Source organism: Lolium perenne, chromosome 4 (genome assembly GCF_019359855.2).
Source record: "Lolium perenne isolate Kyuss_39 chromosome 4, Kyuss_2.0, whole genome shotgun sequence".
NCBI lineage: Eukaryota > Viridiplantae > Streptophyta > Magnoliopsida > Poales > Poaceae > Lolium > Lolium perenne.
Genome location: NC_067247.2, coordinates 313,720,260 through 313,784,051, shown reverse-complemented (window position 1 = coordinate 313,784,051; position 63,792 = coordinate 313,720,260). Strand labels below are relative to the sequence as shown.

Here is a 63,792-nt window from a genome sequence, read left to right as displayed (position 1 = left end):
AACCAGAAATTCAAACATGTTTTGAAAAACAAACTTAATTAAACTCAGTAACCAACTTAGGCATATTAATGGTACGACTTACGTAACACAATGCAGCCAACTTGTACATTGTATATGGAAAAACAGAATTTAAGCATTTTTTTCAGAACCAAACTTGGGCATATAGACAGTACAAGTTAATTAACCCCCGGGAGCCAACCTGTGCATGTTTGATCAGAAAAAAAATAGGAAAAGGAAACCAACTAGACTTTAAACCAGAACTTCAAACATATTTTAAAAAACCAAACTTAATTAATCACATTAACCAACTTAGGCATATTAACAATACGACTTACGTAACGCAATGCAGCTGTAACACCCCAAATTTCAAAACAAAGAGAAAATAAATTTCCTTTTTCCAAAAATGAGAACCAACAAAAACTTTTCTTATATAGGGTACTATGCTTAGTGCTCCTACCTAATACTTGTGTTTTTGCCATGATGAGTGTTATTATGCTTAGGTGATAAACCCTAAAACCCTAAAGTGATCAAGTGAAGATCACAAACCAAATGAAATTTAAAGAGAAAGAAATCAAATAAGAAAAATCCTAAACCCTAACCTTCTCAAAGATCATTTGGATCTATTTTGAGAAACCTAAAATAAAGGAAAAGCCATATGTGGGCCTATAGCCTTAATATGTAAATCTTGAACCCTACCTTTTCTTATTTTGCTAAATGGTGGTAAACCATTTGTTATCACCAGAATTTGACCAAGTCAGAGGTGGGCCACGATCAAGATGGGCTTGAAGATTATATACGGAGGAAATATATGGATCGGCCTTTATATGCAAAATATGGGCTAGTTAGCCCGTGTATCTGTAACATAGTAGATTACGTGTCGTTTTAGTTAGAGTTGGCTTCGTGCACGGTTGGGATTATTCCCACGTTAGAAAGTCCCCTGGACTATAAATATGTATCTAGGGTTTATGAAATAAACAACAACCAACGTTCAACCAACCAAATCAATCTCGGCGCATCGCCAACTCCTTCGTCTCGAGAGTTTCTACCGGTAAGCAACATGCTGCCTAGATCGCATCTTGCGATCTAGGCAGCACAAGCTCCACGTTGTTCATGCGTTGCTCGTACTGAAGCCTTTTTGATGGCGAGCAACGTAGTTATCATAGATGTGTTAGGGTTAGCATAGTTCTTCGCGTAACATGCTATCGTAGTGCAACCCTTGCATGTCTAGCCGCCCTCACACCTATCTTAGGTGTGGTGGCGGCACCCCGCTTGATCATTATTTAGTAGATCTGATCCGTTACGGTTGCTCCTTGTTCATCAAGGATTAGTTTAATATCTGCAATAGTTAGGCCTTACAAGGGGCTGGAGGATCCAGCGGCACGTAGGGTGTCGTTCGCTAGTCCTAGACAGGATGTTCCGGGGATCAACCTCGTGTTGGTTTTTAGGCCTTGTCTAGGATCGGCTTATGATCACCGTGCGTGGCCGCGAGGCCCAATCCTGAGTAGGATGATCCGATTATGCGGTGAAAACCCTAAATCGTCGTAGATCTCATTAGCTTTATCTTGATCAAGCAGGACCACCATATATTCGTGCACCCCGTACGAATCATGGGTGGATCGGCTCCTTGAGCAGATTCACAGGATAACCTGAGAGCCGATCGAGGCTCGTATTTAATGTTTACGTGTATGCCATGCAGGAAACTAAGCGAGGCATCTCCATCACCTTCCTGACCAGGTATAGGTCAGGTGGCACGCCCTTGCAATCAGCATCGGACGTGTGACCAGAAGGCTTTGCGGGCCGTCGCTCGGAGGGACCTCGGCCAGCCGCAGCCCTAGGTTGTTCCCGGCTCTACGGTGTTGCCCGTCGCTGCCCGCCGGTGGGTTTCGGACGTCAACACATTCTGGCACGCCCGGTGGGACACGCTTCTACATCAACCACATCGCCATCTACATCTGAGATGGCGGACGGCACGCCAGTCACATACGAGCATCGACCGCAAAAGGGGGGTATGACGCCCCAAACAAAGGAAGGCCGGTGATTAGACATCGGCCGGCACGGCGAGGTGTGAACCTTTTTTGAGCAGTGCAGTTGAAATAGAGGCCAATTCAGCAGCCGCCCCGTATTATCCGTGCCATACGTTTTCGCCGGCATTCAGCATCAATCTAGCGGGTGACGGAAGACTGGAGTATGGGTTTACATCGGTTTGCGAGGGCAGGGAAATCGGCATTGGTCCATGACTGCAGAGCCGATGTTCAGGCATGATCCTACCAACAACCGCAGAGCCGATATCCGCAGTGACCTGACAGATTCGGCTCGGGGGGGGCACATGAGCAGGCAGACAGACACATAGGGGCAATGAAATATTAGGAGCCGGTGGAAAATCGGCCAGTAAAAAAAATGTAGCAAGTACAGTCGAAGCAGATTCACTCGAGTTCAGCGAAACAGGCCCCTACTGGAGGAATGCGTCAAGGGCACGAAGGGCGTCGACACGGATGCGATCTACCTCAGCGATCTCAGCTTCGTCGTCCTCGTCTCTACCCGTCACTAGCTGGCCGCTCAGGGTACGAATTTCAGCCAGATCGGTCTTCAGATCGGCTGTGAGGCCTTTTGCTTCGTCTTCAGAACGGGCAATAAGGGCTTCCTTGTCTTGGATGAGCTGCTTGGTCATCCTTACCCTCTCTTCGAGGCTCTCCAGCTCCTTGCGCAGGGTCTCGAGTTCGGCGCGATTGGCAGAAGTATCCGTCTTGGCGTCCAGGGCAGCCTTCTTCTCGTTGAGCCGCCGACACTTGTCGGCGATATCGGCTCTCAGTGGAAGCTGGGTGTGGCGAAGAGTGATCCTTTGTCGAGCCGATTGCACCCTTGACTTAAAAACTGACAGGGTAACAGCGGGCCAGAGCTTCACTTGCAGTGTCATAGGGAGATGGGGCTGGATATCCTCGAGGATGCCTTTAACTTCCTCGGAATTTTCAATCAGGGTCTCAGTTGAGGAAGAAAGCAAGTCTTTGAGACGCTGGAGTGGACCATGGACCGTACTAGGATTCGGCTCTCCACTTGCCTTGGAAGAAGTTGGTTCGATGGATTCTGGATCGAACGTCAGCAAGCTCGAGAGATCACAACCCTGATAGGGTAAACAAAGTGAGTTTAGCATGCAATGAAGAAATTGATGAAGCCAAGGAGGAGGGGCATACCTCTCCCAGGGTAGGAGGAACAGCCGATGTGGTTACGATCGGCTTTCCTGTGGATTTGGATGGGTCAGCCACTTGGGCAGCCGCGATCGTCGAGGTGGCTAGGTCCAGGGTGGCGGACGGCATCGGTACCTCCTCAACATCTCCGCTAGAAGTTTCTTCGGTCTGCAGGAGGAAGTGATTAGCCGATCCAAATGACAACGGGTTAGCATGAAGTATGATCAGGGAGATAATTACATTTGAGACCTCCTGGCTTGACGAAGAGGCTCGTGGGTTCTTACGAGCCCTTTTGACGCAGCGGCGCTTCGTGCGTGACCCCGATCTGGTCGGGGCTTGGGGAGCAGGAGGTTTAGAGATCGACCTTTTCTTAGAAGCCGGCGCTGGTGAAGCCGTCTGGCTTTGGGTGGTAGACCTCTCGGAATTGCCCGAGCTCGAGTCCCCCTGACTGGATTCTTCGGCCCCGCTGGAGGTTTCTTCAATGGAAGGCTGTAGGAAAGAATACGAGCGTATTGTAAAGGATTTGGAAAGTGGATAAAACGTGGACAGGGCCTGAACCAACTTACACGCAAGCTTTCTTGTGCAGGAGCTTTACGCTTCAGGGTTTTCCTGGCAGCCACCTTCCTCACTGCCGTCCTCGCCTGAGTCGAGGCTCGGGGGGCAACTGGCCCCGGAGATGCTTTATATTTGGGAGCCGATTTCGGTGAAATCGGCTGACTCTGCATTATGACTTTCTTCAGGGGTGGTGAGCTCTGGCAGAAGAGAACCACTGGTGCCGGAGGAAGGAATTCGAAAGGGGAACCGTCGGCTTGTGTGGGAGCCGGACCATCTTGTTGCTGACAGGAGATGGAGTCAGGTCACAAACAATCACCAAAATGCTGTTACAAGAAATGTTTAAGTGATGGTACCTGGTCCGCAGGGATGTCATATTCGGCATCAAGTTCTCTCAGCAACGGTCCTAGAGCCCTCCTGAAAACGTGGGTCTTCCACATGGACCACCAAGTTTCGAAACCGTCGGTAGTGAAGGAGAAATGGAGGTCGCGGGGAATTGGAATGGCCAAAGCGTCAAAGAAGGTATAACACCTTTGAGCAGTAAGGATGTCAGGCAGTTCAGCTCTACTTGCTGTCAGGTGATGCAAGAAGAAGTGTGGAGGCACCTGTCCGAGACCAAGCTGTCGGGCTGCTACTACCGGTTGATAACATTCATAACCGGGCTTGATGATCCGGTTCGAGGTACTGCCAACAGGGAGGAAGCAAGGACGAATCATGAGGGAGTACAAATGCTGGGTGCTGGCGTCATCGGCAAAGTCATCCAATCGGAAAGAGACTGGGTTTTCAAAATTTGCCGATTCAGTATAAGGGTGGAACAGGGGATTGTCCAAACCTTGGAAGAAAATCTTAAACCACCCTGCTGCTTCCTTGGGGATCAGCCTGCTGCCTGGGAGACCATACAGGGCTTGGCCATAGCTGGTGCATCGAATTTCCTTTCCATTTACATCCGGAAAGGTGCAGGTGGTCAGCGGTGGGAAGTCTGGGATTTGGTTTTGGAAGTATAGTTGGGCCCACAACTGAATAAACCACCAGGGGCCGCCAGTTTTGACTGTCTTTTGAGAAAACAGTTTGACAGACATCAGTTGAAGGGATCGATAGACCTCTCCAAGAAACAGTTTGCCTAGGCCGAGTTGGGTGCCTTTAGCAAGTTCATAGGCCAGGGAGAGGTAATTCTTGGTAGGAGCAAGTGATGGGCCACAGAATATGAAGTGCTCCAGCCAAAAGTTCAGGAAGGCTGTGTGTTCCCTCTCTGTCACGGGGCCTTTGTTTTTCATATAACGATTGAGATAGGCGCCCCAGCTGGTACACTCTTTTTTAGAGGAAAGAGTGAAAGGGACTTTTGGCAGTTTGAATGCAGAAGGGCTGGGGGATGCAATGTCTAGGCCTGTGATCATGGCCACATCCAGCAGAGTCGGGGTCATAGGGCCATGGCCAAACATGAAGCAGTTCAGTGCATCAGACCAAAAGTAGCCGATGGTTTTCAGGATGTTCTCATTCTTCTCAAGAGGAGATAATGATAATGACAAGGCATCGGCTATCCCTATGGTTTCCCAAGTGGCATAATGGGTTTTTGATACTCTATTGTACCATGCCACCCAACCCTCGGGAGGATTAGGCCAGGCTCGCAAGCAGCCGGCCCAGGAAGTCAGATCTAGGTTCTGACTCACGAAGGGGATTCTGTTAGCTTCGCACGAAATTAACAGGGCGGGACTCTCGGAAGAACGAGGGCCGAGGCACATCGAATTTGCGAGAGAAGGATGTGGCAGAAGAATGTCTGAAACCTAAATTAATAGCGGAGCGAAACATTAATCCAGGTGTTTGCCATTAATCCCATGTCAAGTCGAACGGCGAGAGGAGGTTGAGGATTACCTTCAGACCAGAAGCCGTGGTGTCGGTGTTGGATGATTCCGCCATGGGATGCGTTGAAGGAATTGGGGGCGGCGCGGTCGAGATCTGTGTAGGTGGTTTTGAGTTGGAACTGCTCAGGCGGCGATTTGGGGATCTGAGTTTGCCTTTTCAGAATGAGGTCGTAGGTTACCATTTGGAAGGGCGGCTAGGTCGACTTTACTCGTGTTTTTATGATAGGGGCCGGTGCGATGCCATCGGCTCTTTTTGGAGATTTGGTGACTTTGACTATCGGCAAAATAGTTGACTGAAAATACTTCTTCATTAACAAAGGAGGGTTTTTTACAATGAAGAGCCGATTGCTCAAAGAAAGATGAACAAAAGAAGAACAGATTGCTCGCGTACTACTAGTCCTATGTCACTGATCCTCGCTGCCCTCATCGTCGGCGTCGTAGCTGTCACCGGCGCTACTTCCGGAGAACTCCTCGTCACTGCTGCCCCAGCCTTCGACCGGAGCTTCTTCCTCTTCGTCATCATCGTCATCTTCACTATCTACCCAAGCGCGGAGGCGCTTCGCCGGCGGGTACCCAGCGGAGGAGGAGGAATCATCTTCCTCCTCTTCTTCCTCCACATCCTCGTCTTCCTCTTCCTTATCAGAGGAAGTGGGGTTCCTCCATGAGGGGAGGTCATTCTCGTTTTCGCTCTCCAGTTCCCCTTCAACGAGGAGGTGGAGGTCGCCTTCCTCATCGGTCAGGGGCATGTCGCCATCTGATATGAGATCGAAGTCCCACTCAGGCTCCGACATTGGCTCGCTTGGGGAAGAAGATTGGAAAGAGAGGCCGGAGGAGACGGAGGAAGAAGAAGACATTGCTACAGGGAAAGAAGGTTTTTTGGTACCGATAGCTAAAACAGAGGAAGGGGATGAAGGAGGCTAGTCAATCGGCACAGTTTAATAAGGAGGAGCCTAATGGGGATTTAAAGCCATTGCAGTTTCCAAGGAAGTGGTGCTAAAGTTATCAAATTTTGCAAGAAGTCAAGGAGGCAAGGCATCAGGATGGAGGATACTGCAACGATTCTGCCACGACATGACCTGACGAATAAAAAAAAAGAGTGATTTTGGAATTACCGATTCCAAAACCAGGGGGGCATGTGTTATCACCAGAATTTGACCAAGTCAGAGGTGGGCCACGATCAAGATGGGCTTGAAGATTATATACGGAGGAAATATATGGATCGGCCTTTATATGCAAAATATGGGCTAGTTAGCCCGTAACATAGTAGATTACGTGTCGTTTTAGTTAGAGTTGGCTTCGTGCACGGTTGGGATTATTCCCACGTTAGAAAGTCCCCTGGACTATAAATATGTATCTAGGGTTTATGAAATAAACAACAACCAACGTTCAACCAACCAAATCAATCTCGGCGCATCGCCAACTCCTTCGTCTCGAGGGTTTCTACCGGTAAGCAACATGCTGCCTAGATCGCATCTTGCGATCTAGGCAGCACAAGCTCCACGTTGTTCATGCGTTGCTCGTACTGAAGCCTTTTTGATGGCGAGCAACGTAGTTATCATAGATGTGTTAGGGTTAGCATAGTTCTTCGCGTAACATGCTATCGTAGTGCAACCCTTGCATGTCTAGCCGCCCTCACACCTATCTTAGGTGTGGGGGCAGCACCCCGCTTGATCATTATTTAGTAGATCTGATCCGTTACGGTTGCTCCTTGTTCATCAAGGATTAGTTTAATATCTGCAATAGTTAGGCCTTACAAGGGGCTGGAGGATCCAGCGGCACGTAGGGTGTCGTTCGCTAGTCCTAGACAGGATGTTCCGGGGATCAACCTCGTGTTGGTTTTTAGGCCTTGTCTAGGATCGGCTTATGATCACCGTGCGTGGCCGCGAGGCCCAATCCTGAGTAGGATGATCCGATTATGCGGTGAAAACCCTAAATCGTCGTAGATCTCATTAGCTTTATCTTGATCAAGCAGGACCACCATATATTCGTGCACCCCGTACGAATCATGGGTGGATCGGCTCCTTGAGCCGATTCACAGGATAACCTGAGAGCCGATCGAGGCTCGTATTTAATGTTTACGTGTATGCCATGCAGGAAACTAAGCGAGGCATCTCCATCACCTTCCTGACCAGGTATAGGTCAGGTGGCACGCCCTTGCAATCAGCATCGGACGTGTGACCAGAAGGCTTTGCGGGCCGTCGCTCAGAGGGACCTCGGCCAGCCGCAGCCCTAGGTTGTTCCCGGCTCTACGGTGTTGCCCGTCGCTGCCCGCCGGTGGGTTTCGGACGTCAACACCATTGCAAAACTTATTAAACCCTAAACCACATCCCTCTTGTCATCAATCTTTGAGAAATAAAATAAAAAGGAAAGATCTTATTTAAGAAAAAGGCATATGCAAGCCTATGGATACTTGTGGAAAATGAGGAGCTTTGCCTTATCTACCTTGAGTAGATGAATTGAAATACCTCAACACACTCAACAAAGCACTGACCAACCAATTCAAGTGTGAAACAAAATAAAATCAAACTTATGCATAGAGGCATATGTGCCTATGGCTATTTTTGTAAAACTTTAACCTAGGCCTTTCTACTTTATTTACAGGATTGGAAAACCTTCTTAAACCTTATCTAGTACTTCTCCAACCCAATCCAAAATGAAACAAAATATTTTTAAAAAGAAAGTAATAATGCCATAGAGGCATATGAGAGCAAAATATCAAATTTGTGAAATTGAGGATCTTGACCCTAAGACTTCTAGTGAATGGTTGGATCACTCCTATATACCATTTCACCACTCAACAACATCAATTGGGTCAAGCCTAGTCAAATTAAAAATCAAATGCCACATATGCATAGAAGCATATGTGACACATAGCCATTTCCACCAATTCTTGACCTATGCACTTCTACCTTGACCAAATGGTGTGAAACCATCTCTAAACCTAATCTAACCCTAAATTGACCCTCAACCTTGCTCAAGAAAAGCAAGGGGAGCACCTTACAAGAATAAGAAAAATTGACACATCACCTCTCTTGTATTTTGGCCAATTTTACAAATCTTTGAGCTAGACCTTTTGGAATGGTTTCAATGGTTGGGAAATGTTTCTAAACTAATAAGAATCACATTAGAGTCAAGGAAAGTCAAACCAAATGGAGAGAAATCCAATAGTGAGATAATTCCATTTTTCACTCACATACACATTTAGCCAAATTATCAAATCTTGACCTAGCCACCTCCATTGCCTCAAAATGGTTGGAACCTTTTATCCAACTCAATCTAACGCCAAATAAACCTCACTCTTGTCAAATTGAAGCAAAGAAAAATAAAAGAATAAAAGCTAGAAAATCCCAAAACCCTTACATATGGTGTATGCCATTTTTATAAATCTTGACCCTAGACCATTTTGGCTTTCACCAATAGTTGTAATATGATACTAAACACTTATTACCACTATTGGAATCAAAGAAACCCAATTCAAATCAATTTCAAACTCAATTGGGGATCACATGTGATATTGGTCAAAACTGCCATTTATATTCTGGTCACTACTTTGAGCCTCTCTATTTCAAGTTTTTCAAACTAAACTTTCCCAACTCTTTGCATGCCATCCAAGAGCACATCAAGGTGAACAACTTTGGTGAAGAGCACCATGCCAAAATCATCTTTGACCAATAACTATGCTCATGCAAAGTTGAGACTTTTTATTATGATCAACAATCTCACTTTGTCACCTTTTGCAATTCTTTGAATTTCTAAATTCCACCACCACCAATGTGTGATGTGGATCATCTGAAGCAAGTCCAATCCACCCCTCTCACCATTTTCAAATTTTGATGCACCTTTCAAATTGGACAAAAACTAGAAATCCAAATATACCTCAAATCCCAAAATCACTATTTCTAATAGTGTTAGCCAACCATACTCAAACCCTTGACTCCTACATGTCCCCTTGTCCCCCTCTCACCTAAACCCTGCATAGCAACCCTAGGGGAGGGCCAAACCTGGCCATGTCAAGCTATGCCGACCATGGAGCATCTAGCCCTTGCCAACCCTAGTTCTCTCACCCCTAGCCCTAGCCATCGTGTCTCTCTGACCCTCCTTGATCCCCTGAACACGCCGGTGCCCTCCATTTGTTGAAAGGTGGACCACAACGCCCAGGCCAGCACACGCCCGCGACGTCCTGGCGCGACAGGAACGGCATGGACGCGCCGAAGCGTGTCTGCCGGCGCGCGCCACGGCCACCCGTCGCCCCGACGTTCTGCGCCACCCCTGGCCCCCCTCTCTGCACCCTGAGCATCGCCGCCGCGACCAGAGCCCGCCAGACACGCGCCATTACTCGCGCGAGGACCACCGCCGCCGACATCGTCGCCCCTCCTCCGCACCTGTGCCGCCAGACCTCGCCGTCGCGCGCACACACCAGACCGTCCCCCACCTCGCCGTCTAGCCTCCTAGCACCGCCTCGACCTCACCTACCTAGCGCCGCCCTCGCCTACCCCCATTACTCGCCGGAAACGTCACGACCCTGCCGACTTCACCGCAGACCTCTGGCCACCTCGCGTCGCTATAAAAGGAGGACACCCGCGGCCAATTCATTCACACCAGTCGCCTTCCCTCCTCATCCTTGATCTCCTCGACCACCTCCCCCTTCCCAATTCCGCCGGAGTAGCTCCAATTTCACCGGGGACCGCCGCCGCAGTAGCTCGACGGAGGAGAAGCTCCAGGCCACCTCAGCCGCTCCCTCGACCCTCCATCGACTCGCCGTCGTCTCCAACGTCGATCGCCTGCATCGCCAACCCTCGCCGGGCCTCCGACCAGCCGCCGTCGACCCCCTCTGCCGCGCCAGGGTTTGCTCACCATCGCGGAAGGTGACGATCGTGCACCGTCCGATTCTCTTTTAATCCAACGCTTCGCACGCCTGCGTACCGGTTCGGGTTTTAAAACCCACTGACGGGTGGGTCCCCCTGTCAGCTGGCCCGCTGCGCTGGACGCACTGCTGGGCCGGCCCAACTCCTCTGTGCCGCGTTTCAAACCTTTCAGCCCACCTAGTTTCCCGCCGGCCCTCTTAATTCAAATCGAGTTTAATTAATTCCAAATGAATTTCAATACAGCACAAACTTTGAAATTCAATAGTTTCAAATCTACTGAACCAAAATTTATGAATTTTATACCGTTGGAAAACTAGTGAAATTATCTATCAAATGCCACTGGTCCCATCTCAAAATTATTTGTAGAATTAATCTGACAAAAAGAACAAGTCAGGGACTTTTGCACATTCAAATAATTCTTAAAAATCAACCAAGATAGATATTGAGTTGATTCCAACTCCAATAGCTCACCTTTGACTTACACTAATTGTTTATGCAAGAAAATGGTGTGGTCACTTTGCATGATCATGCCCTAGTTTAAGTAGTGGATAATATGGCTAGTTTAACGAGTGGATATTGTCCAAAACTATTAAGTAATTCTTATGAAGTCCTATACTTCATCTAAACTTTGTCTCAAATGAATTCATGTGAAGTTTGGACCCCTGGCCAAACTCATTTATATGAATTACTTAGAGATTTAAATCATATGTAGTGTTATTAAATGGTATGAGGTACTCTACCTCATTTAAACCAATTTCTCAAATGATGATGATGAATGGTTGACTTGGGTCAACATGATTCATGTATGATTGTTTGAGAAATTAAATCTTAAGAAGATTTCAATGAGAGAAAAGTATTTCTCAAGAACCATATGGAAATTATCATTTACATATGTAAGGAGAGGAAATTATTTTCCTCAAGCAACACAACCAATGCACCCCAATTGTAGTAATTGTGTGAATAGAATAGTTGGTGTAAATACAAGTAAGGTTAGAATAGCCAATGAATTGTTGATGATGTTAAATCACCTCAATGGTAGTTGTTAACCTAGTTCCAACTATGTGTTAAATCATATGAGAGGTTTCCCTCTCATTTAAATCTTGGTCTCAAGTAATTCAACATGAGGTAGTGACCATGGTCTATATAATCTCATATTGAGTATTTGGTGACATTAAATCACTACCATGTTAGTATTAAATTGCATGAGGTATGGAACCTCATTTAAATCATTTTCTTAAAGGATGAGTATGAAGAGGTTGACTTTGGTCAACCTAGGTCATATATTGTCATGAGAGAAATTAAATCTTAATAAGATAATGAGAGGAAATTATTTCTCTAAATAATTAAAAGTAACACCTAAGTTAGTATGAGAGGAAATTATTTTTCTTGAATAAGAAAAACACATTCACCAACTTAATAGTAAGGTGTGATGCTAGTTTAAGTTGTGTACCTCATGTGTGTGCTTAGTTTAGTATGTAAGTTTGGTATGATGATTGTGTACCCCGCATTCGTATTTTAGACGCTAGTACCGGAGACTACCAGGAGGAGGAGGACTTCTACAAAAAGGAAGGAGAAGAGAACTTGGACCCCCACTTCAACCAAGGCAAGCTAATATTCTTGCAAGCTATTACCAATGCAAGCTAGGCTTTTGCAAGCTATAATGTTGCAAGTTAACCCCAATGCAAGATAATACTCTTGCAAAGTGCAAAGCTCACTAGGAGCAAGGCATTATCCTATTTACTTTATGCTTATGATCCTATTTCCCCGTTTTACTTTACAAGCTTTATTTACTTTGGTTTTATCAAAGTATTTTTTTTGATTCATGATTCACTTGGTTAGTATTGGATTAGTACAAGAGTATCAAGGTTAGCCTAGAAGCAAAGCAAAGTACTTAGCACCCCTCATGCTTAGATGCTAGTGCTAAATTAAAGGTGAATACCTTAGTTGGGAACTTGTGAAACGAAATGACTTTGAAAACCTTGGAATGATGAGTCATTCTATTGAAAGATTTTGAAGGTGAATATGATCTGTGAATGACTTGGTGAACTTTACAAAATCTGATGGTTGGGTTCAGATGCGATACCATTCCAATTTTACAAGTACCCCCACAATACCTGAATCTGGGTAGGGCTTAACCGGAAGTTTGTGTGTCTTAGTATGGGTTCCCTCTAAACAAGCGTCATCGGGGTTATGCCGAAAGCTGCCTCTACAACAAAAGAAATGAGATGATATGACGCGAAATGAGGTGAATGTCCGGCCCAAGCCCTGTGCAGTTCCCAGGCTGACAGTTTGTCTTCACTGGGAGGCCAAGCTCATGGGGAGAGGTGCCTATACTAGGGTATGTTAATGAAAGGTTATGATTGGTAGTTCGCGTACTGCGTACGATAAATCAGGGCCAGTTACCCCTGACGAGCTATTGCAATTGTTGTGGCACAAGTGTACAACCTCTGCAGAGTTAAACCTATTCGAATAGCCGCGTCCTCGGTTATGGACAGTTGGAAAGGCCATACTGTTCCGTCATCAGAACTTTTCGAAAACTAGGAATGGTGAAGGGAGACTGGTGAATTTGAACTTGAAAGGTGACTTTGGCTCCGAATCACAACAGAGTTGTGGGAATGACACTAATGTTCCCACTTGAGTTAGTTAGCACCTGAAGAGTTGTTTACAAAAATGTTTGTGAACTAAAATTGGCTTTATGCAAAATAAACTAGAGCTTAGCACCCCTTACTAGAATTGTTAGCACTTACATTAGTATTAGTTTGCGAGTACTTCAAAGTACTCACGGCTGTGTCCCTGGCTATTCAAATGGCCAGACTATGAAGGGGAGCAGAACTATCAAGATGACGACCACCAGGATGTCCACGACAACTAGGGAATCTTCTGACGTCAGACGTTGGCCTGTGGACTCAAGAGTCCCTTCTACTTACGCTTCCGCTATGAAACTATGAACTTTGTGTATGTTGATCCCTAGATCAACTATTTGTGTAATATGGATCATGTGATCTCTATTTGTAAGACGACTACGGTATGTAATGAATGATGACTTATGATATTCAACTGTTATGTCTCGCAACAACAATATTCCTGGGATTGCGATGTATGGCATAACAGGCATCTGGACTTAAAAATCCGGGTGTTGATAAGTTGGTATCAGAGCCATTGTTTGACCTTAGGAGACCCTAGTTAGAATGGACGTCTGAAAAACTTAGTTTCAAAACAAATGAAGTGAATATTTATGAAAAACTTATTCTCACCCTTATCCTTGAGATCTTTTCAAAATCAACATTCATACTCTACTTTCTTTGCAAGCCTGCATAAAATTTTGCACACTTGACTACTTCTCTAACTCATCCTCTTTGCTCGCAGATGGAGTACCAATGGGAGTTCTATCAGCTTGGTCACGAAGGCGACCTAAAGTTCGAAAAGGAGTTGAAGCAACTAGTGGAATATCTAGGACACCCGTATCCCGAGTTCTTCGGAATACCCCTCAAAACTCAGTTAGGAGAACCACCTCGGTGGGACGTTTCTACTGATCTACGAAGGAAGCATGATGCCCCGGTATGGGAAACCATATGGTTTTCTGTAACAGGAAGCACTTGGAGGGAAGGACTAGTCAAAGCTATGCAAGAAGCTATTTCCCGTCTATGTGGACAAAATGAGGACAAGATCAAGAACACTCGTTTCATCTACTACCCAAGACATGACTCCATGGGAAGACCGATGACCATGCCCCCAACCCCGGAGATGACCCCCTATGTAGCACATCAGGACTTCAGGCAGTACAAAACCCGCAGGGATTTGGACAACGCCCTCGCCTCTCGCCAAGCACATCACCCGTGAAGATGAAGAATCCACCCGGAAGAGTAGTATCACCCCAGCACTTAAGTAGGTGTGAGTTGTATCAGGATCCCCTTGTATCGTAGAGCGAATGAATGGTTCTTCAAACCAATGGTGTGTTAGATTTGTAATGTGTGATGTTTGGTATGAATGAAAAAGTGTTGCTGGTTTTTACCCCCTCAACACTACTCAAGTTTTCAAGTTTTGAACTTTTGAACTTTAACTCAAACAAACCATCGAAATTTCCCTCTTATCTCATCGTCTACCTCAATCTTCAGATGGCCCCTCCTACCCGCAACCACTCCCGTGCCCAGGCCAACCAGATGCACATTGAGCACGCTAAGATGACTGACGCCATCAAAATCCTTGCCATGGAGCGCAAGGCACTTCGCCATCAGCACGCCAAGAAGGACTACCTCATCGCTCGCCTCCGCGTGAGGATAGCATCACTGGAGCAGCTCATCCCAATACCCAACCATGCCCCCAGAGACAAGTCCACGGTGACTTGCTATGCATGTGGTGTTACTGGTCATTACTCTAATAAGTGCCCGATAAAAGCCGCCAACAATGCCCCAAGGACTGGAAGCAATGCTGTACCCATTGCCCAAAAAGACAAGTCAACGGTAACCTGCTATGAATGTCGAACTGTGGGTCATTACTCCAATGAATGCCCCAAGAAGCTTGCCAAGACTGCCCCCAATACCACTACACCTGCCCAGCAGCAGCACCGTATCGCAACTAGAAGAAAGTTTGCTCCAAACTACCCGAACAACCGCAACGGTCGCTACTACAACATGACGGCCACCGAAGCGCAAGAAGCACCTCAGAATATGCCAAGTATGTTCCCTGCTAAATCATATCACCCAATCTCTCATAGGAACCTAACTTTTCTTAAAATCTCGGGACGAGATTTGTTTAAGGGGGAAGGGTTTGTAACACCCCAAATTTCAAAACAAAGAGAAAATAAATTTCCTTTTTCCAAAAATGAGAACCAACAAAAACTTTTCTTATATAGGGTACTATGCTTAGTGCTCCTACCTAATACTTGTGTTTTTGCCATGATGAGTGTTATTATGCTTAGGTGATAAACCCTAAAACCCTAAAGTGATCAAGTGAAGATCACAAACCAAATGAAATTTAAAGAGAAAGAAATCAAATAAGAAAAATCCTAAACCCTAACCTTCTCAAAGATCATTTGGATCTATTTTGAGAAACCTAAAATAAAGGAAAAGCCATATGTGGGCCTATAGCCTTAATATGTAAATCTTGAACCCTACCTTTTCTTATTTTGCTAAATGGTGGTGAACCATTGCAAAACTTATTAAACCCTAAACCACATCCCTCTTGTCATCAATCTTTGAGAAATAAAATAAAAAGGAAAGATCTTATTTAAGAAAAAGGCATATGCAAGCCTATGGATACTTGTGGAAAATGAGGAGCTTTGCCTTATCTACCTTGAGTAGATGAATTGAAATACCTCAACACATTCAACAAAGCACTGACCAACCAATTCAAGTGTGAAACAAAATAAAATCAAACTTATGCATAGAGGCATATGTGCCTATGGCTATTTTTTGTAAAACTTTAACCTAGGCCTTTCTACTTTATTTACAGGATTGGAAAACCTTCTTAAACCTTATCTAGTACTTCTCCAACCCAATCCAAAATGAAACAAAAGATTTTAAAAAGAAAGTAATAATGCCATAGAGGCATATGAGAGCAAAATATCAAATTTGTGAAATTGAGGATCTTGACCCTAAGACTTCTAGTGAATGGTTGGATCACTCCTATATACCATTTCACCACTCAACAACATCAATTGGGTCAAGCCTAGTCAAATTAAAAATCAAATGCCACATATGCATAGAAGCATATGTGACACATAGCCATTTCCACCAATTCTTGACCTATGCACTTCTACCTTGACCAAATGGTGTGAAACCATCTCTAAACCTAATCTAACCCTAAATTGACCCTCAACCTTGCTCAAGAAAAGCAAGGGGAGCACCTTACAAGAATAAGAAAAATTGACACATCACCTCTCTTGTATTTTGGCCAATTTTACAAATCTTTGAGCTAGACCTTTTGGAATGGTTTCAATGGTTGGGAAATGTTTCTAAACTAATAAGAATCACATTAGAGTCAAGGAAAGTCAAACCAAATGGAGAGAAATCCAATAGTGAGATAATTCCATTTTTCACTCACATACACATTTAGCCAAATTATCAAATCTTGACCTAGCCACCTCCATTGCCTCAAAATGGTTGGAACCTTTTATCCAACTCAATCTAACGCCAAATAAACCTCACTCTTGTCAAATTAAAGCAAAGAAAAATAAAAGAATAAAAGCTAGAAAATCCCAAAACCCTTACATATGGTGTATGCCATTTTTATAAATCTTGACCCTAGACCATTTTGGCTTTCACCAATAGTTGTAATATGATACTAAACACTTATTACCACTATTGGAATCAAAGAAACCCAATTCAAATCAATTTCAAACTTAATTGGGGATCACATGTGATATTGGTCAAAACTGCCATTTATATTCTGGTCACTACTTTGAGCCTCTCTATTTCAAGTTTTTCAAACTAAACTTTCCCAACTCTTTGCATGCCATCCAAGAGCACATCAAGGTGAACAACTTTGGTGAAGAGCACCATGCCAAAATCATCTTTGACCAATAACTATGCTCATGCAAAGTTGAGACTTTTTATTATGATCAACAATCTCACTTTGTCACCTTTTGCAATTCTTTGAATTTCTAAATTCCACCACCACCAATGTGTGATGTGGATCATCTGAAGCAAGTCCAATCCACCCCTCTCACCATTTTCAAATTTTGATGCACCTTTCAAATTGGACAAAAACTAGAAATCCAAATATACCTCAAATCCCAAAATCACTATTTCTAATAGTGTTAGCCAACCCTACTCAAACCCTTGACTCCTACATGTCCCCTTGTCCCCCTCTCACCTAAACCCTGCATAGCAACCCTAGGGGAGGGCCAAACCTGGCCATGTCAAGCTATGCCGACCATGGAGCATCTACCCCTTGCCAACCCTAGTTCTCTCACCCCTAGCCCTAGCCATCGTGTCTCTCTGACCCTCCTTGATCCCCTGAACACGCCGGTGCCCTCCATTTGTTGAAAGGTGGACCACAACGCCCAGGCCAGCACACGCCCGCGACGTCCTGGCGCGACAGGAATGGCATGGACGCGCCGAAGCGTGTCTGCCGGCGCGCGCCACGGCCACCCGTCGCCCCGACGTTCTGCGCCACCCCTGCCCTCCCTCTCTGCACCCTGAGCATCGCCGCCGCGACCAGAGCCCGCCAGACACGCGCCATTACTTGCGCGAGGACCACCGCCGCCGACATCGTCGCCCCTCCTCCGCACCTGTGCCGCCAGACCTCGCCGTCGCGCGCACACACCAGACCGTCCCCCACCTCGCCGTCTAGCCTCCTAGCACCGCCTCGACCTCACCTACCTAGCGCCGCCCTCGCCTACCCCCATTACTCGCCGAAAACGCCGCGACCCTGCCGACTTCGCCGCAGACCTCTGGCCACCTCGCGTCGCTATAAAAGGAGGACACCCGCGGCCAATTCATTCACACCAGTCGCCTTCCCTCCTCATCCTTGATCTCCTCGACCACCTCCCCCTTCCCAATTCCGCCGGAGTAGCTCCAATTTCACCGGGGACCGCCGCCGTAGTAGCTCGACGGAGGAGAAGCTCCAGGCCACCTCAGCCGCTCCCTCGACCCTCCATCGACTCGCCGTCGTCTCCAACGTCGATCGCCCGCATCGCCAACCCTCGCCGGGCCTCCGACCAGCCGCCGTCGACCCCCTCTGCCGCGCCAGGGTTTGCTCACCATCGCGGAAGGTGACGATCGTGCACCGTCCGATTCTCTTTTAATCCAACGCTGCGCACGCCTGCGTACCGGTTCGGGTTTTAAAACCCACTGACGGGTGGGTCCCCCTGTCAGCTGGCCCACTGCGCTGGATGCACTGCTGGGCCGGCCCAACTCCTCTGTGCCGCGTTTCAAACCTTTCAGCCCACCTAGTTTCCCGCCGGCCCTCTTAATTCAAATCGAGTTTAATTAATTCCAAATGAATTTCAATACAGCACAAACTTTGAAATTCAATAGTTTCAAATCTACTGAACCAAAATTTATGAATTTTATACCGTTGGAAAACTAGTGAAATTATCTATCAAATGCCACTGGTCCCATCTCAAAATTATTTGTAGAATTAATCTGACAAAAAGAACAAGTCAGGGACTTTTGCACATTCAAATAATTCTTAAAAATCAACCAAGATAGATATTGAGTTGATTCCAACTCCAATAGCTCACCTTTGACTTACACTAATTGTTTATGCAAGAAAATGGTGTGGTCACTTTGCATGATCATGCCCTAGTTTAAGTAGTGGATAATATGGCTAGTTTAACGAGTGGATATTGTCCAAAACTATTAAGTAATTCTTATGAAGTCCTATACTTCATCTAAACTTTGTCTCAAATGAATTCATGTGAAGTTTGGACCCCTGGCCAAACTCATTTATATGAATTACTTAGAGATTTAAATCATATGTAGTGTTATTAAATGGTATGAGGTACTCTACCTCATTTAAACCAATTTCTCAAATGATGATGATGAATGGTTGACTTGGGTCAACATGATTCATGTATGATTGTTTGAGAAATTAAATCTTAAGAAGATTTCAATGAGAGAAAAGTATTTCTCAAGAACCATATGGAAATTATCATTTACATATGTAAGGAGAGGAAATTATTTTCCTCAAGCAACACAACCAATGCACCCCAATTGTAGTAATTGTGTGAATAGAATAGTTGGTGTAAATACAAGTAAGGTTAGAATAGCCAATGAATTGTTGATGATGTTAAATCACCTCAATGGTAGTTGTTAACCTAGTTCCAACTATGTGTTAAATCATATGAGAGGTTTCCCTCTCATTTAAATCTTGGTCTCAAGTAATTCAACATGAGGTAGTGACCATGGTCTATATAATCTCATATTGAGTATTTGGTGACATTAAATCACTACCATGTTAGTATTAAATTGCATGAGGTATGGAACCTCATTTAAATCATTTTCTTAAAGGATGAGTATGAAGAGGTTGACTTTGGTCAACCTAGGTCATATATTGTCATGAGAGAAATTAAATCTTAATAAGATAATGAGAGGAAATTATTTCTCTAAATAATTAAAAGTAACACCTAAGTTAGTATGAGAGGAAATTATTTTTCTTGAATAAGAAAAACACATTCACCAACTTAATAGTAAGGTGTGATGCTAGTTTAAGTTGTGTACCTCATGTGTGTGCTTAGTTTAGTATGTAAGTTTGGTATGATGATTGTGTACCCCGCATTCGTATTTTAGACGCTAGTACCGGAGACTACCAGGAGGAGGACTTCTACAAAAAGGAAGGAGAAGAGAACTTGGACCCCCACTTCAACCAAGGCAAGCTAATATTCTTGCAAGCTATTACCAATGCAAGCTAGGCTTTTGCAAGCTATAATGTTGCAAGTTAACCCCAATGCAAGATAATACTCTTGCAAAGTGCAAAGCTCACTAGGAGCAAGGCATTATCCTATTTACTTTATGCTTATGATCCTATTTCCCCGTTTTACTTTACAAGCTTTATTTACTTTGGTTTTATCAAAGTATTTTTTTTGATTCATGATTCACTTGGTTAGTATTGGATTAGTACAAGAGTATCAAGGTTAGCCTAGAAGCAAAGCAAAGTACTTAGCACCCCTCATGCTTAGATGCTAGTGCTAAATTAAAGGTGAATACCTTAGTTGGGAACTTGTGAAACGAAATGACTTTGAAAACCTTGGAATGATGAGTCATTCTATTGAAAGATTTTGAAGGTGAATATGATCTGTGAATGACTTGGTGAACTTTACAAAATCTGATGGTTGGGTTCGGATGCGATACCATTCCAATTTTACAAGTACCCCCACAATACCTGAATCTGGGTAGGGCTTAACCGGAAGTTTGTGTGTCTTAGTATGGGTTCCCTCTAAACAAGCGTCATCGGGGTTATGCCGAAAGCTGCCTCTACAACAAAAGAAATGAGATGATATGACGCGAAATGAGGTGAATGTCCGGCCCAAGCCCTGTGCAGTTCCCAGGCTGACAGTTTGTCTTCACTGGGAGGCCAAGCTCATGGGGAGAGGTGCCTATACTAGGGTATGTTAATGAAAGGTTATGATTGGTAGTTCGCGTACTGCGTACGATAAATCAGGGCCAGTTACCCCTGACGAGCTATTGCAATTGTTGTGGCACAAGTGTACAACCTCTGCAGAGTTAAACCTATTCGAATAGCCGCGTCCTCGGTTATGGACAGTTGGAAAGGCCATACTGTTCCGTCATCAGAACTTTTTGAAAACTAGGAATGGTGAAGGGAGACTGGTGAATTTGAACTTGAAAGGTGACTTTGGCTCCGAATCACAACAGAGTTGTGGGAATGACACTAATGTTCCCACTTGAGTTAGTTAGCACCTGAAGAGTTGTTTACAAAAATGTTTGTGAACTAAAATTGGCTTTATGCAAAATAAACTAGAGCTTAGCACCCCTTACTAGAATTGTTAGCACTTACATTAGTATTAGTTTGCGAGTACTTCAAAGTGCTCACGGCTGTGTCCCTGGCTATTCAAATGGCCAGACTATGAAGGGGAGCAGAACTATCAAGATGACGACCACCAGGATGTCCACGACAACTAGGGAATCTTCTGACGTCAGACGTTGGCCTGTGGACTCAAGAGTCCCTTCTACTTACGCTTCCGCTATGAAACTATGAACTTTGTGTATGTTGATCCCTAGATCAACTATTTGTGTAATATGGATCATGTGATCTCTATTTGTAAGACGACTACGGTATGTAATGAATGATGACTTATGATATTCAACTGTTATGTCTCGCAACAACAATATTCCTGGGATTGCGATGTATGGCATAACAGGCATCTGGACTTAAAAATCCGGGTGTTGATAGCAGCCAACTTGCACATTGTGTATGAAAAAAAAAATAACTTAAGCATGTTGGAGGAAACAAATTTATTCATTTCAGAAAACAAACTTGGGCCTATTGACAATGGCAAGTTTGATTAAACCAGTAACCAACTTATATATGTTGCTCAAAAAGCAATTATGTTAAAACCAACTTAGTGCCTATCATCATGAAACTTATCTATTTTATACAGTACAACTTTATGTAAGTTGGCTTACCTTTTGTCCACCTCTTGACACCTTTTTGATCGACGACCATGTGCAGTAACTGCGGCGTACAAATCCTTTACTTCAGCTGAACAGGTGTAGAGGCTTCTGTCCACATAAGTCAAGTAAGGCGACAATTTGCAAAGTGCTTGCTTGATGAGCCTTCGTTGCTTCATTTGCGCAAAAGAAGATGTTGATTTGCTTTCAGAAATTTCTTTGTTAGCGGCATCACCAATTCCCACTCCTGCTGGTGTCTGCAATTCACTATCATTTTGCATCGGTCCCTCCTGGATATTAGCATTTGCACTGTTCAAACGCTTCTCCAACTCTACACGTTCGCAAAGGGCGTAAGCTTCTTTCTCCATATCTTCAGTCCAATAGTCGTCATCATTTAACATATCTGCTGAAGATTCTTGTCTGTCCTTTTTTGGGCTATCAAAACCAAGATCAAATGAAGGAGGATCGCAAGCTGCTTGCAAAGCCTTTTTTTCTTGTCATCTTCTGGCTGCTTGTAACAGATTTGAATTCCTTTGGTCTGGGTGGAGGACATGTCTGCCGTGTTGGAGCTGGTGAAACCTGTTGAGACAAATTGGCTTGCTTCATATGCCCACTTGTAGGTGTAATTGGTGACCAACTTTTGGCTGCTTCTTGGTAAGATGTGTCGCGAGTACTCTGATTTGGATGAACGAAAAAGCTGTTTTGTTCAGAATATTTCTGAAATGATTCAGTTGAAGTTGCAAGTCCAGATGCAGAGTGTGATAGACGTGGTGAAGTTCCATGCATAACGCTTGACTGAGTTGAATGCGGTGAAGGTGCAGGCACAGGGCTGGAGTGGAGTGCATGAATTGCATTTGATGTTTTGGTTTCAGGTACTCCCCACGGCCTTGGAACACGGGGGGAAGCACCTGTTGCAGACGGGAAGATGCTGTTAGCTGAACTCGGAGGCACACTGGATTGAGTTGCAACTGTTCTTTGAGCAATTCCTGGTCCATCAACAGGTGCAAATACTGGTTCTTCAGCTGTAGATCGAGCGAATGATGGAGCTATGCCTGTTTCGGCTGCAATCTGTGAACTGAACTCAAAATCTACTGGCCGACCACGGTGCACTACAACCTTTTTCTTCACTGTCATATTTCTTGTTATTTCATCTTTTTTTTTCCAAATTTCCCAACCCTATGAACTCTTGAGTTAACTTCTGTATTGCATCATCCCTAGCAAACTGATCTATCGGTTCTGAGCTTGTAGGAGACTGACATGCACTGCTAAACTTGTCCATCAATGTATTCCGGGCACACCTCTTTTCCTGTACATTAAACAACTCAGTTGGCTCGCTGTTTCTCATGTCAATGCCACTTTTCTCCCCTGCAGCAGTATACTCTCTCAAATCTGAGAATGGACTCAGGCCTGGTGTTGTGGATTCGCCTCTTGTACAACTATCTTTCTCTGCATGTATCCCTGCAGACTGTTCTTTCTCCGCAGTACTTGACAACAGATTCAAACCCTGGAATGACAGATCTGCATTGGAATCACCGTTGTTATCCATGCACCTCTTCCTTAAGTTGCCTGCAGGCCCTTCATTTCTCTTGGTGGGTGTCAACCTAGCAGATCTTCTTGGCGTTGTGTGCTGATGGCTGCCATTGTTGTTAGCTGCCTCATCCTCACCACCAAGGCCAGACCCAGGTTCTGAAGCTCTGTCACCATCATTGTTTCCATTCCCATGGTTGTCTTCATCTTCATCCTCATCATCATCAATGTTGTCATCGTCACTGTCATCCTCATCTTCAGATTCACCTTTATAATCATCGTCATCTTCATCATCCTCGTCGTCGCATCTACCCTCATCACTTCCAATTCTCCTCTGCCTTTTGCGTAATCTGTTCTGGCCATGCCAAGAACTGGATTCATCAATCTCTATTTGCCCCCACTGTTCAACAAATGAACCTATCCTGTTTGAAATATCGGTGCATAGCTCCCCAATCATGACCGCAATCTTCCTTTTTTTCTGCACATTTACATAGATAGATATGCACTCAGTAATGTGAGTTGAAAAAAGTACAAAAAAAGAGCATTACTGAGAAAAGGGATAAAGAATCATGGAAAAATATGCATGTGGACACCAAATGAGGTGTAAATCAAAACAGTAGCCAACTTAGTGTAAGCCTTAGTGTCAACTTAGTTGGAATGAGTGCACAAATTTGAAGTTGGGGGCATGTGGACACCAAATGAGGTGTAAATCAAACAGTAGCCAACTTAGTGTAAGCCTTAGTGTCAACTTAGTTGGAATGAGTGCACAAATTTGAAGTTGGGGGCATGTGGACACCAAATGAGGTGTAAATCAAAACAGTAGCCAACTTAGTGTAAGCATTAGTGTCAACTTAGTTGGAATGAGTGCACAAGTCAACAAAAATGGTTAACAAATTCAGAAAATAGCAGTTTCCAACTTAAATCATTTTTACTGAACCAGCTTAACTAAAATAGGCAGCCAACTTATCCATTTTTTACAGTACAAAATGTTGAGGTATAAAAAAAGTTCATACATGAATTGGGAAGCTCCGTGGCAACTTCGAGGAAACAAAATCTTCAGTACCCGTGATCCCAACAAAGAGACTGTCTCTAATATTAGCACCAACACCTTGTTTGAGCTATATTGTACAGAACAAAAAAGAGAAACCACAGGTGTTAGTCAGTATATGTGAGGAATGGCTGAAAAAATATAGGTTCATCATGAAAAAATGCCAGGAAAAAAGTTTAATAAAAAAATCAGACACTTATTTTAAGCTTGCCGAACTCCCCGCTGACTTTGGTATCCTTGCGCATAACAGCTTGTATAAGTTTGTCAGTCCAAGCTGCTGCACGGATGGGGCAATCATCTTCAGATGGCACGTCCTCATCAACCTCAAGTGAATCCAGGTATAATATCTGCAAAAAATGAAGAAGTTAATCACTGATGGTGAACAGAAAAAAAATAGAATGTATGTTTGTAGCAGACCAATGGAAGAAAAAACATGAAGAAGTAAATTACCACAAGATGATGCAAACAACAGCAAACAGATTTCTTCTTGACTCCCATCTTCTTGACTTCTGTGATTATTTGATCTATTGCAAATTGGGCAAAATTTATCCTCTTGAACTCATCAAGATTGAGTAGGCACTGGTAACACCTGGGACTGATGGAGGCAGAGGTTGAAGGACTTATGAAGCAACTGATTACACCAGCAAAGTAAGCACAGAGAAACTTCATATCTGAAGCTCCATTCATGTCCTTTATCATTCTGCACCAATCAGTAAAATCTGGTGCTGATCCACTCTCTATACCATATTCGACATTGAAGAATGCAATAGCTTCAGTAGTCATCTCATAACACACTGATCTTCCCTCATTCCGCAAACCAAAAACCCTGGTGTAACTATCAGCATTCACTGGTATGCTACCTCTCCCTGGAATAGCGAGCTCACTTCTGATAGGATCGAAACAGCCAAGAACCCACATGCTCAAAGAAGCAGGCATTTCTTTAGCCATCACCTTAAGCATGCCTCCCCAACCCTATTGCTCAATAAGATTTCTCTGGGCATCATTAAGCAGAGCGTTCAATTTGAACAACCTGGCAGGAGATGCGCGATTCCTACCCAACTGGAAAAACATAAACCAAAAATAGGGGACAAAAAACCAGTTAATAATTATTTTTGCTGGAGGTTTTGCTACAAATAGATAGTAAGAGTATAAAAACACACCGCCTGACGCCGTTTAGGTGCACGCTTTGGTGCAACAACCGTATCAACTTCAGGTTCAGTTTGGCGCGGCTCTTTCTGACCATTGTTACCAACTGCAGTCTGATGATTGGAGAAAAAATATAAAAGTCAGTTCAATAAAAAAACAATGAAATTAACAGAAAAAAATTGGAATGAAAATGAATAAAACAAATAAAAATTACAAACTACCTGCTGAGCAGTTTGTGGACAAAGTGGCTTTGTGGTAAACGCAAACGAGAACGCTTGGTCAAATCCATCATTATATCTGCAAAAATGTAGCTATATTTATGAAAACAAGTTTATAATAACCACTAGGCAACTTATGTATGTAGATAGTAACAAGCTTTGTAAAAGAAAAAACAAGTTAAGCATGTTATTAAAGCTACTTATACACAAAAAAACATGGCAGTACATCTCAGCTCAAAAAGCTGCTAGTGGAACCAAACTTAAGTAATCCCTCCCAGTAACCAAGTTAGGCGTATTGATAAAACAACTTAAGTAATCCAATACAGCCTACTTGCACATCTTGCTCAAAAAAGAAAATGAAAAAAAACCAACTAGGGTATGAAACACAACTTAAGCATACTGGAGGAACAAAACTTAATCCCATTTCAATACCCAACTTAGGCCTACTGACAAAGGCAACTTGATTAAAATCAGTGACCAACTTGTAAGATATCAAAATAAGCATGTATATTAGAGCTAATTATACACACAAAAAAGGATGAGCAGGAACATCTATCCAAAACTTAAGCAAAGGTGTAATAACAAAACTAATTCAATTGCAGTATACAACTTAAGCAAAACTAATTCATGGGTTCTGTTTGAGATGACTATGCTGACAGATAGCAACTTAGTATAAGATTCAGTAGACAAACTTAACAAGATGGCTGCAGTTCTAACACTAAAATTTCAGATTCAGTAACTAAAACGACATGCGAGTTATTAAATTCCAATATATGCACAAGCAATTTGTGACAAAGAATGTCTTCCAGCGGTTAAGCAACACCAATGGCTGTCCAAAAACCATACATATTAGTTCAAGTGGTGGGTCATTGAGATCGACTGTGAATCGCTTCTGATCCGAGCTTGGTCGCTAATGCTATCCTAAATGAGAAGCAGTACTACCTCGACACACATGCACCGAATAAAAGCATGGAGACGAGATCAATCACAACATAGATCAAAATCCATGTGCTCCAGATGTTCATACATGGAGAGCATCCTATGTCACCGACATATATATCTCACACAACACGAATCCAAGACAAAACCCCATGAAATTGCAAAGGTACATTACAAAATCGTGCGCTATTGAAGAAGAATCGTGCACAAAATTGGTAGATGCGGTGATAGATTACCTCCTAGCCCAAAATCCGCCGCGAAACTGCCTGACCTCGCCTCTAGCAGCAAGCCTTCCCACCCTGTACTCACCGCAGAGCAACGCCGCCTCTTCGCTACTCACCGCAGAGCAACGCCACCGACTCGATCTCCGTCGCCGCTCCCGAATCGCTCGCCCTTCACCCGCAAATCGCCGCACCACCGCGCCCAAAACCGAGGAGCGCGAGCACGAGCGGCCGCCGGTGGAGTAGAAGGAGTGCAGGACGCTAGATCAGGTCGCGCACGTGCTGCGACGCCGCCGTCACGCGTCTCGCTCTCCGTCGCCGCTGCCGATTCGCCCGCCCTTCACCCGGAAATCGCCGCATCACCGCCCCTAAAATCGAGGGAGCGCGAGGTCGACCGGCCGCCGGCGGAGTAGAAGGCGGGAAGGTGCTCGATCAGTCCGCGCACGAGATGCAACGCCGCCGGCGAGCACTCCGCCGGAGAAACCCTAGCGGGACTTGGGGGGAGAAGTGATGGAGAAGCTCTGCTGCGTGCGTCTGCGCGAAAACGAAATGAAGGCGTGAGGGAGAGAACGGCCAAAGCGAAGGGATGGGCCCACGTGCGCTGTCGGCCCCAGGTGCCAGACGGTCGGGACATGGGATTTAATCGCCCGGACGGTTTCCGATCGAACGGCCAGGAAGTGGAGGCTGCGACGAGCAACGTGGCCTCCAAGCACTTTTTAGCATTTGGGTTTGTTTCTTAATGAATCGTACCTTTCCTCTCAAAAAAAAAATTCTGAAACTTTGAAATACGATTTTTGATATTCTTTGAAAATCAGGTCTAACTAGACCCATGTTCTCCTGGGTATTTTTGGTGTACCCACTCCATAATATATTTGATGGTAGAAGTGTACCCCTATGGGGCTCTGATGTACAACAGGAGAAAGTACCAAAAGACATTAGTGTGCTTCACGAATGTACAGTTCTGGGTTCTATGGTGTAATCTACAGGGGCCATGGTACAGTAGGCAGAAACGCTTAATAGTAACAGTGGCAACCATGTTAATGGAGGAGACAAGACCACTGGTGTTGATCCATAGGCTGACATTAGCATCGAAGAAAGCTGCACAGAGAGAAAATCTACATTAACACTAAGATGTGAAAATTTGGTGTTAGAACCTAGAAAGCTGGAGAAAGGGAAATGCACCTTCAAATGTATCGCAGCTGTAATCAAGCATGCTAGCAGAATTAACCTTCTTGTCCACCCACCACAAAACTTCCTCAACATGAACTTGATCTTGTTCTTGTAAGATAACTTCATTAAAGATCCTGGATCAGGAGAACCTGGCACAAAGCTTGCTGACTCACTGGTCGTATCAGATGGATTAACTCTGCCTTCTGCTCTTGTTCTGTGCTGCCGTAAATAAGCAGCAGACCGTTCTGCAAACAAGCCATACACCAAGACCACTACAGGGACAACCACCAGGTATAGGAAAGGCAGGGTGATCACCATCACATCAGGGTTGTAGTTCGTCCAGCTCATACCAGAAGAAGGTACGCTCCATCCAGATAAATACATTTGAGCAATTTCTCCATTTTCAGATGTTGCATGACCCCAAAACCATGGCATTTGAGAGATCCAAAATACATACAGGGTTAAAGAAAACCAGAGCATTTTACTGCTTGAACCCTCCATTAAAAACCATACCAACCAAAAGCAAGTGTTTCTCTGCTGGACAGGGGATGCTATAACTGACAAAGCCCACCTTTGGTATGATGAACTCCTTTTAAAAACGTGGTACAACATTTTGGGAATGAACAGCAAAATAAGGGTGAAGGCCAAATTAATCCACAGAAGAACTTTATACATGGCTTCCCATTCAACTTCAAACATCAAACGGTTGAGCCAGGGGCGGTATGGAATTGCCATCTTACCCTCAACTGAAAATGGTCTTCGCTCACTTAGTGTCTTCTTACCATGAGAATCCAGCACAAACACTTGCAACCAGTAGCGAGTGGGATATGGACTTCTGTAATTTTCAGCACTCCATTTGGCATGGAACAATGGTTTGTAAACAGAAGAGCTCGAAATATGTTGCAGAGCCATGTCTTCAACTATCTTGAACTCATTATGAGAATCAAAAACTCTTGCACTAACATTGAGAATAAGTTCTTCAGAGAAAACAAGTACGTTTATATCATTTCTCAGTGATCCCTTCTTTGATTCCAATTCCAGTATATTCATATTTCTTGAATCTGCTGGATATGTGATTAAGATTGAAGTTTCAACTGGCTGTTTTAACTCGTGGTCAACAAAAGAGACCGTGCCTCTATCTATTGCTAAAATCCTCATCAATCTGGACTCTTTCCAGTCTCCAAGTTCCCATTCCCAAAAACTTGAAGAGCGCTCTTCTGTTTTCATTTGATGATATCTCCAGAGATGCTTACTAATTTTTGCATGCAGATGGCCACATAGGTATGCTGAAATTGACTGTCTTGCGAACACACTTTCGTACCGCTGTCCTCCTTCAGATGAACTAGTGAATGACATAGGGAAATGTCCAAATACAACTTTTGTAATCGGAACATTTGAGTGACTGGTCCAGTATTGTAGTTCAGAATTAACTGCTTCTATCCTCTTATCAGTAGGATTGCCAAATAAATTAGAAGGATAACGAATGCCAACGCTCATTGTATCATCTATTCCCAGGAAGAGATAACTTCTATCTCCCTACAATAATACCTTTTAGGATAAAATTCAGCTCCCGAACTGTAAGTACAATAAAAATATATATGTAATCATGGCCATGCACAATTAGTCCCATTCTAGAAGAACACTTCACTCTAGTATCGTTGTGACCCGATTAGAGTTCTTTATAACAGGTAGTTGAAATAAATTATAAGGTGAAAAGATCATGTTTCACTTGGTTCTTCACAATCACTATGACTTCTTGCGATGAATAAGAGCTAGCTTCGAGATTAAACTACTATAATTAGTTCATACAGGCTGATGAACATATTTCAAAGTGCTGCACAACATGACACTAATGCATTTTTTGTGTAACCATTGTGCCAATAGTACCCAAAAAGGCTCCCATTATTGTACTCCTACTCCTCAAGTCCACATTGTACTTTTATATGTATTGCCATATTCCATAACTTATATTGATGCGTGAACTAGTTTGCAAGTTCTCTTTGCTGTTGCCAAAGCTGATTTATTCAATCTACATTCAGTTCACACAAGATTGATATTAACATTTGGCTATTAGTTTATTCTTGTACCAGTTAAAAAGAAATTTTCTCAAGACAACGTGGTCTCAAATGCATAGTCATTTGTCACAATCTATTGCACTGTGGCATTATGTTGTGGCGTTAGCAGTATAGCAGTTTCCATAATTAGAGTCCAGTTCAATTACTGCATTAGGGAAAATAGGATAACGTATTAACGTGAGAGTCAAAAGAGTCCTACTTGTGTACTACAGATCTTGGAGTCAGTTTGGTCCACCAGGTTACCTGGCAGCTAGTCCTCCTATAAGAGGATGTGTATCCCGTATGTTTTAGGGCAAGCAATAACACCATATCTTCTATGTGCTCTCCCCAGTCCCTCTGATTTCTCTTGATCCCTATCTCCTGCTACCAGATCTAGTCGCCGGCAATGGCACCTAGACGCAGAGAACGATCTCGTCCTCCTGTGTCAGATCCCTATCACCTTCGAAGCTCTAAGCGGCCACAGCACATTACTAGTCAACAATGTTAAAATGAAGCTCTGCCAGAAAATATGTTGCAGGTTACAGGTTGAATATGCAGGGAGGATATACCACAATATTATCAGATAAAGCACAACCATCTTGAAAAGTTGAAGATGCATCACAGGGAGAGCTGACACAGCTATGAAACGTACCTGAAGCAATATGCTATTGATGGTCCTTAACCGGTCAAGCTGTGAGCTAACACTGTAAGTTGAAAAGAAGTCCAATTTGCTTCCTCTATAGGGAACTCCATATGTATCATGATTGCCTCTTATATCAAATATTCTCCTCCTGTCAATACCACCTTTTTCAACAATTGCATCAATAGTTTTCTTGTATGTAATCCATTCATCTTCATCTTGTCTGGAGGTAGTCTTTCTTCTATTTTTTGCATCTTATAACAGGCCAAGAAAAGAATGGATATTATAATACAATCAACACTGTGCTCAAAAATTACATGAACGACATCAGCAGTCAATAACAATTAAGTGTACATCTTTTCATAACATCTCTTTATAAGTGTTACCACTTATCGAGGAATTCTCTCTACATATCCATGTGTAACCATGTAGCATATGCTGGTATGTTAAGTGCACTTATAACCAGAGACGAGGAATGCAATCATCCGAGAAAAAACTTCCAGTAGGTCAACAATACGATGTCAACTGAAATTTTCACTACTCGAGTTACTACCAAGTCTGAGTTGTATCATCCTACTGAGTTTAATCAACAATGTAGGCAGAGGCCTCTGTGTTCTGAAGTGACTGGGGCTTTATCTCTTTCTATTGTAACAAGGAAAGATTTGTTCTATGCTGGTATGGGACGTTCCACTAGAGGGTGGAGAATCAAAGGTCCATTAACTAATGCCGTACTAGATTCTTCACACAGATGGTCAAGATGAAACAAGTCATTCTCTCTGAACAGCTATACTACTGACATCTCTAGAGTTGTTCCAAATTCAAGATCATGTAATAGAAGTCATATCCTGAATAACAAATTTTTAGACGTTAGGCCAATTCACGATGTTCAAATATACTCGATTCAGTTTTGTATACTTATTCAGTATGTTCAGGGATTTTCTATGGTTCATAGTCATTTATCCTCATAAAAGCTAATGCGAATTAATACCAAAATATCAATTGCCTGAACTAAGGAAATCGTACTACATCAAGCGGAATACTGGAGTACCAATCACAGAAGTTGTAACACTACACAACAGCGCAGATTCAAAATTCAGGGGATAGGCAGGCGGAGTGGGCGGGCGTACCGGTGATGTCGCCGGAGACTATGAGGAGGTGGGGGCGGATGGCGCGAAGGGCAGGGCCGAGGAGGCGCACGAGGTCGTCGGCCCGGTCCGGGTGGTAGGCGCTGATGTGGAGGTCACTGACCTGCACCACCCAGGCCACGTCGCCGTCCATGTGGAAAGACGACCTCGCCACCGCAGCGTCGTCCTCGGCCGCCGTACACGAGGCAGACAGCGGCAGGAGGAGTAGGAGGAAGAGGACTCTGAGAGGACGCCAGAGTTTGGAGGCCATCGCTGCCGCCCGCCGGTGAGATTCGGTCGGGGTCGGCGCGGCGATACTTCTTTTTTTTTCTCTGAGAGCAATGCCGTGTCGAGGACGAAGTCTCAGTCCGCAAGGCAGCGACATTGCTGGGCCGTGGACTTGTCAGCAGCGTTAGTGTAAATTGCGATGTGGGAAGAGGGGCCAATTCTAAGTTGTCTGTTTATTCGGCCCAGTATGACTTACAGCCCTTGGATATTTTCCTACGGGCGGTATCTGATTTGTATGATTTAACTAAAACGCTGACGTTCCCCCGGGGAACAGCGTTCTGATCCCCCACCTCCTCCGCACTCCACACGTCCATGCGGGACGGAAGAAACCGGGCAGCACATGGTGGGGCCCACCCCATCCCTTATCCTCTTCCACCGATGGCTCTCCTCTACTCGTGCGTTGCCCACCCAAGACTCCAACGCTCACGCCGCCGCTGCAAGTCGCTTCTCCTCCTCCTCCGCCGCGCTGCTGCTCCTCCGCCACGCTTCGCTCCCGACGCCTCCTGGTTCCTGCCGCCGGCGAAGACCACGCGCACCTCCTGCCCCTGCCGCCGGCGACGACCACGCGCGCCTCCTAGCCCCTGCCACCGGAGACGATCAAGCGCGCCTCCAGGTGGTCCACACCGTCGAACTCCGCCCGGCGCTTCGCTCCCGCTCCCCCAAGCGCCTCCCGGTCCCTGCCACCAGCTACGACCTCGCGAGATCCGCCGCGCCAAAGCCCTGCCGCCGGCGACGACCTCGCGAGTCCCTGCCTAGGGCGGCGCTGCTGCGAGCGTCCCTGCTACAAAAGGTCGTTGTTGCCGCTACAGAAGGCCGTCGTTCCTACTACACAAGTCCGTCGGCGCTGCTACACAAGTTTGCCGGCGTTGCTACACAAGGTCGCCGGTGCTGCTACAGAAGTTCGCCGGCGTTGCTACAGAAGGCCGCCGTCGCTGCAACAGAAGGCGCCAGAGCTGCTGCAAGCTGTCCATCACCGTCGCCGCTACAAATGGTGCCGGAACCACTGCAAGCCATCCACCGCCGTCACCGCTACAAACGGCGATGGAGCTGCTGCAAGCGCGGTGCTACGAGGACTCGACGGCGGTACTGCTATTTCGCCGGCGTTGCTACAATAGCAAAAAAAAAAAGCTACTACAATTTTTGTGTTTTTTTGCTACTTTACCATATTTTTTGCTACCATGTGTCTCTGGTGAGGTTTCCGGGGACGCCTCCGGCGAGTTCCCGGGTGACATCTCCGGCAAGTTTTCTTTGCGAGGTCTCCGATGGAGTCGGTTTTGCTGCAACCAGGGATTTGGTTACCCGTTGAAATACCGCGGTTACCGGAATTCTCAGCCCCTCCACTAAATGAATTTATCGGCCAAAAAATCTTGGTCTATTCAAAATTTGATTTGAATTTAGGTTGATTGGTTAGCCAACCTAAATCGTACGTGTTTCCTCTCCACTATAACTCTATGCCCCAACTCATTGTCCCAATCTTTCACTTTCTTCTCCTCAAAACCTTAATTTCAAAAATATTTATACATTTTTCAGTTTGAAATTCAAATTTTGTTTGAGAATTTCGTCCGATATTTGACCGGTTATCTCCGGTAACCGTGGTTGCCAGAAATTTCAGCCCTCTCTGAGATTTTTTTTCAAACCGATATCCAAAACCTTGGCTAAAATATCAGAATTTCTTTGCTACAATAGTACAACATGTTTGCTACATCGTCTCCGGCGAGGTCTCCGGCGAGTCTCCGACGAGATCTGTGTGTATTTTGGGTGAAACATTTTTTGCTACAATTGGGTTGATTTTTCTACAAACAAACCGTTTTTTGCTACTTTGGTACATTATAGTAGCAAAAGTGGGACTGAAGTATACTATGACACGTGTCACGATCTGGATGGTCTAATCGAGCTAATCCAACGGCTGTCCACCCGGGGGATTAGAAATTTAATCCCCCGGGGGACGCTCCTATTTAAGGCTCTCTTTACGTGCGGAGGCTTTGTCGCGTCGCTACTCTTGAATGTCTTTTTTTTACTCGACTTCTCATCTTGCTCATATCTTCCTCCCCCTCCTCGATTTCCCTTCCTCCTCCTAGCGCTAACCTCTAACCTCGAGCACTCCAGCTAAACTCTTCATGTTGTGCCTCGCTGGAAAAGCTCCAGCCTCTCCTTCCCAACAACCGTCGTCGCTCAAGGCTTCCTCGATGGCTCGATGTCGAGTTCTGCCATGGCCGATCGCGCGAGCACCTCCGACTCCTGTCGGTCTTGATTTCACATCACACATGTCAGCGTTTGCCACCAGCTTCATGGGCCGCCTATGCGTGGCCTCGCTTGCTCCTTGCTTCCCAAGCGCGATGCCGCTAGGGCCCATTCGTCGATCTCATACAACTACCATGCATGATGCCCTCATTGGTCCTGCCGGCGATGATCGCTTGCGTGGTGACTCTCTATTTGGCTCCAAATTTACTCTGGTTTGGCGGATTGGTGGTTGGCGAGCTCAAATCTTCCATGGTGGTGACTCTATGGTCATTGGAGAACGCCATTTTTTGGGATTTTTTTATTTTTGCATACGGTGTTGCTACTTTCTCCATGTGTGCATTGTTTTTTGTGTAACCATGGGCAAAGTGCTACAATGCTTTATGTGCATATGCTATAGCGAGATTGCTCCAATGTTACATAAGTGTTACTGTAATATTTTGATGCATTTTTTTTGTTGGAGAATGTGATATATATTTTTACATTTGTTGCAACAAATGGGGATTTGTTACATTTTTTGCCACATCTGATCAAAATGTTGCAAAAATATCTCTACATGTTGCACGTTTTTACTGATTAGAAATGTTACAAAACAATGCCGCATTTCCAAAAATGTTAATAGACATGATAAAATGTGACATTCGGGATTTTTGGCAGCAATAACCTAGGGATCACCCATGCATGAAAAATGCAAATCGACTTATTCCTAACGTTTATCTTATTTTATGGGAAAAAGAATAGCGCCCATGTAGGGGGGGAGAGCACCACATGTGTGGTGCTCGCTAGACTGATCCAAAAGTGGTTTCTCATTTTTTTTATTTTTTTTATTTATTATTTTTTGCTAGTTAATCTTTAAACTTTGATCTTCCTTTTCTTTTGTTTATTATTCTTTTTCATATTTTTGTTTCTCTATTTTACTTGTTGTTCTTGCTTCACTTTTATATTTGAGTTTCTTTCATTTTTCGTTCTTTTTAAAGTTTCTATATTAAGAAAGTGCGTGTGTAAAAAAATGTTCACGCTTTATAAAAGATTGTTCATAACCCAAAATATATTTGCAATTATAGAAAGTCACCATGAAGTTCATGGGGTTCAATATATTTTAACGTGGTTAAAAATATATTTCATTGGATTCAAAAGAATGTTCACGGGCATGAAATGTTTACGTAGTTCAAGATAATTTTTCACCATTTTCAAACACTATTCAGTTAATAACACATAAATACTCATATCATTTAAAAATAAAAGGAAAATTTTGAAAATAATGGAATTAAATAGAGAAGAAAAGAAAACATACCAATTTGAAAAATGAAGAAGAAAAAGGGAAAAGAAAAAAGAAAAAGGAACGAAAATAAAACACAACGAAATAAGCAAGTAGGAATCCCTTCACGCGACAATGCGTCAAATAGGAATTGTTGCATGCCTTTACCCATATTCATGAAGTCGTTAATTTTCAGAGATTGTCATTCTTATGTATGTTCTCATGTCACTAGCTAAACTTTGATATTGACCAGAAGTTTCACCACTAAAAACTTCTTGTATTGCAGTTGGTTTTCCGGTTGTTGCGGCTTCCTTTATTCCTCTTGCACCCCCGCTTGCTCTTTGTTTCAATTCATGTCTCAACAGCAGAGTTGGTTACATGCGGCTAAGGTGAGGTTCGGAGTACCAATATCAGGGATAGGGGTGAATTCTCTTTCAGGAGTTTAGGCATAATTAAAGTAGTTTTTAGTTTCAAGTAGATAGAAGTCTAGTATCCCAGATGTTAGAATTTGGTGAGTTGGACCGGCAGTCTTCTGCGGTGCTTGCTACCTCGGTTGCAAAGTCTAAAAGGGGAAGGGGTCTAAGAAACAAGAAACTCCTCTGGTGGATAATGTGGTAAGGAGGAACACTCGCAGTAGTGCCATAAGAGAGGAATACACGCATAAAGCTCTCCCTAACACCAGGGCTTCTGTTACCAAGAAAAGGAAAGTTCATAGGAAGGAGGAGCAAAACAAAATTATTAAAAAAAAGAATAAAATTTTAGAGGAGGGGCATAAGGAGAATTTGGGTGGCCACATTGATGATCCACAAGAGACAACTCACCCTCCTACACAAATTTATCTTATACAACATGTGGGGCTTGCTCTGGGCATTGAAGCCGTGGAACTGACAAAGGAGAAGCTACTGGAAGCTCCTTATGATCTAGGTGAAACAGATGGTTCAAATGATAAATAAGCTCACGAACAAGTTGGTGCTGGACTTGGGGACAAACCTTTTGCTCAAGCTGTTTATCTGCTATGTTTTAAGCACTGCTGCTATAATAAATATTATACTACAACTTATTAATGATCATAGAGCATCCTTGATTGCTGGCCTTTTGCCTGTTACTATATTTTTATGTGTAATGGATAATTTCTCCACAACGAAATGGTGTGTGCTTGATTTGAATGTGAGGGGTCTTAGTTCAAAATAAAGGTAGCTGAATGTGGGGTAGAAAATTGAGGAGAGTCAATGTTCAATTATTTGTTTGCAAGAAATAAAAAATAATTATTTTGATCACTGAATTATTCGAAAATATTTCCAAAAGTGTCTGGATAATTTTTTTATTTCCCTTTGGTGGGGGCCTTTGGTGGATTGATTGTGCAATGGAATTCGGCCATTTTCTCTAGGGTGTTGAAGGAACTGCAACTTTTTTCTCTCTAAGAGGAATGCCGTGATTGTGTTGTGCCGTGTCGAGGACGAAATCTCAGTTCGCAACCACAAGGAAGCGACATTGCTGGCCCGTGGACTTCTCAGCAGCGTTAGTGTAAATTGCGGCGTGGGAAGATGGCCAATGCTAAGTGATGACCCACAAGTATAGGGGCTCGAACAGTCTTCAAGGGAAGTAAAACCCAAATTTATTGATTCGACACAAGGGGAGCCAAAGAATATTTATAAGTTTTAACAGATGAGTTGTCAATTCACCTGCACCTGAAAATAGACTTGCTCGCAAAAGTTTATTAGTAGTAACAGTTTTATAGCACTGGTATAGTGAAGTAACAACAGTAATGAAATGAAAACAGCAGTAGCGATGATTGCAGTAGACAACAGGATTAAAATACAGTAGGCACATGGATGAACGGGCGATGCATGAATGAGAGAGTCCATGTAATAGCAAGACATAGGCATTGCAAGTAATAATGATATAAGCATCCTAGCGTAATATAACCACATGCGTGTGTTCCTATTTAGTCGTGCGTGCTCGCAATGAGAAACTTGCACGACATCTTTTGTCCTACCAGCCCGTTGCAGCTGGGCCTCTAGGGAAACTACTGGTAATTAAGGTACTCCTTTTAATAGAGTACCGGAGCAAAGCATTAACAATCCGTGAACACACGTGATCCTCACATCATAGCCATCCCGTTCGGTTATCCCAATTATCGTCACCTTGGGGCCCTGGGTTACGGACAACAATATATGTATACAACTTGCAGATATGATCAAAAACAGAAATTATCATCAGTAATCAATAACATGTTCAGATCTGAGATCATGACACTCGGGCCCAAAGTGACAAGAATTAAGCACAACAAGTTGCAACAATGTCAAAAATACAAACAACGAATACTAGGCACTATGCCCATAACAATCTTATAGCTATTACATGACCAATCTCATCCAATCCCTACCATCCCCTACAGCCTACAGCGGGGAATTACTCACACATGGATGGGGGAATCATGGATGGTTGATGGAGAGGCGTCGGTGATGGTGATGGCGATGATCTCCTCCAAATCCCCGTCCCGGCAGGGTGCCAGAATGGAGTTTCTGGTGGCGGCGGAGCAGCGGAACTCTTTCTGGAAAAACGTCGAATCCCTCTCGGTTTTCAGGTCAGGGGCTTCTTATAGTGCGAAGGATAGGTCGAGGGGGTGGCCAAGGCGGGCAGACCACCCCTTGCGCGGCCAAGGCCTAGCCCGCGCCAAGGGTGGGTGTGGGTCCCTCGTGGCCCCCCTCCGTCTCGTCTTCTGGCTCCGGGAGTCTTCAGGTGAAATATGGGGTTTTTATATTTTCCGGGAATTTTCCTGAAAGTTGGATTTCTGCAAAAAAAAAAACGAGACACCAGAGCAATTCTGTTGAAAACAGAGTTAGTCCGCGTTAGTTGTATTCAAAACACACAAGATAGAGGGCAAACAACACCAAAAGTGTTCGGGAAAGTAGATGTGTTTTGGACGTATCAACTCCCCCAAGGTTAGCTTATTGCTTGTCCTCAAGCAATTCAGTGACAACTGAGTGCGATAAAAGAAACTTTAATGAACCTATTTGCTTCATATGATGTATATATTCCACTACATGATCAAATGCTCAGATAATTCATAATAAGAAGCATGCAACTAAGGATACTCAATAGTTATGCAAGTCGTGAAAGGATACTAACACAATAATAAGCAACATGAAACATAAGTATTTGCAGGATTGCAATGTTCATAATATGATATGATAAAGTGGTATCTCGCTTGCCCTATTTGTGGAGCAAAACATAAATGTCGGGGCACCTCTAAAGTTCAAGAGAAGACTAGTAGTAAAAATATCGAAAGATTCAAGCATCACAGTTTTACCACAATTAATCTTATTCCGGGACAAGCACATTAAACTAAGAATGACAACTATGCTTTCAAGAAAGTGCTCGAAGAACGGATGGTGATCTCAAATAAAAGTATAAGATTGGCCCTGCGCAGAGGGAAGTAAGATTGCTCATGTGCTAGAGCTTTTCATTTTGATTGCAATAGGAGTGTTGAAAATATATTTTTTGAGAAGTGCAACTCATGTCAACGGTAGTGATAAATAATATGGCTCATGCATAAAACTTCCTATAAACTTCTTGCCTCATGCATAATATACTAATAGTGCTCACACCTTGTCCTAATTAGCTTGAATTTCCATGGATTTTCATCGCATACATTATGTTTCAACCAAGTGTCACAAAGGGGTACCTCCTTACCTCCTGTACAAAGGTCCTAGGAGATGAATCTCATTTGATTTCTCAATTTTGATAAATCTCAACTTTTTGGACATCCATACCGGGAAGACAAGAACAACAGATATTTGGACTTGTTGTCCAGCTGAAACTTCCACCATGTGAACATGTCTTTAGTTGGTGGCCCAATGTTCCTCTCTAACAATATGCATACTCCAATCTTTGCAACTCATGGTAAATCTCCCTTACTTCAAACAAGATGAGCATGCATAGTAATTCACACGATATTCAACAAGGGCATATTGATGGTGTTCCCCATGACAGCACAGTTATCCCACAACAAGCAACTTATAAGAACTAATAATGTATAAGATATAATACTTACCACAATAGTTTTTTTTAGACTACTTTCCCATGAGCTATAAATTACACAAAACAAGTAGTAATGTTTGAATGTTTAAAGGTAGCATACAAGCAATTCACTTTGGAGTGGAGGTGAAGTACCACATATAGGTATGTATGATAGACTCAATTGGCACTTTGGTTTTTAGTAGTTGGATGCACGAGTAGAGCTCATACTCAGTACAAGTGAAGGCTAGCAATAGACTGGGAAGCGACAATCAAGAAAGCAGTAACTGTCATAATCATGCTTGCGACAGATAAAATTAACGGAAGCATAAAAGTAATACAAGAACTCCGAGTCAAGATAAATCATCGAGGATTATATAACTTTTGTTTTAGTCTTATGCATGCTTGACCATGTGCCAATTCGATTCAAATGAAACATTCAAAGGAGGATACCACAATGTCATACCGTTATATGAATAGAGCAATGCAAGCAAACATCTATATGGCATATTACCTACTATTAGTAAATTGGAACTAATCATGAGAGAGCATAAACTACTGAGCATCATTAAGTAGCATACACCTTACACAAACAAACTAAGCATGTCCACATAAATGAGTATATGTACAAAAATGAAAACAAATAGAGTTCATACCAGCCTCTCACCACAACTCGAATTGTCGTGACCGTCACTATTGCTCTTCACTTGTGTGTATTGAATAATATGAAATGATAACCAAGCTCCAATAAAGTCATGGAAGACCGTTTAACCCTGCAGCAACTTTACAAAACCAAGAAGAACAACAAATATTTTTGGGTTTTCGATTTTTAATCAACACGCAAAGCAAAATCTTTTTGGATTTTTGCATAACAAACCATAATGAGAAGATGAAGCAAACTAACAAGCAAATGAAGAGAAACAACAGAAATATTTTTGGTCTTTATGTGTTTTGGAAAGTAGAAACAAAAACAAGAACAACAAAAAGAAAGAAAAGTAACATAAACACGCAAATGCAACAAGTGGCAGAAATCTGACAACCCAGAACAGCAGGCAAAGATCGATTTTTCTGAAAATATTCTGTAGCTCATCTCGAAAAGTAAACAACTAACGAAAGTTACATAACAACCTGGGACATATGCTCAAAAATTGGCATCTCCAAATTCCATTCTGTCGTTTTATACGAATTTTTATGGAGACAGCATAGAATCTGTGTTTAGACAGTAACTTCCCAAATTCTTACCTCCTTCCTATTAGAGGCTATCCTTGGTATAAAAACAAAATAAATAAGCTAAAGAGAGGTTATTACAGTAGTAACAACTTTCAAGATTCAAATAAAGAGAAATTACAGAAATAAACTAACAAGAACAAAAATAAAGCGAAACATGGATATACAAAGTTCCGACGGAATATGATATGTAGTCATGTAGATGAGCGAGATGTCGGTATACCTACCTCAAAGCTTAGGATTTTGGCCTAAGTGGAGATCAACCCCATGGTGACCAAGCATCGAAATAAATGTTGCCCCTGTAATACGATGAAGAGGTACCTTCGTCCTGGTATGAACTCGAGGACGGCTCGGTGTAGCGCGTTGTGTAGTCCTCAGGGGCCGCCTCCTCCTCCTCCTACTGCTACTGGCCATGGAATCCAAGCAGTCGAAGCTGCTCGTCCAACTCCTCCTTTGAGCGAGAGCACGGCTTCCTGTGAACACTAAACAAACTAGGTTGTGGTAGGGGAACCTCCCTTTCTTCCCCATCAATAAATAACATTCTATACACTAAATTCCCTGCACAAGAGTTAGCAGTAACAAATTGATGGTGTTTCATAGCAGCAGTATCAACTCTTTGTGGTTCCAACAACACATCATTTGGATCAATAGTAAGATCCAAGGCAACTACAACACGTGCATCAACAATTCCCCCATAAATGGGTCCTTTAGCAGACAAGCGACAAGCAATAAGAGTACCAAGATTATACTTAGTACTATCATCGAGTGCAGTAGCTAGAAAAGCCAAGTTGTTACTAGTATTTTCCCTACCAAGAATACTAGTGGCAAGGTAATAGGTAAAGTATCTAATAGCTGGGAGTTGGATGTTTCTTATCTTGCCACGCTGGGCCTTGCAGTCATCACCATTCGTCACCTCCCGATAAAGCTCCAACAAGTTAGCGGGGTTGTCCTTAACCTTCCTCGCTGTCCCCGTAGTAGGAATACCTAGGATTGCACAAAATTTTGACAAAGGCAAAGTGATAGACTTGTCATAGATTTTATATGCAACACTCAGCTTGTACTTAGTGTTGCTCAAGTGGAAACTCTCCACAAATGTTTTAGTGAGCGAAGCATATTGTTCACTCTCATCATTCATGTATTCAGTTAAGCCAACCCTTCGACAAGGTATAAGAAATCATCACGAATCCCTGCATCTATCATGAAGTCAGTTCAAGGAAAAGTGGATGGATGTGCCTCCCCTTCATCCCTTTCACTAAAATCTTGAGCAATGAGATCTTCATTGTAAGATTGCCTATATTGTGTAGATGATCTTGAAGACCTCCTTGGTCCATGTGCTTCCCTCTCAAAGATCTCTCCATATGTGTGGTTGTCCATCCTTGTTCTCTGAAATTTTTAACAAACCCCATAAAAAATGATTTTAAGACAAACAAATGAAGGAGAACACTATGGAGACTCATAAGAGGAATAAACATGCATCAAAACAACTTATCCCATCATAATACAAGCATGCAAGCTCACTTATCATGTCATCTATAGCAGCAAAATATTCAAGATATACTTCACCAATCAAAATTCTACTTGGATAATCGGAGGAGTCACATACCGGAGAGCAAATGCTTCAAATTTCAGCAGGAAATATGGTCTGAGGAAGGAGATCGAAAATTCACGATGAAGAACAACCAGAGCACGGGTTTGAGCAATGGTGGGGTGTTTTTTTGGGAGAGAGAAGAGAATAGCAGAGAAGGGAGCAAGTGGAGGGCCAGGGGGCCCCACACCTACCCTTGGCACGGCTAGGGGGCAGCCGTGCCACCACATGGTGTGGTCGGCTGGTGGGTCCCCTTGGGCTGCCCCAGGTGCCTCTCTGCCCCTTTTCATGCGTAAAAATTTTATATACATTTTCTGGAATTTTTCGATAAACTTTATTTTTAGGCAATTTTCAGAATTTGAATAATGATTCTAACGTAGGAAAACAATTATGGAATGATGAAAAACAAATTCAAAACCAAATCTACAACAACTCTAAGACATTCTGATATAAAGTCAATCAATGGTACATAGGTGAAAACATAGTTTCATTCATATTTTGTTAACAAGGTTGATCAAGTCTTGTTATCAAAATAATTTTATATGAAGCAAAACTTTGTATTTCTCAATATGATTATGTTACCTCAATCTTGATAGGAATAGTTCCAACCATGACAATATCATTCTCCTTCTTTGGCTCGGGCAAAGGCAAATGAAATTTCCCAATTTAGATGGTATCAACATTAATAATTGAGTTTAGATCATAATTCACATCAATCTTCTTGGGAAAATAAATGGTATGCTCTTTGTCATCAACATTAAAAGTTACTTTTCCTTGGTTGCAATCAATAACAGCCCCTGTAGTGTTAAGAAAAGGTCTCCCAAGAATAATAGATATATTATCATCTTTCGGCATTTCCAACACAACAAAGTCAGTTAATATCATACAATGATGAGCAACTTGAATAGGAACATCCTCACATATACCAACAGGAATAGTAGTAGACTTATCAGCCATTTGCAAGGATATATCAGTTGGTATTAATTTTTCTAGATCAAGTCTTCTATAGAGAGAAAAAGGCATAACACTAACTCCTGCTCCCAAATCACATAAAGCAGTTCTAACATAATTATTTTTGATGGAGCATGGAATAGTGGGTATACCTGGATCACCAAGCTTATTTGGAACCTTACCACTAAAAGAGTAATTAGCGAGCATAGTGGAAATTTCCTCATTTGGAATCTTCCTCTTATTAGAGAGAATATCTTTCATATACTTTGAATAAGGAGGCAATTTAATAGCATCAGTCAAAGGAATTTGCAAAAACAAAGGTTTCATCCATTCATAGAACTTATTATAATGTTCTTCCTCCTTTGATTTATGTTTTTTTATCAGAAAAAGGCATTGGTTTTTGCACCCAAGGTTCTCTCTCACTACCATGTCTAGTAGCAATGAAATCTTCCTTAGTGTATTTTGTATTCTTAGTACGCTTTTCAGGTTCTTCTTCAATTTCTTCTTTATCGAAAGCATCATTTTTATCATTACCACTTTCAGTTTCGGCATCAGAGATAGATATACTATTAGGATCCTTAGCAGGTTCAGAGGATTCTACAACAGTTTTATGTTTCTTATTCTTTTTCTTAGATTTAGTCCTAGTATCATGAACTCGTTGAGAATCTTGTTCAATTCTCTTTGGATGTCCTTCAGGATATAAAGGATCCTGAGTAGAAACGCCACTTCTAGTTCTTATTTCATAAGCATGCTTTTCTCTAGAAGCATTAACTAGCAAATCTTTTTGCACTTTAGTGAGCTGATCAATTTTAATTTGAACCATATGGAAATGTTTAACAAGCATTTTAACATCATTAGAGGTTCTTTCCACAATATCATGCAAATTATTGATAGCTCTAGAATTTTCCATTAGGTGATGTTCCACTCTCTTATTAAAATTATCTTGCTTAACATATAATTATAAAATTCATCTAAGCATTGATCAGGATGTTTGGAGTAGGGAATATCTCTATTATCAAAGCGTTGGAGAGAGTGTACCTCAATAGTGAAAAAACGAAGGATTGGCTTACATAATTGTTCTATAGGTGGTAGATTCTTCACATCTTCAGATTTAATACCCTTCTCCTTAAGAGATTTCTTGGCTTCCCTCATCACTTTATCATTTAATGCAATCATTTTCCTTTTCTTCGGTGTTGGTATTGGCTCCGGTGTAGTCCAATCATCATAATTCTTTCTTATTTTAGCTAATAATTCCTCAGCTTCAGCCGGAATTCTTTTGCTGAAAACACAACCATCACAACTATCCAGGTATGTCCTAGATTCAACGGTTAGTCCATTATAAATATATCAAGGAGTTCACTTTTAGCTAATGGATGTTTAGGTAGTGCTCTAATTAAAGAACAAAATCTTGCCCAAGATTCGGGTAATTTCTCTCCTTCTACCTGCACAAAGTCAAAGATTTTCTGCAAAACAGCATATTGAGCACTAGCAGGGAAATGTTTTTGAAAGAAAGCATTAACCAAACCAATAGGACTATCAATAGATCCAAGAGACAAATTATCATTCCAAAATTTAGCTGGTCCTTTCAGAGAGAAAGGGAAAATTTTAGTGACAAAATAAGTGCGTATCTTAATATCATCGGAGAATAAATTGCTCAAAGTAGACAGTTCATTCATATGTTTCATAGCACTTTCATTTTCAGTACCACAGAAAGGTTCTTTCTCAACAATAGATATGTAAGGTAAATCCAGAGAGAAATCATAATGCTTACCTCTAATATTTATGGGAGATGTGGTAAATTTAGAATCAGGAGACAAATTATATCTAACAGCCCGTCTTGCGAGAAGACTTCTCATATCACTTGCATCTCTAGTAGCATGACATTCTTCAATGAACTCATCATCAAGTTCAATATAAGTTTCATCAATATCATCACTAGGATTCCCCCTAGCTTGAGGTGAACTAACACGTGTAATAGTATTTTCAGCATTTTCAATTTGCTTAGCTCTAGCAATTGTAGTATCTAGGAAAGGACCTAACGAACCACTCTTATCAAGCACAGTAGAAGCATTGTCAAAATCATCAGGAGCATTATCAGATTCAGCAGAAGTAGCAGTAGCATGTGGTGGAGTAAGAAGCTTACTCATAACAAATGGAGAATCAAGAGCAATAGAGGTGTTCAGAGTTGTACCTCTTCTTGTAGTGGATGGCAATATATGGAACTTCGATTCAGGAGCTTTCCCCATAATGAATAAATTACAGCGAACAATATCACCTTCAAGTGGGCTTGTAAATAAAGCTATGCTCCCCGGCAATGGCACCAGAAAATAGTCTTGATGACCCACAAATATAGGGGATCGCAACAACCTTCGAGGTAAGTAAAACCCAAATTTATTGATTCGACACAAGGGGAGCCAAAGAATATTTATAAGCTTTAACAGATGAGTTGTCAATTCACCTGCACCTGAAAATAGACTTGCTCGCAACAGTATATCAGTAGTAACAGTTTTATAGCAGTGGTAGTAGTGAAGTAACAACTGTAATGAAATGAAAATAGCAGTAGCGATGATTGCAGTAGACAACATAATTAAAATACTGTAGGCACAGGTATGGATGAACGGGCGCTGCATGAATGAGAGAGTCCATGTAATAGCAAGACATAGGCATTGCAAGTAATAATGATATAAGCATCCTAGCATAATATAACCATATGTGTGTGTTCCTATTTAGTCGTGCGTGCTCGCAATGAGAAACTTGCACGACATCTTTTGCCCTATCAGCCCGTTGCAGCGGGGCCTCCAGGAAAACTAATGGTAATTAAGGTACTCCTTTTAATAGAGTACCGGAGCAAGCATTAGCACTCCATGAACACACATGATCCTCACATCATAGCCATCCCCTCCGGTTATCCCAATTTTCGTCACCTTGGGGTCTCGGGTTTCAGACAACAATATGTGTATACAACTTGCAGATATGATCAATAACAATAATTACCATCATGAATCGATAACATGTTCAGATCTGAGATCATGCCACTCGGGCCCAAAGTGACAAGCATTAAGCACAAGTTGCAATAATGTCAAAAAATACTAACAACGGATACTAGGCACTATGCCCATAACAATCTTATAGCTATTACATGACCAATCTCATCCAGTCCCTACCATCCCCTACAGCCTACAGCGGGGAATTACTCACACATGGATGGGGGAATCATGGATGGTTGATGGAGAGGCGTCGGTGATGGCGACGGTGATGATCTCCTCCAAATCCCCGTCCTAGCAGGGTGCCAGAACGGAGTTTCTGGTCCCCGGATTGGGGTTTCTGGTGGCGGTGGAGCAGCAGAACTCTTTCTGGAAAAACGTCGAACCCCCCTTGTTTTCAGGTCAGGGGCTTCTTATAGTGCGAAGGAGATGTCGAGGGGGTGGCCGAGGCGGCTAGACCACCCCTTGGCGCGGCCAAGTCCTGGCCCGCACCAAGGGTGGGTGTGGGCCCCTCGTGGCCCCCCCCTCCGTCTCGTCTTCTGGCTCCGGGAGTCTTCAGGTGAAATATGGGTTTTTCTATATTTTCCGGGAATTTTCCTGAAAGTTGGATTTCTGCACAAAAACGAGACACCAGAGCAATTCTGCTGAAAACAATGTTAGTTCGCGTTAGTTGTATTCACAACACACAAGATAGAGGGCAAACAACAGCAAAAGTGTTCAGGAAAGTATATACGTTTTGGTCGTATCACTAAGTTGTCTATTTATTCGGCCTAGTATGACTTACATCACTTGGATATTTTCCTACGGTGGTATTGTTGGAGATATGCCCAAGAGGCAATAATAAAAGTAGTTATTATATATCTTTATATTTATGATAAATGTTTATATACCATGCTATAATTGTATTAACCGAAACATTAGTACATGTGTGATATGTAGACAACAAGAAGTCCCTAGTATGCCTCTTAAACTAGCTTGTTGATTAATGGATGATTAGTTTCATAATCATGAACATTGGATGTTATTAATAACAAGGTTATATCATTATATGAATGATGTAATGGACACACCCAATTAAGCGTAGCATATGATCTCGTCATTAAGTTATTTGCTATAAGCTTTCGATACATAGTTACCTAGTCCTTATGACCATGAGATCATGTAAATCACTTATACCGGAAAGGTACTTTGATTACACCAAACGCCACTGTGTAAATGGGTGGTTACAAAGGTGGGATTAAGTATCCGGAAAGTATGAGTTGAGGCATATGGATCAACAGTGGGATTTGTCCATCCCGATGACGGATAGATATACTCTGGGCCCTCTCGGTGGAATGTCGTCTAATGTCTTGCAAGCATATGAATAAGTTCATAAGAGACCACATACCACGGTACGAGTAAAGAGTACTTGTCAGGAGACGAGGTTGAACAAGGTATAGAGTGATACCGAAGATCAAACCTCGGACAAGTAAAATATCGCGTGACAAAGGGAATTGGTATTGTATGTGAATGGTTCATTCGATCACTAAAGTCATCGTTGAATATGTGGGAGCCATTATGGATCTCCAGATCCCGCTATTGGTTATTGGTCGGAGTGAGTACTCAACCATGTCCGCATAGTTCGCGAACCGTAGGGTGACACACTTAAAGTTGGATGTTGAAATGGTAGAACTTGAATATGGAACAGAGTTCGAATATTTGTTCGGAGTCCCGGATGAGATCCCGGACATCACGAGGAGTTCCGGAATGGTCCGGAGAATAAGATTCATATATAGGATGTCATTTTATGTGAATTAAAATGATGCGGAAGGTTCTATGGAAGGTTCTAGAAGGTTCTAGAAAAGTCCGGAAGAAACCACCAAGGAAGGAGCGACTCCACCTCCATGGCCGGCCAACCCTAGTGGGGGAGGAGCCCCAAGTGGACTCCCCCTATGGGGGCCGGCCACCCCCCCCACATGGAAGGGGGGAATCCCACCCAAGTGGGATTCCCACCTCGGGTAGGTTTCCCTATCACATGGAAGGTTTTGGGTTCGGGTCTTATTCGGAGACTTGTAGTCCAACACTTGGGGCTTCCACCTATATAATGAGGGGCCAAGGGGAGGGGGCCGACCACCCTAAGACCACAACCTGGCCGCCCCCCTTGAGTGGCCGGCCACCCCCTCCCAAACCCTAGCCGCCCCCCTCTCCTCCATAGCTCCCGCGTGCTTTAGCGAAGCTCCGCCGGAGTTCTCCACCGCCATCGACACCACGCCGTCGTGCTGTCGGATTCAAGAGGAGCTACTACTTCCGCTGCCCGCTGGAACGGGAGGTGGACGTCGTCTTCATCAACAACCGAACGTGTGACCGAGTACGGAGGTGCTGCTCGTTCGTGGCGCCGTGATCAAGATCTTCTACGCGCTTTTGCAAGCGGCAAGTGATCGTCTACCGCAGCAACAAGAGCCTCATCTTGTAGGCTTTGGAATCTCTTCAAGGGTGAGACTCGATAATCCCCTCGTTGCTACCGTCTTCTAGATTGCATCTTGGCTTGGATTTCGTGTTCGCGGTAGGAAATTTTTTGTTTTCTATGCTACGTTATCCTACAGGTATTTGATTTGTATGATTTAACTATTGCTCCTTTAAGGCTCTCTTTTCTTGCGGAGGCTTTGTCGCATCGGTACTCTTGAATGTTTCTGTTTTTACTCGACTTCTCATATTGGTCATATCTCCCTCCCCCTCCCCAATCCACCTCCCTCCTCCTAGTATAACCCCAGGTGCGAAGCCGAGCCTCCCTCTCCTTACTTGATTCCAGATGAATTCTTCATGTTGTGCCTCGCTGGAAAAGCTTCGACCTCTCCTTCCCAACAATCACCGTCTCTCAAGGCTTCCTCGACGTCGAGTGCCGCCATGGCCGATCGCGCGAGAACCTCCAACTCATGTCGGTCTTGATTTCGCATCACACATGTCGGTGTTTTCCACTAGCTACATGGGCCTCCTATGGGCCGCCTTGCTCGCTCCTTGCTTCACAAGCGTGATGCCGCTAGGGACCACCATGCCGATCTCATACAACTACCATGCATGATGCCCTTGTTGGTCCTGCCGGTGACGACTGCTTACGCGGCGACTCTCTATTTGGCTCCGAATTTACTCTGGTTTGGCGGATTGGTGGCTGGCGAGCTCAAATCTTCCATGGCGGTGACTCTATGGTCATTGGAGAACACCATTTTCGGGATTTTTTATTTATTTTGCATACGGCGTTGCTATTTTCTTCATGTGTGCATTTTTTGTTGTGTAACCATGGGCAAAGTGCTACAATGTTTTATGTGCATATGCTATAGCGAGATTGCTCCAATGTTACATACATGTTCCTGTAATATTTTGATGCACTGGTTTTTTTGTTGGAGAATGTGATATAATTTTTACATTTTAATGCAACAAATGTGATATAAGTGTTCTTGTATATGCTTATGTATATATGTTTTTGTAATTCTACCGTTCCTACAGAAGATCAGTCAAATTAACACCGTGAACCATTCAATGATTCAATTCCAGCAAACAACTGGGTCACGCAACTACTCAACGCACTTGGAAAATCTTGTGACTCAAGACCCGTCCTAGCTCAACAGAATAATGCAATGGTTATTTGTTGTGTGGAGTTATTCAGTTTATTCTTTGCTCGATGCATGTGCTGCCTAGTTCTAGTTTTGTAACATCCGTTTACCACCTTAGTTTATCCAATGCCTTATATCCAATTTCATGCTATTGACTCTTCATATTGGGGAATTGATTAATTCTGTTATGGAAAGCTGATCTAGTAAGCTAAATTTCTGTTTTGATAGTAGCTATTTGAATCCTAAATTTCTATTTTGGTATTAGCTAATCTTTTCTGCAATCATTGCTTGCGCTCTACATCAAACTGCTATCCATTCTAATCTACATGCAACACAACATTGTATTGATGCCAATCATGTGAATTCTTTTCTAACAGAGACCCATTGAATATGTAAGTTGGTTGCATATGTGTGTATTTTTCAGGGACCCGAGTATGACGATAAAGAACAAATTAACTCCTCTGGATCTGTTCAAGGAGACACACCGCAACGAGGTGAAGGGGTTCTCCCCCGTATTAGAAGATGCACTTGTAAGTCAGCGTGCGAACTTAGGTCTTTATGTTCCTGGTTCTCTTGGAGCGTGTGGTGTTGATGTCTGACAGGGCTTTGTTTTGGTTGTCTACGGTAGTGGGTTCATCGGTGGATGCTTCCCCTAGGGTTCAGATGTGCACTACCTTTATTTGACGGGTCCTCAATGAGAGTCGTTTGTGTCAATGGTTACAGTAGAGCTATTTTCCCTACTGTTGCTCTATTTCTTTAGCAAGATGCCCTATGTTTTTATGTTACATGCCTTAGTTAGGAACCGTTGTGCATCCAGAAGATACTAGCCACAGAAAAGAAAACGACAAATTCTGAAAAATAGCGCAACAGAGTGCACGGGGTCTTTACAGTACCCTTATATGTTTGAAACAGGATGTGACCTTTTCGTTCACCTCAAAATCAAATCAACCAGGGCATCTCTACAAATCGACTAAAAGAACCTCATGTCTTGACTAGAGATCATAGAAAACGCCGAAAGGGAAGTCGCTGGCTTCATGCAGTTTTGTGGCGAATTTTTTTTTTTGTGTAAAGCAGAGTGCAAACGCAGATGCTCACAAATGCGTACATACACACCTCTCCAAACAGATCTGGAGATGGATGAAGTCACCATATAAGTATCTCTATCGATGGGAACGACGCCTCCCGCATTAAAATGTCAAACCTACGATTTAATTTTTGGTGGGCTAGGTACCACAACCCTCCGTGTCACCACCATGGTGACTGCATAGGATAATTGGTGCTAGACCGGTAGTGGAGATCAGGGACCTGGACCTTATGGCCAGAGAGTTTCTAGGTATGATGGAACAAATATGGTTGGTGGAACAAATATTTGAGTTGATGGAACAAATATGGTTGGTGCAAAAAAACAAGAATTCAACTGATCACATATTTTTTTCTCTGATTCATAGTTTAAATTTGAACTAAAACTATGATGAGTATTATAAATCGGAGGGAATGATAAAAATGTAGCCCTACCATGTCCACTATCTCACCCAATGATGGATCGCAGAAGATTCTTGGTAAAGCCGGTCATTATTGCAGAAGAGATCGCTAACGGGAGGTCAAGAGGATCGAATCTATGACGGTCGATTCTATTCCTGCTTCGACGGTACCATCTTGGCACAAAGTGCACAAAGCTTTCTTTAGAGAATCTACCAAAAAATACTGTAGTAAAACAATAACTAAAATTCACCGGCTCACGTTGCATCCAGCACACCACTTGCATCCAAGCAGTCGCCGAGCCAAAAATATCGGTGCCATATGCGTCGATCTCGATCGCCGACGTACACGTTTGTGGTGCGCTGCAACGCAAAGACTTTGAAGTCTAGCTTGGGAGAACACTGACCGGCCGGAGACGTTGACCAGCTGCTGGCCGCATGCATGCATGTATTGGTACTGAGCTAGCTGCATTTGTGGACTCACGGTTTCAACCCTGTCGCTCGCATTTCCCGGCAAGTAGTAGAGAATTTCGCAATGGCTATCCCTGACGCGACAAAGATGCTCAAATGACATTGGATGAATCTTTGCGATAGGATCAAATGGTTCATGGTTGATTATGATCACTAGTGTTTGTAACTTTGTATAGCAACATGGTCGACTGAGATTCAGTAAAATCTGAGTAGCCTGACATTAGAGTCCTGCGCTCCCAGAAATTCTCTATTGCACAGCCGTGTTGTGTCGAAAGCAGTGGCCGTATTCATAGTTTCATACCAAGTTCCATTTTATTTAGTACTCCCTCCGTTTGGAAATAAGCCTCTACATCCAAAACTAGGGCACGATGCAGCGATCTTCTACCAAGCTTTCGCTAGCTATCGTTCACCAATCAATAGTATCGCCTCCTCGGGTTGCCAGAGCAATGATCCTCAAGGGGAGGCGATGGCACCTGGAGCGGCCGCGCGCCAGCTCCCGTAGTCTAGCAATTTCTTCTAGGTCTACACGCGTTGATCTTACCTATTCGGCCGCAGTGTCGACACCGTGTCGATATGCTCGCAACGGCCGGCGACTGACCTGTTGGGATTAAAACGACGGCTACTTACTTTCCTGGCCAGGGAGAGACAGGCTGATACCGATTTAGCACGGGAAAACAGTGACGCACGGCGGTTCTTTTTTTTCATGGTTTACTTTTTTTTTAAATAAAGGGAATATATTCATATGAAAAGATACCAATTACACACAACCACCGCAATAACGTAACACCCTAATAGCAGTACAGATGCACACACCAAAAAAGAGAAAATAAAATTAAAAAACAAAAGTCCCTCTACAACATTCACCACGAAGACAACACCTAAAATATAGATCCAAAAGCGACGTCTCCAAAAAGGAAACGGTGCACCAACGTCGTCGTCGTCCGATCAAAGATCTTAGGTTTTCACCCTAAAGGTAGTTCCCCGCTGTCAAAACAATGCCTCCAACAAGGTCATTGCTAGGCACAACCAGTTAAGGCAAGACCTTGAGTTTTCACCCTAAAAGGTAGCACTCTGAACTTCACCTGTGCTGCCGTCCCCACTTTAATAGCACTGTTGCGGAGCCCGAAACACCAAGCAAGTCCCTCAACATCGCGGAGACTTGAACCTTCCTTAGCTAGTCCTCTAATCTGGCCTTCATAATATTCTCTTCTTCTGACTTCACCATGGACCAAAATGTCATTTGATGTCAACACATAACAGAGCTTCGCGCCACTCGCTCCATAACCAAACGGTCGAAATAAAAGCATGGGTGTGCACGATCGAATACCACCCGATCCAGCAAACTCCAGACAAAAGATGCACTGTTCCATTCGCCGGCGGAGCTTTCTGGAACTCATCACTCCATCCAGATCAAGACGGATAGGCCTCCGGTAGGTCTTCATCTTCGCATGAGAGAAACCCGAGGACCGCCACCATTATTGCTAGACCAGCAGCCCCCATGCCGCCAGTCATTCCTGCTAGATCACCAGGGAAGAATAAGGCGGCACGAAACACCGACGATGGCTTGGCTGAAGCCATGGATCCTTCGTCGATTGGGGCCAAGAGGGCCCAAATCAGGCTCAAATCGCCACCACCGCCGAACCGCCGCTGGCGGCAAAGGCCGCCACCCTCCACCCACACTCCTCCATGACCACCGGCGAAGTGCATCAGGCCACGGCCACCACAGCCGTGCCGCACGACGTCCTCAGCATGCGCCCCACCGCCTCCCATGAAGCGCCGCCGTGGATCCCTCTCCACCCATTCGTCCTTCAACGGGAGAGGCGCCGCCACTGCCACCGGAGACGGCAGCAGCGGCGGCCTGAGGGGCGGGGGGGTGAGGGGCCACTGGTGTCGCGCGGGGGGCCTCCATCGCCGCCCGGTAGGGGAGGGTTTCGGGATGGAAACGCTCGTCCATGAATTCACTTCGTAGATTCTGGGCAAGAGCACTTCAATCAACCATGGTTCACTTCAAAACTATTTCTAATTTATCGTACTGAAACCCATTGAGGCCTTGTTTGTTTTCAGTTGAATTCATCGTGCTTAAGGCATATTGAGGTCTATCAGATCCCATTAAAATCAAAATCCCCACAATACTCTTATAAACACTTTAATCCATTTGGGGTGGGGATTAACCGAACATTTCCCATTGAACACATAACCAAACAACATGTTCAATTTGTTGCTAGATTAAAACACCCCACCAAATAAATGGACTTTCGCTTCTCCACCGAGCCAAAATGAAAGTGCAGAAAAGGTCCAAGCCAAATTTACACCCATACAACTTTCACGGGTCCGAATTTCAATTTTTTTTTTTCAAAATGGAGGCATAGCCTCAACCTCTGCACTGGTTGATGCATGCAACTTTTTATTACCATATTAAAATATCCAAGCCTTAGAGTAGATTACATCACGGATCACACCGGATCGATACATATATCAACCATCTAAACAAACTAGAAAACCTTATATGACACTGCATTAACAGGTTATTCTAAGATCAAAACACTAGCTGCATTGGCTGTATAAATTCCTAGCAACCGTCTTCATTTGGTTCCATCCAATAACCAAATTCTCTTGCTTCTCCGTTTGTTGTAGGAAGGACCAAATACTTATCCAATAAGGTATGCTTTGGTGTCCCCCTTCCATCCCACCGCCACTAAAGTTGAGGAGATAAGTTAATCCACGAAGTGGTATCGGGAGATCCTGGCCATCCACGGAAGGCCAAAGTTTGCAAAGGGGGCCACTGAAGCAAAACGGTTAACTGTATTACCTGCATAAATAAGGTAGATTTTACATTGTTAAAGATATAGTCATTTCATCTGTTATAAATAGTTCAAAGTAATTAAGCACAGACACCAACCCAATTTTGTACTTTATCTTCCTTCGCAACATTCGCTAACAAGTTCCCAAATTTCATATGGAAGGAAAACCCATGCGAGTATCAAATAGCCCCTCAACTGGAAGAGAAACATTCTCGTCGAGTCCGTCAGAACGGAGGCGGCGCAACACACGTGCGGCGAGGAGACCGTGATGCTGTGCTGTACATGCAAAGAGATTTGTTTGGGAAATAAACGGGTACCAAGTGCCAAGACCTTTCGCTGGAGCCAGTGAATTAATATTGGCATTGTCTTGTTGCCAAGACTGACCTTGATGCCATCAATTTCGGATCGATCATGACGACAAGCAAGAGAAAGAATAGACCATGAGAGACACGAACTCAGGATATCTCCAACGGGACGACGTAAATTGGACGTCTAAATTGACCGTCTGCGTCCGTTTGCGTTGCCTCGCGGACAGGAAAATGATTATTTTTGACCCACGCCTGTTTGCATCAGGGGTGCCCTAGCGGTCCGACGCAATTTTTTTTTACTTTTTTTTTTTTTACTTTTTTTTCTACTTAACGAGACAATATGTAATGATCCGGTGGCGCCATGGACGATCTCCTCTAACCTTCTCTTCACCTTAGGACATCTCCAGCGGCGAGACGCAAACGGACGCTGAGCGACCATTTTTGTCCGCCGTGACCGGAAATGCGTCCTGCCTGGCAGCGACCCTGCGTCAATGCGTCTTCTCAAACGCGCCAGTGACTAGCGCCGCTGCGTCGCTTCGGCAGTCTGTGCCACGTTAATGGCGATGCCTCGGCTACCGAGCGGCCGCAGCCTACCTCCGCCAACCACGTTAATGGCGACGTCACGCATCCCGCGGCCACCGCATTCCTCCGGCCTATATAAAGGGGCGCACGTTCTTCTTCCTCATCCACTCCTCCAAAGAAACCCTAGCCGCCACAAAGCTCGACCGTAGCGCCGCCTAGGTGTTCATGCGACGCAATCAGGCCCGCGAGGAAGTCCATGACCAGTCCTGGTGGCCGGCGAGGCGGTCGAGGCCGCGGCCCTGGGCGCCCCTGGGGCCGGGGAAGGGGCCGCCGTGGTGGAGCAACTACGACCCCGCGCTCGCCGTCGCCTGCGTCCTCCTCGTCTTCGCAGGAGGAGCGCTGCTTCGAGTTCCTCCTCCGCATCGACGATGACCCACTCGGCATCAAGCGGCTCCCGGACAAGTTCGCCGAGTTCGTCGATGGCGTCGAGCCGGCGCATTGGTACGTCTCCAACGTATCTATAATTTCTTATGTTCCATGCTAGTTTTATGACAATACCTACATGTTTTATTCATACTTTATATCGTTTTGATGCATTTTCCGGAACTAACCTATTAACAAGATGCCGAAGCGCCGCCTGTTTTTTCTGCTGTTTTTGGTTTCAGAAATCTTACACAGGAAATATTCTCGGAATTGGACGAAACAAAAGCCCACGATCTTATATTTCACGGAAGGTTCCAGAGCACCGAAGAGGGGCCAGAGGGGAGCCAAGGGGGCCCCACCCCACATGGCGGCGCGGCCAAGAGGGGGGCGCCCCCCTATGGTGTGGGTCCCTCGGGACCCCTCCGAGGCTGCCCTTCCGCCTATAAAGTCTCTCCGACGCGAAAACCCTAAAGAGATAAGCCACGATACGAGAAAAGTTACGCAGCCGCCGCCATCGCGAAGCCATGTTCGGGGGACAGAAGTCTCTGTTCCGGCACGCCGCCGGGACGGGGAATTGCCCCCGGAAGCCATCTCCATCGACACCACCGCCATCTTCATCGCCGCTGCTGTCTCCCATGATGAGGAGGGAGTAGTTCTCCCCCGAGGCTAAGGGCTTTACCGGTAGCTATGTGGTTAATCTCTCTCTCCCATGTACTTCAATACAATGATCTCATGAGCTGCCTTACATGATTGAGATCCATATGATGAGCTTTGTAATCTAGATGTCGTTATGCTATTCAAGTGGATTTTACTTATGTGATCTTCGGAGACTCCTTGTCCCACGTGTGTAAAGGTGACAGTGTGTGCATCGTGTGGGTCTCTTAGGCTATATTTCACAGAATACTTGTTTACTGGGTTATGATTTGAGTTGGATGTCTCTATGAAATTGTGGTGTGTTAGTACCTCCTATGAATGCTCACAATGACAGCGTGTGGTGTTTATTAGTACTTGGAAATACATCTTTAAGGTTTGCTTTTGCAGCCCTACACGGTGAATTAGTGTTCGTTATCCGGCCAGAGAGTAATTCAGAATAGCATAGTGAAGTACTTATATTTATATTCCATTATGATTGCAATGTTGAGAGTGTCCACTAGTGAAAGTATGATCCCTAGGCCTTGTTTCTAAGCATTGAAACACCGTTTCCAACAAGTTCTGTTACATGTTTGCTTGCTGCCATCTTTATTTCAGATTGTAATTACTACTTACAATCATCCATTATACTTGTATTTCACTATCTCTTCGCCGAACTAGTGCACCTATACATCTGACAAGTGTATTAGGTGTGTTGGGGACACAAGAGACTTCTTGTATCGTAATTGCAGGGTTGCTTGAGAGGGATATCTCTGACCTCTACCTCCCTGAGTTCGATAAACCTTGGGTGATTCACTTAAGGGAAACTTGCTGCTGTTCTACAAACCTCTACTCTTGGAGGCCCAACACTGTCTACAGGAATAGAAGCGTGCGTAGACATCAAGCTATTTTCTGGCGCAGTTGCCGGGGAGGTAAGGTAAAAGGTATTCACATCCTCCGACTACTAAGCTATTTCCTAGCACTGTTGCCGGTGTGTGGGTGCTCGAAGGTATCTCCTTTAGATTCTGCAATTTTATCTTTTTGTCTCTTGTTTTTATTTTCACTAGTTAGGCTTAATGGAAAACAACAAAAATATTAGAGATCTTTATAGTATTTATCTTGAGTTAGGACATGAGGTGTTTGAAGAGAAAATTAAAAAACCTATGAAACTTTATATGCATGCTAATGGCAATGTTATTAGTATGAATGCTTTGAACACCATTGTTGCTAATGCTATGGAAAATTCTAAGCTTGGGGAAGCTGGTTGTGATATTTTTAGTCCCCCAAGCATGGAGGAGAAAATTTACTTTGATGATACTTTACCTCCTATATATGATGATTACAATGATGACTATCATATTTTCGGTCCACCTACTATTGAGGAGAAGATTAATTATGATTACAATATGCCTCCTATATATGATGATTATGGTGATGAGAATAATAATGATAGCTATTTTATTGAATTTGCTCCCACTACAATTAATAGTAATGACTATGCTTATGTGGAGAGTAATAATTTTATGCATGTAGCTCATGATAAGAATGTTTCATGTGATAGTTATATTGTTGAGTTTGTTCATGATGCTACTGAAAGTTATTATGAGAGAGGGAAACATGGTTATATGCATCTTAATAATATTAAGTTTCCCCTCTTTATGTTGAGAATCTTGAAGTTGCGCTTGTGTTGCCTTTTTATGCTTGTCGCATTATGCTTACATGACTTGTTTATTTATAAGATTCCTTTTCATAGGAAGTGGGTTAGGCTTAAATGTGTTTTGTATTTGCTTCTTGATGCTCTCTTTTACTTCAACTCTTATTTCTTGCGCGAGCATCATTAAAATTACTGAGCCCATCTGAATGGCTATAAAGAAAGCACTTCTTGGGAGATAACCCATGTTTTTATTTTTTGCTACTGTTTTGTTGTGTCTTGGAAGTTGTTACTACTGTAGCAACCTCTCCTTATCTTTATTTTATTGCATTGTTGTAGTAAAGTCTTTGATAGTAAGGTTGATACTAGATTTGGATTACTGCGCAGAAACAGATTTCTTACTGTCACGAATTTGAGTAGAACTCTCTGTAGGTAACTCAGAAAAATCTGCCAATTTACATGCGTGATCCTCAGATATGTATGCAACTTTCATTCAATTTGAGCTTTTTCATCTAAGCAAGTTAAGTTCCCCTAAAAAATTCGTCTTTACGGACTGTTCTGTTTTGATAGATTCTGCCTTTTATTTCGCATTGCCTCTTTTGCTATGTTGAATGGATTTCTTTGTTCCATTAACTTTCAGTAGCTTTGTGCAATGTTCAGAAGTTTTAAGAATGATTATGTCACCTCTGAATATGTGAATTTTTGATTATGCACTAACCCTCTAATGAGTTTGTTTCGAGTTTGGTGTGGAGGAAGTTTTCAAGGATCAAGAGAGGAGGTTGATACAATATGATCAAGAAGAGTGAAAAGTCTAAGCTTGGGGATGCCCCCGTGGTTCATCCCTACATATTTCAAGAAGACTCAAGCATCTAAGCTTGGGGATGCCCAAGGCATCCCCTTCTTCATCGACAACTTATCAGGTCACCTCTAGTGAAACTATATTTTTATTCCGTCACATCTTATGTACTTTACTTGGAGCGTCTGTGTGCTTTTATTTTCATTTTGTTATCTTAGTTCTCTGAATAAATTGGATCATACCTTGTGTGGGAGAGAGACACGCTCCGCTTTTTCATATGAACACTAGTGTTCTTCGCTTTTACTTTTAATGTTCATGGCGGAGTTGAAAACCGCTTCGTTAATTGCTATTTGGTTGGAAACAGAAAATGCTTCATGTGGTTAATGGTATATGGTTTTGAATAATTCGATACTTGGCAATTGTTTTGAGCTCTCATAGATCATGTTTAAGCTCTTGCATCATGTACTTTGCACCTATTAATGAAGAACTACCATAGAGCTTGTTGAAATTTGGTTTGCATGATTGGTCTCTCTAAAAGTCTAGATATTTTCTGGTGAAGTGTTTGAACAACAAGGAAGACAGTGTAGAGTCTTATAATGCTTGCAATATGTTCTTATGTAAGTTTTGCTGTACCGGTTCATACTTGTGTTTGCTTCAAACAACCTTGCTAGCGCAAAGCCTTGTACTGAGAGGGAATTCTTCTCGTGCATCCAAAACCTTGAGCCAAAACCTATGCCATTTGTGTCCACCATACCTACCTACTATGTGGTATTTCTCTGCCATTCCAAAGTAAATTGCTTGAGTACTACCTTTAAAATTTCATTCCTTGTCTTTGCAATATATAGCTCATGGGAAAATAGCCTTAAAAACTATTATGGTAAAGAATATGTAGCTTATGTATCTTATTTCTTATAAGTTGCTTGTTGAGCGGTAACCATGTTTCTGGGGACGCCATCAACTATTACACCTTTGTTGAATATCATGTGAGTTGCTATGCATGTTCGTCTTTTCTGAAGTAAGGGCGATTTATCATGATCAAATGGTTTGAATATGCATATTGTTAGAGAAGAACATTCGGCCGCTAACTAAAGCTATGAATCATGGTGGAAGTTTCAGTTTGGACATTAATCCTCAATCTCTTATGAGAATATTATCTGTTGTTGAATGCTTATGCATTAAAGAGGAGTCCATTATCTGTTTTCTATGTTGTACCGGTATGGATGTCCTTAGTTGAGATCTATCAAAAACGAGAAATCAAATGCGATCTATCTCCTTAGACCTTTGTACAGGCGACATAAAGGTACCCCTTTGTGACACTTGGTTGAAACATATGTTATGCAATGATAATCCATGTAAATCCAAGCTAATTAGGACAAGGTGCGAGCACTATTGGTATTCTATGCATGAGGCTTGCAACTTATAGGATGTCTTATGCATAACACATATGAATTATTACTACCGTTGACAAAATTGTTTTTATGTTTTCAAAATAAAAGCTTTAGCACAAAAATAGTAATCCATGCTTCCCTCTGCGAAGGGCCTTTCTTTTACTTTATGTTGAGTCAGTTTACCTACTTCTTTCTATCTTAGAAGCAAACACTTTTGTCAACTGTGTGCATTGATTCTTACATGTTTACTTATTGCACTTGTTATATTGTTTTATGTTGACAACTATGCATGAGATATACATGTTACAAGTTGAAAGCAATTGCTGAAACTTAATCATCCTTTGTGTTGCTTCAATGCCTTTTACTTTGAATCTATTGCTTTATGAGTTGACTCTTATGCAAGACTTATTGATGCTTGTCTTGAAAGTACTATTCATGAAAAGTCTTTGCTATATGATTCAGTTGTTTAGTCATTGTCTTTACCATTGTTTTGAATCACTTCATTCATCTCATAGGCTTTACAATAGTATTGATCAAGATCATGTTGGTAGCATGTCACTTAAGAAATTATCCTTGTTATCGTTTACCTACTCGAGGGCGAGTAGGAACTAAGCTTGGGGATGCTTGATACGTCTCCAACGTATCTATAATTTCTTATGTTCCATGCTAGTTTTATGACAATACCTACATGTTTTATTCATACTTTATATCGTTTTGATGCATTTTCCGGAACTAACCTATTAACAAGATGCCGAAGCACCAGTTCCTGTTTTCTGCTGTTTTTGGTTTCAGAAATCTTACACAGGAAATATTCTCGGAATTGGACGAAACAAAAGCCCACGATCTTATATTTCACGGAAGGTTCCAGAGCACCGAAGAGGGGCCAGAGGGGAGCCAAGGGGGCCCCACCCAACATGGCGGCACGGCCAAGGGGGGGCGCCCCCCTATGGTGTGGGTCCCTTGGGACCCCTCCGAGGCTGCCCTTCCGCCTATAAAGTCTCTCCGACGCGAAAACCCTAAAGAGATAAGCCACGATACGAGAAAAGTTACGCAGCCGCCGCCATCGCGAAGCCAAGTTCGGGGGACAGAAGTCTCTGTTCCGGCACGCCGCCGGGACGGGGAATTGCCCCCGGAAGCCATCTCCATCGACACCACCGCCATATTCATCGCCGCTGCTGTCTCCCATGATGAGGAGGGAGTAGTTCTCCCCCGAGGCTAAGGGCTTTACCGGTAGCTATGTGGTTAATCTCTCTCTCCCATGTACTTCAATACAATGATCTCATGAGCTGCCTTACATGATTGAGATCCATATGATGAGCTTTGTAATCTAGATGTCGTTATGCTATTCAAGTGGATTTTACTTATGTGATCTCCGGAGACTCCTTGTCCCACGTGTGTAAAGGTGACAGTGTGTGCACCATGTGGGTCTCTTAGGCTATATTTCACAGAATACTTGTTCACTGGGTTATGATTTGAGTTGGATGTCTCTATGAAATTGTGGTGTGTTAGTACCTCCTATGAATGCTCACAGTGACAGCGTGGGGTGTTTATTAGTACTTGGGAATACATCTTTAAGGTTTGCTTTTGCAGCCCTACACGGTCAATTAGTGTTCGTTATCCGGCCAGAGAGTAATTCAGAATAGCATAGTGAAGTGCTTATATTTATATTCCATTATGATTGCAATGTTGAGAGTGTCCACTAGTGAAAGTATGATCCCTATGCCTTGTTTCTAAGCATTGAAACACCGTTTCCAACAAGTTCTGTTACATGTTTGCTTGCTGCCATCTTTATTTCAGATTACAATTACTACTTACAATCATCCATTATACTTGTATTTCACTATCTCTTCGCCGAACTAGTGCACCTATACATCTGACAAGTGTATTAGGTGTGTTGGGGATACAAGAGACTTCTTGTATCGTAATTGCAGGGTTGCTTGAGAGGGATATCTCTGACCTCTACCTCCCTGAGTTCGATAAACCTTGGGTGATTCACTTAAGGGAAACTTGCTGCTGTTCTACAAACCTCTGCTCTTAGAGGCCCAACACTGTCTACAGGAATAGAATCGTGCGTAGACATCACGCATTTGCAGCTACGGGAGGCCAGCTGCAACTTCTGTCGCTGGACCGTGGAGGTCTTGTTCGGCGGGCAGGGCAAGATGTACCTGCACAAGGGGTGGGACAAGTTCGCCCGTGACCTTGCGCTCGAATCCGGCTGCCAGCTCACCTTCCTCTACGCGACACAGCCTACCGTAGGCACTACCACACCGGCGAATCCGGCTCGGACACCGATAGTTAGAACATAGAGTGTTCTTTCTTTGCAGCGAATCTGGCTACGGGCCAGACGAAGCCAGTAGTGAAGGTCTTTGTTCTTCCTCGGTAGAACCAACAAGGGCACTGTCTCCCGCTGGATTTTCCAATTTGGGTGATTGGGTGTGCCCTCGAATGTTCTTTCTTGGCAGTGAACATACGGAAATCAACACAACTGGTTTCTTTTTCTTAAATGTTATATTTGTGTCAACCATGGTTCAAACTATGTGTCCCACCCCGGGGTATCACCAAGCTACCCTACAGCGAAAACATGAGCACACATCCAGTTTAGCAGACCCTCAGCGAGCGCCTCATGCACTCGTTTCAGAAGCCGTCACGGCCATCAACCGATGGTCCATATCCAGGGCAGAGATTAGTATAGTCCTTGGCAGACATGCCATTGACGCTACCATATTGCCTGAAATCACGCCCACCCTGTGCGAGTCCGTCACATTGTGATCGTCACCGAGGCCCAGCTACACTACGCTGCCAAGATTCCCTGTCGTCAACACAGTAGAAGCACATCACTCCACCTCGTACATCCACCATCTGACATCTTCCCCCAAAAACAATGCCCTCATGAAGGAGAGTGACACCGGCAACGCCTCCATCGTCAGATCTGGTACACCCAAATCTATGGATTCCCCTAGGAGCAGCACACATGAATGTACGCTGACTGCAATGGCAATGCATTCAACAAGGTAACGACGCCCCACACCTCCATCGCCCGCCATGAACGGAGTCGGAGCCCGGTTTTCACCGACAGTTGTGCGCCACTCCAAACCGCCGATGGGGATAGATGTGAGATCGAAAGACCCGCCACACCTAGCCGACTGACCCCTCCAGCGGTGGAGGAGGCCACCGCTGACCACAATTCTGTCGATGAGCACTCCGATGCCATCGCCCATCACTAGAGAAGACCCCAACACCGTAGGGCGAAGAAGAGATCCACCGAAAGGGAAGGGCTTTAGGGAACCCGCAGACCACCACCAATCTCGGCTGCGTAGCCCAAGGCGCTGGATCAACAGCTATCGAGCTCGCCCCCACCGCCATGTGCCTCACCGGCCGCTGCGCAATTGCCACGAACCTTCGCAATGGCGGCTTCCGCGATCGGGCACATCACGCCACAGACCACCTGCCCGGGGATGCCGCCCTGACACCTGCTCTGGATCCCATCGAACGGCTCCTGGACTAGCCTCGCCACTGGCAAGAAAAGGTTGTGCCGTTGACCCAACGCTACATCTACGCATGTGATTCTA

General features: G+C 43.6%; 1 protein-coding gene across 1 annotated transcript; it reads right to left on the bottom strand.

Annotated features, from left to right (window-relative positions):
* Positions 1-27,399: 27,399 nt before the first annotated feature.
* LOC127296161 (putative metallophosphoesterase At3g03305) lies at positions 27,400-31,986 on the bottom strand. The gene is made up of 4 exons (XM_051326185.2): positions 31,621-31,986; positions 30,506-30,747; positions 27,812-29,335; positions 27,400-27,727 (listed from the first exon to the last, which is right to left on the bottom strand). The coding sequence occupies exons 1-4, from the start codon at positions 31,886-31,888 to the stop codon at positions 27,575-27,577; spliced, it is 2,187 nt and encodes a 728-aa protein (XP_051182145.1). The 5' UTR covers positions 31,889-31,986; the 3' UTR covers positions 27,400-27,574.
* Positions 31,987-63,792: the final 31,806 nt, after the last annotated feature.

What these genes read in the sequence shown, in the direction of transcription:
- LOC127296161 (XM_051326185.2), bottom strand. Translation starts at nt 31,888, where the DNA reads ATGGCCTCCAAACTCTGGCGTCCTCTCAGAGTCCTCTTCCTCCTACTC. An exon ending in AGTCTCCGGCGACATCACCG is followed by an intron (nt 30,748 to 31,620) that starts GTACGCCCGCCC and finishes GCCTGTTATAAG; the next exon opens with ATGCAAAAAATAGAAGAAAG. An exon ending in CAGCTGCGATACATTTGAAG is followed by an intron (nt 27,728 to 27,811) that starts GTGCATTTCCCT and finishes CTCTCTGTGCAG; the next exon opens with CTTTCTTCGATGCTAATGTC.